We start from the raw sequence: 64,889 nt of genomic DNA, 5'->3' as shown, positions 1-64,889 counted from the left end.
ACTGTTGGCAAAGGTAGCTTGTCTCCAACAGCTGGCGCAGGTTAGGCATTCCTGGGAATTCATTCCACAAGGCAAATGTTCACACACACTGGCTGAGGTTGTGATTGTGGCTATGACACACACATCCACCCACCCACCCACCCACACACACACACACACACAAACAGCATAGGTAGGCCTTTCATCAATCAGTGTAGGAGGAGACAGATTGGTAAGAGCATAAAATACTCCTACACAGCCTCCCCTCTTGTTTGGCACTCCCCACATGGAGCCACCATTACTGTATGACTACTACTGGAAAGCTGTTTTTATTTGGGATTCATCTTGTGGCACCATACAGAAGCTACTTAATGTGATACGATTAGATACAGTAATCGTGAGTGAGTGCTTCAGTGAGTGCTTGAGTGAGTGAGTGAGTGAGTGAGTGAGTGAGTGAGTGAGTGAGTGAGTGAGTGAGTGAGTGAGTGAGTGAGTGAGTGTGAGTGAGTGAGTGAGTGAGTGAGTGAGTCAGTGAGTCAGTGAGTCAGTGAGTGACTACCTGACTGAACTAAAAGAAGCTGGACCAGATGTATGGTGTTCTCGTGGCTAGGCAGCTCAGACAGACAGAGCTGTGCAGTACTGGCCCCTGCCCACTGATGGACATCTGGAAGGCAAATTGGTTAATGGCGCCTCCAAGCCAAGAGGTAGTCAGCCATTTCCTCCTCCAGCAATGCGAGGGCTGCCGCCGCATCTGTCCTCTGCCTACCCCTGGAAAACATCCCCCCTGAAGGCCATACTGGGCAGGGAGATGAGAGGGGAGTGCTGGCTTATCCATAGCCACATTTCCAGAGGGGACATCGTCGGGACTGCTGTGTCAATGGAAATTTCCATGCCATGTGGCAGTGAGGATAGAGGACACAGATCTTGAACATCGGTTGGTCAACTCCCTCAGAGTAAGGCAGTGTCTGACATTATAACTCTGAAGTAAACTATTCTCTCCTCCAATACAACTTTTGAAGATATAGACAGCTAGAAATTAATTGGGTACCTTTGCGATTTTAAGTAAGGACTGTGAAATGTTTAACCTTTTAACAACATTCTTGCTGCGCTATGTCAATCTTGGCTAGAATTTGCAAACACCTGGTTGTATTGCACTGTCACATAATGAAGCACTGTTGCCACTTCAAAGTGTTAAAGTTTCTAAAGGGCCCACAGGGCCTACATTTGGCATGGGACACTGCACCCTGTCCAGATGTCAGAATTAGACAACAGCTGTGTGAGGAAATTAGCTCGGAGGCTAACATTTGTAATACCTTCATATTAAAGAGAAAGAGAATCCAAAACACACATCACAAATGCATGATTAGATGGGGTTTATCCACTAGACCCATCTAATCTTACAATAAATCAAACCACAAAGCCGCCGTCCATTACAGAGTTAAACGTTGCTGTAAATTTCACCAGCACCATGCTTAATCCAAAACAGATATGTCTAAAAAATGGGCCCCGCCATCTGTTGATAAACAAGTTAAGCACACAGTTGTGTCTCCTGATGCCTACACCCCAGAGAGCCCCCCCCCCCTTCCCTAAACAGATGCTGCACCTCAAGAGGCTTTCTCTGGGCTCTGGGAGACAGCAGCTGTTCCCCTGGCCCAATGAGCTGGGTGCCTTCGAAATGGATAATTCATGAATTATTTACACTCTGCAATATTGTCTTTAGTGGGTGCTAATCAACTCCCCAAGCCCAGCTCTTCTTCCCAAGCTCCCCCAGCTCAAAATGATTGGTTACCTGAACATTCTTTTTGGGTTATTTTAAGGCTATATTTTCTCTTTCTATAAGCTTCCCATCATGATTCAACCATCCCTGTACTTTTACCAGCACATCCATCCATTATACAAAACTTCATATGCATTGTATTAACTCTTCGTTTCACAGGTGACACAAGTCCACTTTCCTCTCTCCTCTAGTGGTTTTCCTGATCTTGTTTCATTCCAGACACACTCACCCTCAACCACGAAGAAAGGGCTCTATGTTGGTGCAATATGGAAGGTGGCTTGGTGAATCTTTCACCTCCCAGTGTATACGGTAGTACCATCCATCATCCCTATGGAGAAAGAGGCAGGAGTATCCATCACATTCAAACAAGTGATCCTCTTATCCACTAACACAAGAGAAAATGGTTTGGCTTGCGTGGCTCTGAGGCTTCACACAGACTGTGGCCAGTGGCATAGCAATATATTAGAAAGCATGGTGGCTGTATGGCTGCCATTATGTTGGGAAGCAGCGGGGCAGGCAGCCAGGTGTTTTTCAGGGCAGGTCACTTTATGCTCAGCACAGTCTATTCATCTGAAGCTCAGCTCTGGGGCTCAGTGTGAAATTAAATGACACTTTGAATAAAATATGGAAATCAAATATTCTGCGTATTCTCTATGTACTTAGACCAAGTCGAAATCAAATCTAGCTTTCTTGTAAGGACATTAAACATTGCAAGACACTTCAGAGAAAAACAACCATAATTAAAGATTGAAGGCTACTGTACAGGCAGACATTAAAATAGACATCAAAGTTAGTTGAAGTATTCAGACACAAGACCTCAGTAATGTGCTGCCCACATGTATTCTCCTGTTCTCCATCATTGAGTTGTAAACCTTAATTTATGGCCCTGTACTTCCAGGGTAAAAGTGGATCACACCATATGGCCTGGTGCTTAATGTTAATGGTTATGAACGTTGATTGTTGAAATTGGCATTGCTCGGTCCTCTCAGAAGAGGCTTGTCATGAGAAAAACAACTCTGCTCTCTACTGTCCTTTGAGGGATAGCTTTCTCTGAAGAGATCCTCTTTATCTCTCAACACCGCCTTCAATTTTCTTATAGTGAACTGCTATTAAGTAATACTTTTACTATTAAATGCCCTTTTTCATTCCAATTTACTACATGTTTTCTATTGAAGGAATATAGATTAAATATTATCTCTTTTTCCTAGCTGCCTCTCCAGTCTGTAGATAATATGTAATATGTAATACATATTTGACTCTCCAGTGGCATCCATGGCCTGATGCTTGGTTCTATCCTGGGCTTGGTAGTGAGGATCCACTGGCTCTCTGAAAGAGCTTCCTGGTTGTGAGAGAGGCTGGCCAGCTGTGTTGGTGGATGCAACCAAAGCTAATCTCATCAAAGGCGGCTGTGTATCAACATCTGCCTAATCCTATCCAAAGGCAGGCAGGCAGGCGCCACCCATAACATTCTTACCTCCAAGCTATATCTATTAGCATAATTATCATGGGCACCCTGCCCTGCCCTGGGCAAATGGGATGTTGAGTGGAGGCCTACTAGGTTAAGCAACCTGGTCTCAGAGCATTTCGTATTATTCTGTACGTACATCCGAGACACTCCATTTATGATGATATGTTAAGTTTCATATGGTAAAGGGAGAACACTTTCTGGTTCCAGGAAGAACCCTTTTGGGTTCCATGTTAGAACCCTCTTTGGAAAGTGTTCTGGAGGTCTGAAGGACATTGAGGAGGATGTTGTGTACTCATGTGAAGAGACCCTCTGACAGACTGTCCTTGCTTAAAATGCGATTTTCCTTTTGTGCTCTTGGGTCTTTTTTGAATTGTGGTGGCATTTGCGTCCCTCGCCATGAATAACAATTTAAAAAGGCAAATAGTTAGACATAATACTTGTTTTTGTTTATATTAAACTGTTTAGCAATGATAAAACATATTGCAAGTCCTTCATACTGCAAAACTTTGTTTATGCACAGTTTAAAGTACATAAGGCAATTAAATTGGCTTGTCCCAATAGTGATGAGTGGAGTTGTCGTGAAATATTTTGGGGATTTAGAGATATTTGAATCCTAGAAAGTAAACAAGTATATAATATATTGTATAATTCAATTAAAAAAACAAAAAAGGCTATTAAAATACTTTTTCTGTTACTAATATGTGTCCTTAAGCTATATGTAATTGATGTTAGAGCCTTGAGAATCGCTCACTACAAATCAAATCAAATATGTGTCATATGCTTCATAAACAACGGGTGTAGACTAACAGGGAAATGCTTACTTACGGGTCCTTTTCTGACAATGCGGAGTTAAAGATAAAAAATCAGTACTGAGTCAATTTGCAAGGGTACAAGATAATTGAGACAGCTAAGTACTGTATATAACACAGGGATATAACCCAAACAAAAGAGTGAGGTGTAAACCTATAAATAATACACGAGACCCATAATAACAAGTGCACAAAAACAGACCAACAGACATGTGACAATAATCGACAAGGACAATGGGGATCAGAGGGTACATATATACACATATAAATTAGGAGAAATGGGGAACCAGGTGTGCGTAATGAGACAAGACAGTCCTGGGTTGGTGGCAATGAATCCAATTCAGTGACGCCTAGAAGGCCGGTGACGTAGACCTCCGGAGCTGGTGAACGGAATGAGCAGAAGTACCGGGGGATCCGTGACAGAGACACTCAATATGTGGTCTCGAGACCGGTCTCGAGTACCACAACACTGGGACTTACCACGCTCATGCCAGAATACATGTATGTAATGCACCCAGAAATGGGTTTCATTTTTGCTTTGGAGATGCAAAAAAACAAAAAAGGAGTCCTATTACATATGCTGTGGCCCTGTGACAAACTGACACCATTTTGGGATTACGTCTGTGCTATCATATCATTGTGTCTAGTAATTTATACCCATCCATCTCCATGATTATGTCTGTTGGGAAATGTTAATATTGGTGACCAATATCAAATAAAGTTTCGTAATGTAGGTCTAATTGCTGCAGGAAAAAAATATAGCTATTAATTGGAAAGTATCATACTCACCATCAATAACGATCTGGAGGGCTGAAGTATGGACAGTAGTTATATTCCATTAGATTCTGTGTTTTATAAATTTGGGCAGAGAAGGGATGTGTTCTTTAAGGTCTGGAAGTCTTATATTGACCATCTTGAGGATTGTGACATTTTCATGTGAGGGGAATTTGATGTATGTATGTGTATGGATAGGAGAAGCTAGTGTGTATTTTTGTGTGTTCGTGGGCAGGTGTGGGCAGGCATGGGCATGTGTGGGTAGGTGTGGTGTGTATCAAGTGTGGTGGTTGTATTGTTTTTGTGTTGTGTTTCTGTTTATATGGGTTTCATTATTGCTTTGCTGTTTGTACTTATATTTCCCCCCAAAAAAGAGATTTAAAATTTTTAAAAATGCTCTCAATTGTGCAGCTGTAGATCTTTTTGAGGATCTGAGGGCCCATGCCAAATCTTTTTAGCCTCCTGAGGGGAAAGAGGCTCTGTCATGCCCTCTTTACAACTGTGTGGGTGTGTGTGGACCATATTAATTACTTAGTGATGTGGACCCCAAGGAACTTGAAGCTCTCGACCCGCTCCACTACCGCCACATCGATGTCGATGGGGTCCTGCTCACCCCTCCGTTTCCTGTAGTCCACGATCAGCTCCTTTGTCTTGTTGAGGGAAAGGTTGTTGTCCCCAGCACCACACTGCCACATCTCTGACTTCCTCCATATAGGCTGCTTCATTCATCGTTGGTGATCAGTCCTACCACCGCTGTGTCGTCAGCAAACTTGATGATGATGTTGGAGTTGTGCGCGGCCACGCAGTCGTGGGTGAAAAGGGAGTACAGGAGGGGACTAAGCACAAAAGCCTTGAGGGGCCCTCGTGATAATGTTCTGCGTTGCGGATGTGTTGTTTCCTACCCTGATAGCTTGGTGGAGGCCCATCAGGAAGTCCAGGATCCAGTTGTAGAGGGAGCTATTCAGTTCCAGGGTCCTGAGCTTGGTGATGAGCTTGGAGGGGACTATGGTATTGAAAACTGAGTTGTAGTCAACAGCATTCTTACATAGGTATTCCATTTGTCCAGGTGGGTGAGGGCAGTGTGGAGTGCAATAGAGATTGTGTCATCTGTGGATCTGTTGGGGCGATATGCGAATTGGAGTGTGTCCAAGGTGTCTGGGATGATGGTGTTGATGTGAGCCATGACCAGCCTTTCAAAGCATTTCGTGGCTATAGATGTGAGTGCTACGGGGCGATAGTCATTTAGGCAGGTTACCTTGGCGTTCTTAGGCACAGAGGGACTATGGTGGTCTGCTTAAAACAAGTTGGCATTACAGACCGGGTCAGGGATAGGTTGAAAATGTCAGTGAAGACACTCTTAGCTCTTAGTACCTGTACTGGTATTCCATCTGGCAAATATTGACCTGTTTAAAGGTCTTACTCACATTGGCTACGGAAAGCGAGATCATACAGTTGTCTGGAACAGCTGCTGCTCTCATGCATGGCTCAGTGTTGCTCGCCGCGAGGCAAGTATAGAAGGCATTTAGCGCTATTTAGGTCTCCCTTTGTAATCCGTGATAGTTTGCAAGCCCTGCCACATCCATCGCGTAGTAGGATTTGATCTTAGTCCTGTATTGACACCTTGCCTGTTTGATGGCTGGTCGGAGGTCATAGCGGGATTTCTTAAAAGCATCTGGATTAGTGTCTTGCTCCTAAAAAGTGGCAGCTGTACCCTTTAGCTCAATGCAGATGTTGCCTGTAATCCATGGCCTCTAGTTGTGGTATGAATGTACGGTCACTGTGGGGGCAACGTCTTCGATGCACTTGTTAATGAAGCCGGTGACGGATGTGGTAAATTCCTCAATGTTATTGGATTAATCTGTTTGAGTTTTAGCTTGTAAGCAGGAAGCAAGAGGATAGACTTATGGTCACCGGTGAAGAGAAACGCTGCCTCTGAATATGCATTTTTTGTTTGACTATGGTCCTATACAGCTTGTTGAGTGTGGTCTTAGTGCCAGCAATGGTTTGTGGTGGTTAATAGAGCTATGAAAAATACAGATGAAAACTATCTTTGTAAATAGTATGGTCTGCAGTTTATCATGAGCTATTCTAACTCAGGCAAGCAAAAACTCTAAACATCCTTAACATTAGAGATTGCGCACCAGTTGTTGTTAACAAAGGGACACACCCCTCCTCCCTTTGTCTTACCCGAGTCTGCTGTCCGGTTTTGACAATGCATAGAAAAACCAGTGAGATATATATCTATGTCCTCGTTCAGCCACGACTCTGAGAAACGTAGAATATTACAGTTTTTCAGATCTCGTTGATAGGATAGTCTCGAATGGAGCTCATTCAACTTGCTTTCCAGTGATTGCATGTTCGGCCAATAGATCAGAGGGCAATGGCGGTCTATTTGCTCGCCTACATAATCTTGTCAGGGTACCGGTTCACTTGCCTCTCTTTCACTGCCGCTTCCACTTTCGAGTCCCTGAGATTAGGGCCTGGTCCGGAGTAAGCAAAACATCCAGAGCTGCCAACTCATTGAAGTAGAAATGGTAGTCTAAATCTAGGTTAGTGATCGCTGTTCTGAAGTCCAGAAGCTGTTTTTAGTCATAGGAAATGATGGCGGAGACATTATGTATAAAAAAAAGTTAAGATCAGCGTAAAAAAAACACAAAATAGCAGAATTGGTAACGATTCTGTAAGACAGCTGCTATCCATTGCAGCGCCAACTTGCTATCAAAGATATGCAAGGACCACACCCTTTTAGTATGTCAATCATTTAAGGATTCTATTGATCATGTGATGTGTAAATAAAAAGTGTCATTGGTGTTACTCAATTTAAATTAAATGATTAATCATATCATAAATGATTTCTAAAGGTTAATGACCATCGATTTGAGCATCTGTGGCCTTCATTGAAGAAAATCCTAAATTACCTACATTTTGTCATTGGTGTTACCATCATTGGTGTTGCTAGGCCTACTCAATTGGGTGGCACAATGTTATCATAATGGTAAAAAAAGTATTTAAAGTCATTAAGCTATCATATTAGCTGATAAAATGGGAAGATGTTTGTTGTCTGTATTATGGTACATCTAGAAAGTGCATTTTTTTCCAAAATGCCATGACCAAATGACACCACAATTCAAGAACAAGTTGCCTCTTCTTTTAGCTTACGATGTCAAATAGAACTACATAACAAAATCCTAACATAACTTTTGTGAGAGTATATAAAAGACATTGCCTTTTGGCATCATGTCATGTAAACAAAGTGCATCAACGAAACAAATGAATCAAGACCTTATAAGGAACATTGACAAATCACTATGTCATCTGCAGTAAAAGGTATACCTTTTGGAATAAATCAATAATTGATTTATCATGATGCACTACTTATTAATTTATCATCATTAACTAAATGTATGTTGAATATTTGACTGCAATAGCGAGTGTCGATCATTATCAATTATGTTCTGCCTGTACTTTGACGATCAGAGAGAAGTGGAGTCCAAACATGGAATCCACAGTGACCCCAAGAGGAAGGAATGCAGAAGGCTGTAGTATAATAACTGTAGATAGAGACAGGCCTTTTCTCACTGAGCTCTCGCTCTCTCTTTTCCTGAAATGAAAAATAGCAGAGAAATGAATTTGATGGTATATGTCAATATCCAACCTTATATTAAAGACACCTATAGGAAGGTAATAAATGCTTTATTATCAATACTAGTTACAAAGAAATGCAATGCATTTTTGGTGAAATGTTTAATATTCACATACATCATGTTGCTCAAAATTAAACTGGTGCCAAATCTAAGCATTTTCATCCTTTATATTTTTAGGTGTGAAAAGGACGTTTCTCCAAATCCTTCACTGCTCAATGAAAAGTAATCTTTGAATGGGCAACAGATCTTTTCACATCTTTGACATAGGTTTTGAACAGGGAATTGCAGAAAGTATTACACCGTATCAAACATCTCTGTTTTTGGCACAACACTGTTCCAGCCAGCATCTGTTGACTCAAAAAGAATGTTGGGATCAAAAGGAGTTGTAAAGTTAAAAGGTTTATGTAAATCACATGGGATTGTAAATGATGGAGGAGCACACAACTGGCTTCAGGTTTACACTACAGACAGTTATTTTGAGAGCATCTGGTTTGTACTGTACCTCCATCAATGATACATATTTCAGTTGTGAAAAAGTGAAACCGAAGTATCCATACAGATCATTCATGTCAAGCCATCCACAAATAGAGTCTTTATCAAAAGAAAGAGCATGTTTTTTAAAAACATTGTTCAAATATGGAAAAACTTTTTAAAATGGGTATTTTCTCTATCTGCTTGTTGTCTAAAATCTTTAGAAGATAAATAAGTAGTTATTAAAATAGGGTACATATTGACATATCATCACATAATTTTATGTGATAATTACTCAGAACTTTCCTATAATAATACCAAAACTCAGAATTGTGTATGTTCCAGAGAGAACAACGACTAGATTGTAATCTGTTACAAACAATGCTGGTAACATCCACTAATGGGTCACATAATGAGGTCATTACTTGCATTTAAAGATGTGATTTAGTTTTGATTCAATACTGTGAATAGATTAGGCTACATGTAGTAGTAGGACTGTGTGGTTGGTTTTGAACTGTATTAGTAACGCCAATTAGTTTACTGGGACGAGTTTAGGAATCTAAATGTCCAGACTGGATTTCCACTAAGCCTCAACACAAACAACCTGCTATTTGTATTTTTAAACATATGGAACATGCATAATACATGTCATCACACCACTTTGAACATTCATGAAATACCTGTCAATACATACACTTTTTGGGCACTACATCTTTATTCGATTTGATTCTAGTCCCAAGCTGATTATCTTGTGCCCCAGATTTACGGTCCTGCATGGGTGATTACTGCTCTGGCACCCAGTGCAACTTTTCACGTTGCTTGCTTACAAAACTGGATGCACTAATTAAAAGGCTAGAAATAGACTGAAGTTTGAACCTCCTTAATAATACAGTATGTAGTGTTTTATAATGTGTTTATTACCTATAATATTTTCACAAGTCTCAGAATATAGCCCAAGGCTCACATCAAAGGAGACACGCATGTTAAACATAGTGTTGCCCCTCTCTTAATGAAGTTATAGGGTTATAGGCTACAAGATAACATACAATATAGCCTACTACAAATAAAAATACAAAGTAGCCTATTCGTTTTGAAATGCTTTAGGCTTAATATTGCCGTGAGAGTGGACGTATTCGACATAAAATCAAGACATGGTTATATGTCCCTGAGACACACTATCACTATCGAATGAAACTGATGATGGTTTATTATTTCCTAAATCAAGGGTTCTCAAAGTGATCTCATATAAATATATATATTTATTTATTTGTATTTATTTTTTCTTGACATTACATTTTTTTAAATGAATATAACAACATATTAAACGAATTTCCCAGGGCACGAGACTTGGTTCGCCCGGTGTCGATATATAATTTCTTGTATAGATTTTTTTCTTATCTCACTCGAGTTGTGTTCTGATTATGAGGGAATTTGCTATAACAAAAGGGGTCCCAGGCCCCAAAAAGTTTGAGAACCCCTGGGCTAAATTATACTATATAGCCCAGGACTACTAGGGCAGGCTACCATATTCATCATGACATTATGTATGCATTGACTAACTAAGTTACTATTCTTGCAAAACCTATAGGCTACACCATGGCGATAGAAACATTACTATAGTGTGAAATAATAGCCTAGAAAGAAAATCACTTTATTCAAATAAATTAATGGACAATTGATTGTGATACCTTGATTTACTTTGCATGCTTCCACAACGCTGTCATTATACGCGTCAACTGCCGCGTCAACATTATACGCGTTCGTAGACCTTGTCGTTGCAGTCCTAATTGTGTTACCGGTGACAAAAGTTTTTCTTTCAAGAATATAAATAACGTAATGCACCTGTTCCACGCTCCACTAGTCGAAGCCTGACTACAGTACCCACGACACCTTGCGCTCACTCTGTGCTCTGCGCCAGTCTGTTCAGGGAACCAGTTCGCTTAGCCTTTTTTCTGCCTTCTCACTGTTGCCTGGTGTCAACCTACGCCGAGAAGATATCCCTCCCTCTTCCCCCTTCAGCGGCTGCTTCCAATTTGCCTTCATTTTTCTTATCACGAGCACCATTGGCTTTTGTGCTGCCAGTCAGACGCCTCTACCGTAGCTGGAGTTGAGTAGCAACAGCTCGGAAACATCTGGCTGCCGCAGCCCTTCTCTCTCCGCTCGCTCGCTCCGTCTTTTTTTGCCACTGCAGGTTGTTATGGAAATTTGTTGAAAGTCAATCTAGTTATTTTTCAACCCCAAGAGGATTTGACGAAGGAAGCAGGAAGACATTGGAGCTTGTTGTCTGTAAGTGCCTTTAATACCAGAGTCCGATTAAGGGTGATGAAAGGGGGTTAAAGAATGGAAAGGGAAAAAGTAACAATCCTTTGTAGCGTGTGTTGCGTTCATATAATAGTTGCTATATTAGCTTCTTCGAGACCCTGTAGTGTCATGGTCTGCATAGCATCGGGGCCTGCTACAGAACTGCAATACTACTGGTCGAACGTTTACTTTCTGCCACCATGGCTAGCTAGCTTGATTGCTTGGGTCAGTGTGTGTGTGTGTGTGTGTGTGTGTGTGCGCGCGCGAGATATTGTAGTCTTGCGAATGTTCTGTTGTGTTGCTGGCGACGGTCTTACATTCTGTAACCAGCAGCACAGATACATGTTGGTAGCCAGCCTATAGTCACCCTCGAGGACTAAGTTGTCTACAGAGCTTGACAGACACATTGATCAGATAGTTGCTCGTATCGAGAGTAACGTGTCATGTCCGGTTTCATGAAGTTTATAGAAGTAATGGCTAATTTCTGACAGTTGTTTCTTGGCTTTGGATATTTTTTTGTAGACCGCTATTACGATAAAAGGCAATGGTAAAATAGCCTAATGAAAATGCTATGCTGAAATGAATGATGTATCATTGGATAGTCTAGACTAGAGTGATGTGTGTGTGTGTGTGTGTTGCAAGTTGTAAAATTAATGTTGTAACATTGTTACCAACATTCATTAGGGCTATTTAATGATGCATTCTACCATTTTCTGTGAAAGGAATATGTTCTGTGAAAAGTTATCATATCCGGAATCAGTAATATCGTAGCCTAATTATTTAGTTGCAACTCTAATTTTACAATTTTGCATGCAGAGTCGTTGAAACTTTGAAGGTTATGTATGAATAACATAATAAGATATCTGGCCAGAGGTTTGTTCTTGTAGCCTATATATTCGTGTTTCTCCTTTCTTAAGTATAGGCTACACTCAGCATATATAGCAATTGATTCCTAAAGGTTTTGATCTTGTAAATATTCATAATAAACGTGTGGATTTTAATACCCTTATGTCAACAGGAACATGTTGAATATCTTGAGAATTTCTTGAATATCTTGATATCTATAGATATTAAGTTCATATCTATAAAGCCTACACAATAATGTGAATATGTTATATAGCCTACTGTTATTGTTTGATATGAATAATAATGGACTGTATATAGATGCGTTGTTGTGATCCACTCGCATAGCAGAGAAATAAATTCATTCCTTGTGGAATAAAAAGACCACCTGAAAAATTCACACGGAAGAGTGAAATACTTTCACCAAAGAAAGCCGAGGTTGTAGTCAGTTTTAGCCGGCCCAACAAGGAATAGTGTAGCTTTTGTTTAGAATCTCACTCATGAGGTCTATACTATTGTTCCCATTGTTACTTTTTCATTTTTTTCTGTCAATTGTATGAAGGGTTAGGGAAATGAATGATGGTAATGGTGAGGGCAGTGAACCGTAAAGAAGTCGAAAACAATATCAGCTGCGTGGGTCTGTCAGTTGCAAATGTGCTGTGCTGGCCTTTGTTTATGGTTACTGGAAGTTGAGCAGGCAGCAAAAAAACTTGATGGTATTTAAATTCACTGAGCAGGAAACTAGTCTGGGAAACTAGGTTAGAAAAAGTGTTGGATTTCACACAGACCTATTTTCTGAAGTTCTCCTTTACTTTAGAGTAAAGAGGTAGGGGGAAGTTGGCTAGTTTTCCACACAAGCACCTCACTACATTTACCTCCTTTTTTTTGAGAGAGGAGAGAAAAAGAAACAAAGTTGTATAAAGGAGAGGCTGGTGGCAAGAGTGTAGAGGAGTAGCATATGGCTGTAAAAGGAGCACAGCTGGAGGTAGCATTTCCATCTGAACATGATGTCAGAGCAGCTGACAGGCTGCCATCCCCCAGTCTTTTATTCTAACGCACAGACTGGGAGTTAGTGTGTGTGCGGATCTGTGTGCAGGAGGAGGTATCTCATTCCCCTCCAACATCTCCTCCACTTTGCATCTGTCTCTCACAGTTAGCTTTTTTTCTCTCCTACCCCCTCATTGATTCTGCAAAAGAGCTGCAGCCGGCCCAGCTTTTCTACTACAGCGGACTTAATCAAGTTGATGCATACTGCAGGTACTGTCTATGGGAAAGGGTCCGGGGCACTGGGATGGTTTTGTTTTGTACGGGAAGCTCTGGCTTTTCCCAGTGTCTGGCTACTTTTAGTCAGAGCTCTATGGAAAGGGAAGTGAAATATTTGTATGTGTACAGTAGTTGTGTACTGTAGCTAAGCAAGGAGCCTGGTGTTTTTGTTGTCAGGAAGAGGTTTCCAAGTGAGATTTTAACTGATCCATTTGTTTGTGGGTAGAGGTTTTATCTGGTTTGTTGTGAGCAGGTTGGGCTTGGGGTTGATTGTTGGTCCTTTGATTGTTGAATGTATGTTGAAATTATTATCCGTTTTTGGGGAAATTGTTTTTATTTGTTTCAACCAAAATATATTTCTTAATTTGTGTGACTAAAAAAGCAATTTAACATGTTTTTATTGTCTGGTCAACGCACTATTACTTTCTGCTACTATCAACATGTTTGATATTTTTCCTCAAAGTTATTCTGGACAAACATCCCAGAACCATGTAAAAAAAAAAAGCAATATGGTCATTTTTACTAAGAATAAGTCAATGTCTTAAATCTAAATGGCTGTGAAATTACTTGAAAGCCCAATGTCCTCTTTCCCAGGCTTGTGTTCATTTTTTCTGTTGGTGGTGACTAATTTAGAACTTGCAGATTTGAGCTGCCTGAATTGGCTAGACAGCTGTAATCGCACTCCTTCTAGTCTTAATCTCTTTATCTGGGCAGCAGCTGCCATATGGCCCCAGTCAGCTGGATCAGATGTTTGTAAGCCTCCTTGTCCGTCCCTCTCTGTCCTCGCAGACCCCTAATTTGATCGCTGCTACCTTGTGAGTTGTCCTGCTATCTTTATTTTTAGACATTTTAAGGATTAGGATTGATGTAGACTTCAGGGCACTTAGAGTGATTGTATTCTAAATCTTCAGTGCTGGTCTCTTTGAGAAGGATGTGCAGTTTCTTGAAAGATTTGGGGAGGGGGAGCGTGGGGTGGTGGGGGTTTGCTGGGGGGTTGGACATCCTTGTCCCTGTAAGCCTCTCATTAAAGAAAATCTGAACTCCGCTCCAATGAGGGGGATCGCACACTTGTTCACTCACATTGAAATGGGTTTATTTAACTGCTTTGGTTGATGTTCAGGCTCACGTATTATTTCAGACAAGAAAAAGCTATTTGGTTAACAGGTGTGGGGGGGGGGTTTCTCATTAAAATTTCTGAATCTGCTATTATGAAAGTTTATTTAGAAAAACTTCAGAGAAATATTAACTAAATATATTTTATGAATAGGATTCTCCTTTTTTTAATTGGATCTAACGAACAGTGGGAGTTAATAATAAATGCCCTTTTGTAATTTACCAACAAGGCAACTTGTTTTTCAAACCCTTAAATTCCGTGTCTACAGTCGTCATTCTCAGTGTACTTAGGCCTCTGGAATAGGTAGCTTGTGTATGTGAGGACTGTTTGTGTACCTGAAAGCCTGTTACCTAAAGAGGCTGGCCAGGCCAGTCCAAAGTGGGTTATTAAAAATAACCACACTAGGAGCTGAGAGAGTAAAAGCGTGGAAGCAGTTCAGTTAGCAGGCAGGCGGGCATCTGTGTGACCAGGAGGAGCTCAGCTGTTGAAGCCTCTCTGTGATCATGTGGAACGGCCATAGATCGCAGTCTAGAGCAACACCTCTCCCAAATATAATCTGGAAACATTTAGGTTTATGGCGCAATTAGACTTTATCAGTTTTTTTATTTGGTGTTTGTGTCTGAAAGTTTGAATTTATTGATGGTAAAACATGTTAGACTTTAAAAGGAAAATGTCTCTGGTGATATTTTAGAGACATTTAGTTTTGTAGATATAGTTTAAAATGCCAAGGATTTCATGTGTAGGCTAACTTGTTTTAATCTGTTCCTTTTTGAATGCGAGTGAGTGCAATTGTGTGTGCATGAGGTGAGAGAGTAAGATATGAGTGGATCCAGACAGGTTGTCTCCAAGCTGAAACAAAACAGTAGCTGTTCTAAAATAATGTGCCTCTAACATCTTCTGTCTGTTCTAGGTTATGAAGACAGCATGGAGTTCCCAGACCACAGCAGACATTTGCTACAGTGTCTGAGTGAGCAGAGGCATCAGGGTTTCCTTTGTGATTCCACTGTGCTGGTCGGCGATGCCCAGTTCCGAGCCCATCGAGCAGTGCTGGCTTCATGCAGCATGTACTTCCATCTCTTTTACAAGGACCAGCTCGACAAAAGGGACATTGTTCATCTGAACAGCGACATTGTTACAGCCCCGGCGTTCGCTCTCCTGCTGGAGTTCATGTACGAGGGGAAGCTCCAGTTCAAAGCCCTGCCCGTGGAGGACGTGCTGGCTGCAGCCAGTTTCCTACATATGTACGACATAGTCAAGGTCTGCAAGAAGAAGCTGAAGTACAAAGCCACTGCGGAGGCAGACAGCACCAAGAAGGAGGAAGACGCCTCCAGCTGCTCTGACAAAGTAGAGAGCTTCTCTGAGGGCAGCACGGGCCACCCCGCAACGGCCGACCTACTGCCCAGTGACGATGAGGACCTGGAGGCCAAGCAGGACCCCAGTAACCTGTGGATGAGGCTGCCCTCTGACCGCCCGGGCACCCCAGCCACCGCCACCAGCCCAAGGGAGGCTGACACCCATGTCAGTCCCCCCAAACTGCAGTCCCCTGCCGGCAGCCCCAGCAGCTCTACTGGCTCCCTGTCCCGGAGATCCCTGGGCTCCCGTGGTTCCCGAAGCTCCCGTAGCTCTCGCAGAGTGTCGGCGGATGCAGACTGTGTCCTGGACTTGTCTGTGAAGTCCAGCTTGACGGGGCCCAGCGAGGCCTTGTCCAACAACCCCTATTTCTGTGGCCGGGTGACGCCCGACAGCCTGCAGGGCACCCTGGTCCAGGTGAAGCAGGAGAAGAACACAGGCTCAGATGATGAGGGCCTGGTGAGTGGCGACTATGAGATGGACCACAGCGGGCCCAAAGCAACCCCTCCCAGAACCAACGGAGGACTGAACCACCACGGGGTCGGCAGCCATGCTCACAGACGCCTGGGCCTGGAGGCCCACCTCTCGGCCCTGCGTGATGCCTCCCTGGCCAACGAGCTGGAGCGTGACGACAAGGTCAGCGATGATGACATGCTGGGGGGAGAGAGTGAGCGGGCCCAGGTCGAGGCGGCCAGCATCGACAGCGCCCTGCTGCCCTACGTGTCCAACATGCTGAACGCTCCTCACACTCAGATCTTCATGTGCCCCCTGTGCAACAAGGTGTTTCCCAGTCCGCACATCCTCCAGATCCACCTCAGCACACACTTTCGCGAGCAGGAGGGTGTGCGCGCCAAGCCCGCCAGCGATGTCAATGTGCCCACCTGCTCCATCTGCGGCAAGACGTTCTCCTGCATGTATACCCTGAAGCGCCACGAGCGGACTCACTCCGGGGAGAAGCCGTACACGTGCACCACGTGCGGTAAGAGCTTCCAGTACTCCCACAACCTGAGCCGGCACGCTGTGGTGCACACCCGAGAGAAGCCGCACGCCTGCAAGTGGTGCGAGCGGCGCTTCACCCAGTCCGGGGACCTGTACCGCCACATCCGCAAGTTCCACTGCGAACTGGTCAACTCGCTCTCTGTCAAGAGCGAAGGCCTCAACCTCCCCAACCTCCACAGGGACTGGGCCATAGAGGATAGTTCTCAAGAACTGTGGAAGTGAAGCCTGCTGAAATGATCAGGACTTTGTTTTTAAGCTAAATGAGACAGGTGTCAGTGAAGGTTGGGCAGAGAGGTAAGGGGAGTTGGAGCAGGGTATGGGTGGGAGAGGGGTCTGAATCAGTCATGTTTCTTGTACGTAACATTGCAAAATCTTGTTAAATGGCACTTTAATAGCACATGAACATGTTACTACTGTTTTCTGTTCCAGTCCTTTGTTTTATTCTATTTTATTTGTTCTGATTTTGTTTAAAAAATGTATGTAAACATGGCCGCTGGTATCAGTAGCCAGTGTTTAGTTATTTTTAGATTTCTTGTGTATATACACAAATGTCTATACACTCCTTAATCTAAGGCACACCTTCAATGACAACCATATGAAGTGTTCAGGTAATACACACTGAAGTTAGACTATTAGAATACACTAAACGGGTACTGTGATCATGAATATATACCAGTACACATACATGTGTGTATGCATACATGTGTGTATAGTGCACTACTCTAATTTCATTTTCAAATTTAATCTGTGTGAATGTGTGTGCGTTTAAATTGTTTTACTCTGCAAAGAGGTCTGATTTAAATATAGCTACAAGCTTCTGTTCCTTAAGCTCTTGTACATTTTGACTTGTGATAGGAAACTTGACTGATGAAAGACAAATGGCACTCATGCAATGTACAGCTTCATTTTTCACATTAATTGAAGTATTTTCTAAAACCCTTTATAAATGATTATTTTAGAATTTCTTAAATCTCTATCTGCAGCTTTAAAACATCCTTTGTTGAACAGAATTTAATTTAAGTTGGCTGTATTCTATCGGTTTCTGTAGTGATTATATGGATTTATTTTTGGAAAATGGGATCTGTTATTGCATGAAGTCCAACCTGTATATTTGAAATGTGAATTGCTGTATTACTGTACACTGTAATTGAACAAATATAGAACAGACTATGTGAATACTCCAAGGGTGCAGTCTGTTTAAAAAAAGTGAATTTTACAGCTATGGAAAATGCATGAATATGATTTATTGACCTTTTGTTGTAGTTTTTTTTTTTTTGCATTTGAGGAGTGTATTTTAAATTAACTAATTATATTCTTAAGTAGTTTATTTCTTTTCTCTGCTCCTTTTGAGAGTCCGTTAGGACTCCTTTAAAATGTTCTGCTGGGCTGTGAAGATTTTTTTTGTCAATGCACTGGTCTTGGGTTTGAGTTTGTGTAACGGTATGTGAGGTGAAGCTTGTCGTCAGACAGACAGAGGTGGGCAGTGTGGGCAGAATGCCAGCAGTGACCTAACTAACAAACTAATCTACAGAAGATCTCCACTAGTGTGTTTGCCTCCCGTCCACACAGCACTTCGTCACCGTCTACTCTGCTGCATGGTGGTCAGGGAGTTAAGGTTCCCAACTGCTGTATCTATCCAGTTAACGTTCTTCTTTGGTATTTTCTGCTCTCTCATTGACATCAAGTAAGCATTGTGGGTAATTGATTTATTTATATTTTCATTTGGCATTTGTTTCTGTGTGGCCAATGAAAATGTGTCACACTTTTCTATCAGAGCGAGAGACTCACCTGCTCATATCTGAGTACTCCTGAAGGTTTATTCTGTTTCAAAACAAAGCTGAAGAATCAGAGAGCAGCACTATGCTTAACATCACGCTCCTAATTTGTATGTCTGTGTGTATCTGTTTGGATGCTCCTATGTACGTACTGTATGTATGCACGCGTGCGTGTTTTGTACTGAAAGCGCAATCCTTACTTTTGAAGGGGGAGAATTGGCATGCTTGACTGCACCTTTTTAAAGCTTATTTAACTGAGATTTCTGCTGAAAAGATGCCTTTATGAAAATTATAGTTAAATTATAGATTCAAGAAATCATGGATACTATTACATTCAAGAGGAGGTGAAATTATTGAATTAACTTTAAATTATAATTTATCATTTTTAAATTAAATTTGAACTGTTTATTTTAATATTTTATTTAGAACTTATTTTTTATTTCTTTTTAATGAATGAACATTCTGGAGGAAAAAATCTGCACTCAAAATATTTTTGTGTAGAAAGATCATGAAATCAAGTAAATGCCCATTCTTGAGAACTGTCAAACAAAAGCAAAACTTTAACTATACCCAAACTCGGATGATAGTAAGTAGAGCTATGAATGTCCGCACTTGTGGGGAGATACTGGCATGCCCACACTGGCCCGGGGGTTTGGTTTGCTCTTTAGAGGATGTGGTGGTGGCAGCATCAGCTGGTGACATGGGTGCTCCTTGCCAACTGCACACAGTGTCATGGCATTTTGCACAGTGGTAATTGATCTGTTTGCAACCACAAATATATCATGGAAAATATCACATGTGGATTAACTCTATTTGAAGACTTATTTACAATTATTGATGGCTTTTCTTATTGTACTTGACCGCCTTAACTACTGTAAACAGCTTCTTTTTTTCCCACGTTGTTAACACTGTAAGTTTGTAACTGGACTGTTTATTGACATTTTTAAAATAGAAGTAAGCTGTGAAATGACCTGATAAGCATCTCCATTTATCATCAATCCAACTTTGGTTACTTGAAAACAGGAAAGGTCCAGTGGGGGAAAAACATAAATGTAGAAGACTATATACGAAGAGATGAGGGTGAATAGAAAAACATCTGTTGAAAAGGACAATCACTGTCTGAAAAAGCAGATTTTGATTCAAATATATTTGCTTCCCTGCGAGATTTTGTTTCTTTGACATTGTTCTTTTTCTGGATTTAGACATTTTAGCTTTGACAATCATAGTATGTTTTATGTTCTCAAGGGGAGTAAATTCTAAGGCTGTTTAGTTTTGTACTTTTTTGGTGTGCTGTTGTTGAAATTTTCAAATTGTGTGCAAACTGCAATAAATTATAAGAACCTTAACTCAATTCCAATGTGAATTTGTGTATTTAATTTGTCACCGAGTAAATAACATGGGTACCATTCAGTCGGTGTTGCATTATCAGGCACAAAACTACAGCACATTTGGAAGATTACTTAAATGCTTATTAATATAGCTTAGAGCCACAGTCATGTTTGAACACAAGGAAGATGTAATCTGTAGAAATTGATTATTTTTCTTCTCCCATTTAGTCTGTGTTATAACAGACTAGAATCCACAGAGGCCTGCCTATATTTATTAGATACAAGTTCAATCAAATGTTACAATTACACACAACCCTAAGTGTATCATGTAATGGGTTATCTAAGATATACCTACACGTGAGTTATTCAACATATTCTAGCATTGCTCTTCATAACAGTATCTATAGTGGCTGATTCTGTATCATGCATTTCTATATACTATATTTTTCAGCAATGAAAGTAAGAGAAGCGTTGGCATCATTTATTTTTCTATGCCATGTTGTGTGGGTGGGTGTGTGGGTGGGTGGGGAGGCTGTGGATCTAGATTGGGCCCAGGTTGGGCACAGTGTGGTGCCCTGCATGGCCAGTGCGTGTGTGTGGTGCTGATATATCTAGCTGTTGCACTGGGTAAGGCGTGGGCTGGACCTGAGAAAAAGTGCAGCAGCTTGTCGAGAACCACCCCCCTCAACACATACAGCCTCCTGCCAAAGCTCCTCAAGTACAGTTTTCCAAGAAACAAATCAGCTTTATCTAATGTCTTGCTGCTCTGCAAACCTGGCCTTACAGATGCATTAAAGACTGACCACTTTGAAGTACGTGAGTGTTATTCATTAGGGCATCGCTACAGATGGTCATATGCTGTAAGCCCCCCCCACCCCCACCAAGACTAACACCCTCATCTCCTAATTACTGGAAGATTTTCTTCTGTTTTCACAGGCATGATATTGTTTAAGAAACATGTAAGTGTTTCTAACTCTTTAAATTATTCATGTTAACTATAAAGAGAACTATATCAAGGCATAACATTCTTTCTAAATGGTTTAACTATTCATTACACCTTTATTTATTTTTTAAAATTACTTAACTATTTTCACCTGTCCATTTAGTATTGCCCCACACATTGACTTGGTGCCCCCTGTATATAGCCTCTTTATTGTTATTTTATTGTGTTATTCTTTATTATGTTTGACTTTAGTTTATTTGGTAAATGTTTTCTTAACTCATTCTTGAACTGCATTATTGGTTAAGGGCTTGTAAGTAAGCATTTCATGATAACCTGTTGTACTTGGCGCATGTGACAAATAAAATTTGATTTGATGATCACATTTGCCCCCTTTTCATTATTTAATTAATTGAATGTCACTCCTTAGACAGGAGCAATGACATCACGCTGACACTCAATTCCCCATAATAGTCATTAGAAATACAAAAATATAACCCCTAAGTAACTATGTATTGTTTTAAAAGTGTCATGAAAAATAATGAACCTGTAACATACTTCATTATTGCTTCCTACACTGTTCCTGAACATCTGCTTGAAGAAGACAATTTGCTCTCAGATGGGGCTGAGTGTTTTGCTCTGAATTTAGGTCATTAATTTGTATCTGTCCTTTGTTTACTTAAGGAACGGGGACAAAAGGGCAGCTGCAGAAACATTTGGCTGTGCCGAAGGGTAGTGGCTCAACATGTTGGAATCGGCGACCAGCTTGGGCGACTGTCTGTAGCAGCTAAAACACAGAAGTTTGTGTGAGCCAGCCCTCTTCCAAGCTGTGAGCGCCTGGGCTGGGGAGAGACAAGCACATGCTTCCACAAGGCCAGCTATGGCTGTGAAGTTACAAACATCAGAACAAACTAGGACTGTACTAAGTGTCTAACTGTACTAAGCAAAAATGGATGGATGTAAAAGAGTTTAGGACACCTTTTCACCGTAAAAGGCTGATTTGCTTGAGATGAATATTTGGCACCACTGTTGAGGTTAAAGAATTAGAAGTCTTGCAATAAATAGATTGTAATGAAGCTACAGGGGATACTGTTGCATCAGTATACTTGAGAAAACCTTAAATTGTGATGACAACCTTAACCTTTGCAGAAGGATTTTAATTGAGGTAAAATATCTAGAGAGCAAATATTGTACATAAAGAGGGAATAAAAATGATCTAACCAATAACCATACAAATCTAAAACTTACAGATTTTTCAATGCCAAATGCCATGAAATTAAATGTTTGCAGTTGTGTCGTGGAATTCAAACGGATTGAGTGACACATTAAGTCTTCAGAAAAAAGAAGTGTACAAGGGCAGAGCTTTTGTAAGGTTACAATAACAGACAGGAGGGAGGAATGTGTCTTTCTATCGATTGTCTGCGTATTTAAAAAGCAGCCATTGTCAAGCACTCAGCATAGAGACAGAAGACTAGCAACAAGCGCCGTCTCCACCCAGACAATGCAGTTGTGCTCCTAGCCAGCAGGCTGGCAGAGAGAGGTGCAAGGGGGTTAGTTTTGGTGGGGAAAGAGGGAGGGGGGGGATGTGGTCCCAGAGAGCTATCTGCTCTGACTGCACCCATGAACAAAAGAAGACGCAATTCGAACTTGAATGTCAGTGTCTCTGTTAGAGGGGCCCAGACCATACCCCTCCCCCCTCCACACACACGCACAAGCACACAACGGCCCCCACTAACTCTTTCGCAGGCTCGTATGGGATGAGATTAAACTCCCTACATCTCTTTTGTGTGAGACTTTGGAGGAGTGGGAAAAATTATGTCGTGCCACAACTAAAGCATTGGATGGAAAGAGGAAAGAGTGGACTGCGTGGGAATGCAGTTAATTGTGTGTCATTAGTATTTGTTTTGACACATGTATTTGTATGTTTGAAACATGTTTATTTGTGTGTAGAAATTGTGTGACATACATGATACGCAGATATTGTAATATGTAACACAATCCTAGAATACATGGTTATTGTTTGTCTCAGGCATGGTAATACTAAGTTAGTGACTAAGTAAGATACTAATAAATAAATCTTATTCTATGAAAATGGGGCAGACTATGGGCAGAGTGCAGACATTATTGTGGCATTGCGGGCTGAGTGCTCTCTCGACTTTACCAGCTGTTGGTAGCAGTTCTGTCCAGTGCAGATAACTGGGCAGGAGGGCGTGTGATGTTGATAGGGGTCTTGGCAGGATTTTGATGTGTGCAACTCAGCACTTTTCTGGGCACATCGCTTGGTGCGACCTTAAGGGTCCACAGGCGGGGGGGGTTGTATGGGAACCTGCTGTACCGATGGCTATGACAGGCAGGAGGAGGGTGAGCATGGGAACCTGCTGTACAGATGGCTATGACAGGCAGGAGGAGGGGAACCTGCTGTAGCATGAGAACCTGCTGTACAGATGGCTATGACAGGCAGGAGGAGGGTGAGATGGCATGGGAACCTGCTGTACAGATGGCTATGACAGGCAGGAGGGTGAGCATGGGAACCTGCTGTACAGATGGCTATGACAGGCAGGAGGAGCATGGGAGGGATGGCTGAGCATGGGAACCTGCTGTACAGATGGCTATGACAGGCAGGAGGAGGGTGCTGTAGATGGCATGGGAACCTGCTGTACAGATGGCTATGACAGGCAGGAGGGATGGCTGAGCATGGGAACCTGCTGTACAGATGGCTATGACAGGCAGGAGGAGGGTGAGCATGGGAACCTGCTGTACAGATGGCTATGACAAGCAGGAGGAGGGAGGGAACACAGATGGCTATGAACCTGCTGTACAAATGGCTATGACAGGCAGGAGGAGGGTGAGTATGGGAACCTGCTGTACAGATGTCTATGACAGGCAGGAGGGTGAGCATGGGAACCTGCTGTACAGATGGCTATGACAGGCAGGAGGAGGGTGAGTATGGGAACCTGCTGTACAGATGGCTATGACAGGCAGGAGGAGGGTGAGTATGGGAACCTGCTGTACAGATGACTATGACAGGCAGGAGGAGGGGAACCTGCTGTAGATGGCATGACAGGAACCTGCTGTACAGATGGCTGTGACAGGCAGGAGGGTGAGCATGGGAACCTGCTGTACAGATGGCTATGACAGGCAGGAGGAGGGTGAGCATGGGAACCTGCTGTACAGATGGCTATGACAGGCAGGAGGAGGGTGAGTATGGGAACCTGCTGTACAGATGGCTATGACAGAGAGGTCACTATCCTTTACAAGGGAGAACTTTGTACTGTACCTCGTCTGAAACAGCTTGACATGGCAGAGCAACTTCTTGTCAATATATTCCATGTATTTCCCCTCAACACCAACTGAAGTTACAGTACATATTTTGACAGAGCACTGAATATCTTTACAGTAAACAATACAATATTTGTTAACCTAAATATGTAGCTTTTACACTTGAATACCGAATTAATCCTTCACAGCTTCCTGCAATTCATCTGTAGAGCACTTTGTCAGTATGGTCGAGGCTTTATTATGTTGATATTTTTAGCTTATTGCAGAATTTTCTTTGTAACCAATATGTCAAAAATAGCCAAATTTAGTACCAACATTTAGTACTGTTAGTATATGTTAGTAGAAAACGAAGTAAACAATACGTAGTGGACTATTCAGACTCCACAACATATTGACGTGTCTCTTCCCTAAGCCTATCCCTACCTAACCAATCAGAGCTGTTGTGTTGTAGATGCCCTTGGTGTTGTGGCACTGATTACTGATCGGCTCAGTGTTGAGAGAGAGTGTGTGTGTGTGTGTGTGTGAGAAAGGTTTGGACAGACTGAAATGAGAGAGCCCCCCTGCACACGTCAGTCTGCTCCAGACCTCTCCTGCTGCAAAGGTGTGACTCAGCAGGCAACACACACACACACACACACACACACACATGGGGGCGAGCCAAGAGAGAGGGCGTCTCTAGGGAGCAGGCAGGCAGCTGTGGGAGATGAGGAATCCAGCTTTCCTCCCAGTCTAATATCGTTCATCATAACTTTACAAATCACTGCTAAACAAAGGTAGTGACAGTTACAGTAGACAGGGAGGAGGACAGGTGTATCAAAATGATGCCCTTCCATGTACAGTAGAGGCTCGTGGGAGGAGCTATAAGAGTACGGGATTTTTGTAATGGGTGAAATGGAATCAATGGAATGGTACCAAACACATGGAAACAGTGTTTGACTTCATTCCATTTATTCCAGTCCAGCCATCAAAATGAGTCCGTCCTCCTATAGCTCCTCCCACCAGCACCTCTGATGTACAGTGACATGTGGGAGCTACCACCATTGTATATGAGCTACCACCATTGTATATGAGCCATGAGTCATCTGAATGTACCCATTACCTGTATTGTTTAATCTGCTTGTTGTAGATAGTTTCATTCCACTGCTTTTCTATGACAGGTACAGTGTACTCAGACTGTAGCACTGTAATAAGCAGAGCAGTGATAAGGTGTTTGTGTGTGAGAGTAGTAAGCCCTTAATTCCTGTAACCTATGTATCCTTGCATAGTGTTTGTGTTTGAGCAAGTGTGGATGCTGCCTGTGTGGTTCAGGCCTGGTTCAGTGCAGGAACAAGAGTGTCACTATGTTCTCTCACCCCAAGATGCCAACCTCTCCGCTCCCTCCCAGCTCTGGCAAAGCAGACCCCATCTGTCGCCCCCCCCCTCCCCTTCCCCCCCTCCCAACCTGCAGCAGTGCTGGGGTGGCCCCAGGCCCACTCCCAGGATTAATGCTTGCATCCTGATCTGGGTTAGAGAGGGAGAGACGTGGGCCCAGCCTGTAGGACCTGGCACAGCCAACGCAACACATTCTGCTGTATTATTTAAGGCAACATAATACCATCAGTCGGATATCAAAGGGAACTGTTGAAATGTGACATGGGGAGATTTGTCCAATATCGGGTTGCAAGTGCATTGTGCAACACAGGTACTGTATGCATGTTGTCCATAAGGAAAAGGCCTTATACGTGCTTTGTACATAGCATTCCTAGACAACATTTGACAGGAGGAAGCGGAAGATATTGTGATAATATAAGCATGATTCTGTTGCTGGATTTGTGTAAAATAAGAAATCAGCTCTCAACCTTCACCTCCTCTAGTTGTGATATATTCAGACTTATTTAATTGACTATGCACTAGTGTCCACCGCTTGGGGCAATTAGCATATCTAACAAGATTCTTCTGGAACCAGGTATACAGAGTCCTCCCAGGGAGACCATTATCTCACACCTCTGGTAATTCCTCTCAGACCATAACTTACTAAAAGGCCAATACTAACTCAGATCAGAAAGGCTTGAAATCTAATACTTCAGTTTCAGTCTGTCTCCTAACCGGTCTGTTACACCTGTACAGCTGTGATGTGGAAGCCTCAGAGAAGTGTTTGTTCCTACAGAAGGTCAGCTCTGAGCAGGCTGGACAGCATCTGTCATAATGTAAGGAGGAGTGGGTCTCTGTAGACGGCTGTGTGAGTTAACGACGGCGTCCTCTCCCCGACCACATCTGCACATTGCATTATCATTAGAGCTCCTACATCTCCCAGGATTGCTGACAAAGTGAACAATACCAACAATCACCCCCATCAGCTGCAACCATATGGGCACCATACTTAGATTGCAGGGGGGAAGCAATTGTACTAGCATCTGTTTGGCAGTGTTCAGAAGTTACGTTTCAAGATGAATTTCACTGTGAGAAGAAAGTTTATCTCCCTCCACCTCTCTCTCCCTCTCGGACAGTAAAATGTATTGCTAGGTGCACTCCTGTCTGCTGTATCTTGAAACTACCAGCAGCCCCTTAATGTGGTATCTTAATGGGGCTGAGGATTTGTCTGCTGTCCCAGATGGTGGAACAAGGTGCTTTCCACAACTCCCTCAGAGACTTTGAATCCAGCTGGATTACATTTTTCCCCAAGATCAGCACCGGATTTCTACCCTTTTCACTGTAATTAGCTCTAACCCCAGCCTACAGTGTCTTTAAAATAAAGATATAGAAACATGTTCTACCTTTCCTCTAATGATATAATCTACAGAGTAAATTAAGAGACTTCAATAACGCCTTTAAAAACAACCTGAAGGTTGGATGTCACCTTCATAGGCGTTTAGGATGTTTATGAGTCAAGACTCATAGGAGGATTTGTACACTATAAAATGATAAAAAATGATTATTGAATGGCAGTAGAATTCAGGCCTTATAGAACATTTAACTCAGGTGGTACTGTACATCCACCCTGCTGTCATCATTCATGAAGTGTGCGGCTACTTTTTCCCGTTTCTCTTATTTTTTTCTTTACAATAAACTATTTCAACAGAATAATCATTGCACTAAATGTGATGACATTAGATGGTAAATGTCACTTCTGTGTAATTGTCATTTTGACTAGTGGGCCCATCTTCCTCTGTTGCACAATATCAAATTGTTCTCAAAGCCTGTTAACATTCCAAAATGGACTTGCAAAGACTTGGGAATTTGTGTTTTCCCCAAACACCCTTCCGTGGTGTCAAGTCAACTGTCTAAGTATCTTCTGTAGGTTTTATTTCCGTGACGCTGAGAAGCCACCCAGCTCTTTTCAACCCCTTGCCCAAACAGGGCTGTCCCTCCTGGGCAAATATTTAAAGTCAAAACAGCCCAGGGTCCATAAAGTTGCCGGGTGGTGTGGCTACATCTGTCAGAGGGGGGAGGGGGTTGTGGCCGCAGCAGCTGCCGGAACGAGTCTGGACACTGCTGACGCCAACACCTGTCCGTTCTGGAGACACAGGGCCGGCAAATGTCCAGCCACATGCAGCCACAGCCTCATGCTGCTGCTGTTACTCAAGACAGAATGTTGTTTCTGTTTCTGGCCGATGACGACCACCACTGAGTCGCACTATATGGAGATTAGAGGGGAAAGGCACTAATTGTAAGTCACACTGGATAAGGGCATCTGCTAAATGACTAAAATGTAAGGCTGTGAAAGTTTTGGAAATCCTGATTTTGTAATGTTTCTTTGTTGTACAGTTTGTTTTATTTACCATCAAATAAAACCATTGACATAGTATATATTGACAGGAGAGATTGTATCAGGCAGGATTTCAAAGCTACTGTGCACAACAACCCCTGCTGTAGACATGTAATGGTGATTGGTAGAAAGCCTGTCTGTCTCATTATCATCCACAGAAAACAAATAGATACACATGTGCAATGACTAATGGACGCTTCCAGTCACTCAAACTCAACAAGAAGGCTTTTTCACCCCCAGGTCTTTTGCCCTTGTGTTGACTGTCAGAGACCCTGGCTGCGTTGAACCCCCCTCCCCCAACCCCTACTCCCCCATCATACGTCCAATCAACTCGAACCCTTTCAACCCAGTCAGAGCAACAGCCACCACTACTACTCCCTCATGAATTCCCCCTTTCCACCCAGCCTCACTCTACCCAAGGCAGGCCCACCCCTCCTCTGACCCACCCCCATCTGCTGCCTCCCTACCCCCATTAGGGGGCGAGGGTCAGGGATCAGGCAGGCGTTGGCCTAGGCTGCCCCTCAGTAAACAGCTGCTGGGCTTCTCAGGCCAATAGAAGCAGCAGAGGAAGGGGAGGGCAGAGACAGCCACAGCAGCACAGCAGACGGCCACAGCCTCACATCTGCTCTAATGAGACCGTTATGGGCCACCTGGCCTGGCCTGTTTGGCCCAGGCTACAGGCCTACCACACTTGGATTGGGAAGCTGGCCCATTCTCCCACTGCCTGGTGATGGCTCATTCGTGACCCTAGCACTTATACTGACCAGACCATCAGGCCAGAGAGAGAGAGAGAGCGAGAGACCCCTTTGTGTGTATTCTAAACAGGGGGGGTGCATGCTTTTGGGCGTGTGCTTTTTTTCTGCCAATGGGATGTGGTGAGAACGGATGCAGTGCGAAGTGTGAACCTCGTAACCTCAAACCACTTTCAAGTAGGACCTGTATGATCTAGGTTGTGGATAGTGACCATAGATAACGTACAATTAAGCAATGCAATACACATACTGTATTATGGCTGTGAGGAACGCTTAGACATTTAGATGAAGCCATAAAACTGTACAATTCTGTCCAAACTGCAGAGCGAGTGACCATAAGACCTTAAGCTAAACACAGGTTTTATTTGGTGGTGTAACTGCACATCCCCAGGCTTCTATAGCATTCTTTGTGTCTAGGCCACAGGTGAAAGGCAAACAAACTGTCTTGGTTCCCGCAGCACTAATTTGGATGTCTGTAGGATCTGCTTAACCCTCTAGTATAATACAGTGGTGGCTGGCAAACAGAGGCCTTACTCAAGGATTCAAATATGAAGGGCAAACAGAGTAGTGCCCTGGGATGTATTCATTAGTCAGACTTGGTTGCAAAACCTTATGCAACAGAAAGCTTACTCCAAATGGAAATTGTTTTGCAATTTAAACAAGTTTCTATTAGACAAATTCAGGTGGGACCCTCCCTGTTTCGTTTACCGTTAGCTTTCGTTTTGTTCCTAGTGTAAATGGTAAACTTCCTTTCTAAACCGGAAAGAGAAGCAACAGCCTGCTGTGTGATATGGTCTATCCGTGACTTGTCACACAATGGAGATGAGCTGAAGGCTGGCTGGCCTAAACTTGACACCAATGCTCCGTGTTGTGTAGTAGCTCGAGCTGCTCGTTTTATGAAGGTGATACCAACCTGTTTGTATGGGCAATGATCAGCTGTTCTTATCCATGTCCTATCCCTGGTTGAGGTTTCACCCTCCATCTCCCACCATGACTGGAATAACTGTTTTTATTTAGATGTAGTCAAATTAGCATGACCACTACTGATAACTAGAAGACAATGAAATTGAATAAAATACTTGAGGAAAGAGTTGGTACTGCCTATCTTATAGGCATTATTAATCCTCATTGATAGTGCGAACTGATTAATATAAAACTATCCGTTATCCCATTTAGTTGTCTAATTCTCAGCTAGCAGTGCGTATTGCAATTTAACAAATGAAATACTATTCCAAGGTAAATGTCTCCCCCTGATGGACATATGAGGTACACGGGCGATTGTGATGGATTATGCAGCAACGGTTAAGACAATATTTCCCTCGAAGAAATACGCGGATGAATTTCTTATAGATATATAAACTGACATTTACAATGTTTTTATTAGTTTGAATCTTGTTCTAGATTTGTATTGCCAGTTTGTTATTGATATTACTTTATTTTATTATTACTAAGAGTCAGACCGGTACTGTACAAATTACATTTGATAAACATGCACAACTTCCCAGCCAGCACCACCATCTCAAAAAGCATTTGCAACAAGCTACAACAAAACCAAGATAATGGTACTGAAGTGCTATACACACACACACACACACACACACACTTAATACATCAGCGATACAACGCAGAACTGAAAGTAGGTAAATATTCTCAAAACGGAGAAAACCAACATGTGTGCAAATATGCATTTACCTGTGTGTGTTCAAATGAAAAAAATATTCAAAAATTGGAGTTAGATGAAATGCCTAGTAGTCATCATGCCAATTAAATGTTTCTCTTTTAAACATGACACACTGATTAAAATGCTGGAACCAGTTTAAACGCTATGGTTACTTTACTGAGATGAGTAACTTTGGAAGGGATAAACAGTAAAGCAAACTATTAACATGGATTTATCGCCAAGATCAGGATATACATTTCCCTCTTCATTTAAAGATATCCTGCCTTTGTCTCACCTTAACGAGCCAGTTAAGGACTATTCACATCAGAAACTCATTTTGCACCCTACATGCTTGTTTTTGGCTAAAGGAGGCGTGTGAAATCATTTTACATGTTGCTCATCAAAGCCTAATTAACAGACAACATTTTTGTGTTTGAATGGGAGCCAATGTTGAGCATAGGAGCCAAACATTCTTCCAACATGTTGAGCTGATGTGGTGGGATAGAGAAAGCAAAATACTAAGCTGCCTTGAAGAGCGGAAATAAGAGCAGGACCGTTTGACCATTTTAATATACGCTTCTTTCCTTGAGGACATCACTGTAACATAGGTGAAAGCAATGGTCTAACCATCTTCTCACCTATCCACTCACAGATGAGCCTCAAGGTAGAAATATACAGAGGTATTCAAACCCAAATCAAAATGCGTATTTATCACATCAAAGAAAATCTTACTGGTCACACACACACACACACACACAACCTTTAGCAGATGTTATTGCGGGTGTAGCGAACAGGTGTAGTAGACCAACAGTGAAATGCTTAGTTACAGGCCATTCATTCCCAAGGGCCCAGGTTAAGATTTATGGTAAATAAAAACATGAGTCTTGAATGGGAGCCCAAGGCACAGTTAGTCCTGAAAAAACATGTCATAGGGGTGGGTGTCCGGAGGCATATAGTTTAGGATTAGCAGACAGAATGCCTTCACCTTGTATGAGGAGTTTCAGGTGGGTGTTGACACTACTGACAGGGTAAGTATCTCAACTGATTAGTTGCTGCTATATGTAAAGCAGAAAATGTTTACCACATTGTGTGGCCTATGGGCAGGTCATTGGATAATCTATAGAAACAAGGATAAGCAGCATTTAAAGACATCATTAGTTTAATTTCCAGTGCATGTTTTCATCTTCACACTGAGTATACTTTAGCTGAATACCATAATCGCTGAAATAATCTTAGAATCAAAAAGACACAGGAGAAGAACAAGACTGACATCATATAGGCCTAGCAGAGATAACTGCTCTACTGAAGACAGACCTAACAATGTACCTGACAGATCGTTACTATGTATTGTGACACTTCCATATTTGAAAGAGAAAGCACTTCGCCACCAACATAGAAACCCATAATTTCACAGGAGCCTACAGCCTTCTCTGTAGAGACCTACAGACACAAAGGTAAACTGATATTGTATGAGTAGTCCTCAATCTCTGCATGAATAGGCACCCTTCGACAACTGCCATTCAAGGTACAAAGTTAACCTTGAATACACGCCTTTCCTAGTAACAATTTTACTATGAAAAATCAAGCAACTCCGGTGTTAATGTATGGATCGAGTACATAAACAGAAGAGATGCTTTCATGTCTTTAAAAATCTTAATTTGAAATACTTAGATTGTATATCAGTGATGGGAAAACACATGATTCAATTCCATTTCACTTAAACAGCTCCAGTTTATAAAAGCAAAAGTTCTATATAGTTGTTACCGTGTCAGGAGGCGATCTGCTGTCTAATACGCTACATCTGCAGAAAACCCACACATCCAGCAGTTGCAGAAAATAATCCATCATACCTAGTCCTAAAATCATTAAAATAGAAGTAAAATATATACACTGTTGTGATTGAGTAGAAGTCCTGAGACTAGAGTTTAGCATATCAACATCATTTGTTTGCGTTGGAGTTTAAACTTAGAATAGCATTGAAATACATTCTTGCGTCATTTCAATGTGGAGTTTGATAGAAGATCACCTATCAAAATGTTAACTGACCCCTGTTTTAATGTCCAGTAGTAACACAGCTTTCTACTGCATTGAAATAACTCATTTCTAGTCAGCTGGGGAAATTACTAAGAGGTTGTTTGATTGTGACGCCTCTAAAATGCCCATTTAAGATTGTATCTCTAGTAATGGCAACTATGTTGCGTGGAACAAGGTCATTATAACAGTAGCAACATATTCTACATTTCCTGCCATTATTACAATTGTATACAGAGACATTGACAGTTGTCCATACAGAAACTTTGTATCTTAAGTTGCTCGTGTGGGTCGTTTCATGGCCATGGGCTCCTTGGCCCATGCTAGGCATAAGAACACATTTACACAAACTGTTTTCATCACAGAACAGGCACAGAAAAATTGGTGTATGAATCAACCAAGTCCCACTGCAGTACTGTACACATGAACATGGTCATATCATTTCTGACATTGGCTTGCAGATGGGTCAATGACAGTGTCACACACCTGGATTTGAGTGTGATTTGAGTGTGTGTGGTGTGCATGTGCAGGGATGTCAGGATAACAGATCCATAAAGAAAGGCCAGAGGCAGCTCTGAGGGCTTTCTGACAAACCAAACATGGGGAGTAACAGACGTAGGCTGGCAAGCAACTGAAGTGTACTTCCCTGTTAACGCCTGAGGCGGCCATTTTGAAGAGTCCCACACTGGTCTCCAGAGACAGAGAGACAGAGAGAGAATAAGGAGAGAGCGGGATCATGGATAGGATGATAAGAGCATCCCCAGGAGCAGCTCCCAGGTTGGTGTCTGTGGTGTGGGAGTGAGTTGGGGACCGAGAGGAGTGGCATGTAGCATAGGACCAGTTTCCCAGGCCACTGGAACCAGGTAACCATCGGAAGAGAGGGGGGACTGAGGGTCTGGTTTGGTGGTGGCTACAGTGTGGAGAAGACCTTAGAAGATCTGGATCATGGACTCCCGAGACTTGCCTACGCCAATCCATTTCACTGTGGGTGAAAAGTACTTATTGAATAGCTTTACCAATAAAACAACAAAATGTCCCCAAATATGGTCCACACCTGTGACCACTACAATGTATTTTCACCCCATCTGATCAACCTGACATCTCCAGGTGTTTAGGAGAGGGGGGTTCTTACCGGGCACACCGAGGTGCTCCTCAATGTAGCGGACGTATTTCTGGGCGTTCTCTGGCAGCTCATCAAATGTTCTGGCGGTGGAGGTATCACTGTTCCAACCTGGCAGGGTGTCATACTGAACCTCAACGCTCTGTAAGACTTCCTGGTTGGCTGGGGAGAGTTGGGCACAACATCAGGCCATTGGCTGCCATAAACTTAAGACAACAGACTTGGAATACTGCAATTAAAAATATAGCATAGCTCCCTTATTCAGTTCACTTCATTCTCATTAACAAGTACAGAAGCGTTATTGTATTTATTGAGGATCCCCATTAGCTGCTGCCAATTGGTTGCTGTTTTGATGAGCAGCCTACCTGGAAAATTAGGTATATTTTCACCGTTCACAGAGTACGACACACCAACTTTGATCTCAGGGAGCACATCCAAGATGTCTAGTTTGGTGAGAGCTAAGCTGAATGGGAGGACAACAGAACAATGGGAGTTTAACAGGCATGTTCACCAACACCCAAATAGAGAATGTGTACAAAGCTGAAGTCTATTCAAGTACACTACATGGTATGTGGACACCGCTTAAAATGAGTTGATTCGGCTATTTCAACCACACCCATTACTGACGGGTATATAAAATCTCCATGGACAAACATTGGCAGTAGAATGGCCTTACTGAAGAGCTCAGTGACTTACAACGTGGCACCGTCATAGGATGACACCTTTACGACAAGTTAGTTTGTCAAATTGATGCCCTGCACCAGGTTATCTGTAAGTGCTGTTATTGTGAAGTGGAAACGTCTAGGAGTGACAGAGTTGCCATGAAGTGGTAGGCCACACAAGCTCAGAACCGGACCACTGAGCTCTGAAGCGCGTAAAAATTGTCTGTCCTCAGTTGTAACACTCACTACAGAGTTAAAAACGGACTCTGGAAGCAACGTGAGCACAATAACTATTCGTCAGGAGCTTTATGAAATGGGTTTCCATGGCCAAGCAGTCGATCACAAGCCTAAGATCCCCATATGTCAGCTGGAGTGGTGTAAAGCTCACCACCATTGGAATCTAGAGCAGTGGAAACGTGTTCTCTGGAGTGATGAATCACGTACTTGACTGGCCTGACTGGCCCGGACCTCAACCCCATCGAACACCTTTGGGATGAATTGGAACGCCGACTGCAAGCCAGGCCTAGACACCCAACCTCACTAATGACCTTGTGGCTGAATGGAAGCAAGTCCCTGCGGCAATGTTCCTCCATCTAGTGGAAAGCCTTCCCAGAAGAGTGGAGGCTGTTATAACAGTGAAGGGGGGGACCAAAATCATAATGCCCATGATTTTAGAATAAGATATTCGACAAGCAGGTGTCCACATACTTATATTGAGACAGTAAGTAAAAAGCGTGAGGTGTGGTGATTGACAGTACAGAGTTGAAGGGGGTGTGGGGACTCACGCAGTGAAGCCGTTGATCATGTGTGCATATTTGATGAGCACCAGGTCCAGCCAACCACATCTCCTTTTACGGCCCGTGGTTACACCCACTTCTTTCCCCCTTGTCTGCAGGAGCTCCCCAATGTCCTTGGAGAAGAAAACAGGCAGACCCTTAAGGCTCAGATTCACTTTAAGACCCTGACAAAGTAAAACATGGACATGTCAAGCTTGAAATGTGTCCATTCTCTGCCCTGTTCAGGTTGAGGAATTGGTTATTTTGGTTTTGCTGGGATTATTTCACAAGCGCTATCAGAGGGAATGGTTTAGCGACTATCCTTCCCAAAACCATTTGTTGTTTCAATACCCACATGCCTGAGCCTGTGGTGTTCACAGAACACTCACTGGAATTCAGAACACTGATGACTCAATCAGCAGCTATGCCATTCCCCCAACATTAACACTAGTCTACATTCCTCTACTCACACTGGAAACAGAGAGCAGGAAAGAATTTGCACCATGTGAACCAATTTGACTCTAGCCCGTAGCTTTCAAAGGCAAGAAGGCATGGCTTCCCTCAAGTTAGAAAGACAGGCTGACATTCTTACATTGAACTGCTCTGAGGGAAAGGCTCCGATGCCAACCCGGGTGGTGTAGGCCTTGACCACACCATACACCTCACCCACGTTCTGGGGCGGCATGCCTAGACCCGTACACACCCCGCCCACTGTGCAGTTAGACGAGGTCACGAAAGGGTATGTCCCTGGAAAAAAAACAACATACCAAAACGATAAACATCTTATTTCCTCCTCGGTCTTCCTCAGATGAAACAGATGACAACAAATTCGTACAACAGAGGATTATCAAATCAAAATGACTGTATTAACACAGCTTGTAATACGAGTAAAGGAAACGAAATGATTCAGTCTTAACATGTCCCTGCGTCAGGTCCCTGCGTCAGGTCCCTGCGTCAGGTCCCTGCGTCAGGTCCCTGCGTCAGGTCCCTGCGTCAGGTCCCTGCGTCAGGTCCCTGCGTCAGGTCCCTGCGTCAGGTCCCTGCGTCAGGTCCCTGCGTCAGGTCCCTGCGTCAGGTCCCTGCGTCAGGTCCCTCCCTGCGTCAGGTCCCTGCGTCAGGTCCCTCCCTGCGTCCCTGCGTCAGGTCCCTGCGTCAGGTCCCTGCGTCAGGTCCCTGCGTCAGGTCCCTGGTCCCTGCGTCAGGTCCCTGCGTCAGGTCCCTGCGTCAGGTCCCTGCGTCAGGTCCCTGCGTCAGGTCCCTGGTCCCTGCGTCAGGTCCCTGCGTCAGGTCCCTGCGTCAGGTCCCTGCGTCAGGTCCCTGCGTCAGGTCCCTCCCTGCGTCCCTGCGTCAGGTCCCTCCCTGCGTCAGGTCCCTCCCTGCGTCAGGTCCCTGCGTCAGGTCCCTCCCTGCGTCAGGTCCCTCCCTGCGTCAGGTCCCTGCGTCAGGTCCCTGCGTCAGGTCCCTGCGTCAGGTCCCTGCGTCAGGTCCCTGCGTCCAGGTCCCTGCGTCAGGTCCCTGCGTCAGGTCCCTGCGTCAGGTCCCTGCGTCAGGTCCCTGCGTCAGGTCCCTGCGTCAGGTCCCTGGGTCCCTGCGTCAGGTCCCGTCAGGTCCCTGCGTCAGGTCCCCCTGCGTCAGGTCCCTGCGTCAGGTCCCTGCGTCAGGTCCCTGGTCCCTGTCAGGTCCCTGCGTCAGGTCCCTGCGTCAGGTCCCTGCGTCAGGTCCCTGCGTCCCTGCGGGTCCCTGCGTCAGGTCCCTGCGTCAGGTCCCTGCGTCAGGTCCCTGCGTCAGGTCCCTGCGTCAGGTCCCTGCGTCAGGTCCCTGCGTCAGGTCCCTGCGTCAGGTCCCTGCGTCAGGTCCCTGCGTCAGGTCCCTGCGTCAGGTCCCTGCGTCAGGTCCCTGCGTCAGGTCCCTGCGTCAGGTCCCTGCGTCAGGTCCCTGCGTCAGGTCCCTGCGTCAGGTCCCTGCGTCAGGTCCCTGCGTCAGGTCCCTGCGTCAGGTCCCTGCGTCAGGTCCCTGCGTCAGGTCCCTCCCTGCGTCAGGTCCCTGCGTCAGGTCCCTCCCTGCGCGGTCCCTCAGGTCCCTGCGTCCCTGCGTCAGGTCCCCTGCGTCAGGTCCCTGCGTCGGTCCCTGCGTCAGGTCCCGTCAGGTCCCTGCGTCAGGTCCCTGCCCTGTCAGGTCCCTGCGGTCCCTGCGTCAGGTCCCTGCGTCAGGTCCCCTGCGTCAGGTCCCTGCGTCAGGTCCCTGCGTCAGGTCCCTGCGTCAGGTCCCTGCGTCAGGTCCCTGCGCCCTGCGTCAGGTCCCTGCGTCAGGTCCCTGCGTCAGGTCCCTGCGTCAGGTCCCTGTCCCTGCGTCAGGTCCCTGCGGTCCCTGCGTCAGGTCCCTGCGTCAGGTCCCTGCGTCAGGTCCCTGCGTCAGGTCCCTGCGTCAGGTCCCTGCGTCAGGTCCCTGCGTCAGGTCCCTGCGTCAGGTCCCTGCGTCAGGTCCCTGCGTCAGGTCCCTGCGTCAGGTCCCTGCGGTCCCTGCGTCAGGTCCCTGCGTCAGGTCCCTGCGTCAGGTCCCTGTCCCTGCGGTCCCTGCGTCAGGTCCCTGCGTCAGGTCCCTGCGTCAGGTCCCTGCGTCAGGTCCCTGCGTCAGGTCCCTGCGTCAGGTCCCTGCGTCAGGTCCCTGCGTCAGGTCCCTGCGTCAGGTCCCTGCGTCAGGTCCCTGCGTCAGGTCCCTGCGTCAGGTCCCTGCGTCAGGTCCCTGCGTGGTTAAACAGAGGTGGACTGGAAAGTCCACACTAATGGGCCTTTCAGGTCAGAGTAAGGGAGGGAGAATTTCACCCCTCCCATACATGTCTGCACAGGTGCAAAAACCATTCTCCTTTATGCAAATAGCATTAGCACGGTCATACGACACCCCCCACTTTGACCTACTACCATTGTTTCAATGAAAAAGAACATGGTGACCTTCAGTACATAGCAACCCTCTCATTAAGTTGTGTATGTGATCTCTAGAGTGCTTTATGACTGAACAAATGAGGGAAAGTGACAATGACAAAGCAGCCAGCATTTCTCAGTCACGCATGGTGTAGGAGTGCTCTCTGGTGTTAGGCTCAGTGAACATGTTGTTCCAATCCTCTGACAGCTCTGATAACACTCTTTCAGTGGAATTAACTCACCAGTAGAAAATAGCTTGTTTAATTCAAAAGGGGTTAATTGGCCATTTACACAGTGACAGGGGTTAATTGACATTGACACAATGACAATGGGGGATACTCACCGAAGTCAATATCCAAGAGGGCGGCGTTGGCTCCTTCCACCAGGATATTTTTGGGAGGTCCATGTAAGGCCCCGTACATGTAAAAGACCCCGTCTCTCACCATAGGCTTTACCTTCTCCACGTAATCCTGGACAAGAGCACACCACGCAAACACATGACCCAAGAATCACACTGACATGTAGGACATAACCCCTATGTTAAACCAGTGATGATAACTTTATTCAACTGATATGGAGGACCTGTAGCTCACCCTCAACTTCGACAACTCCCCATCGATGTCAATCACCAGGGTCGGATACATAGACTGATACTGCGAGGCTAAGACTTTAAATCTACAAAAAAATAGACGTCACAGTTAAATTTTCACCTAACTGGAGCTAGTTGTACTCTGAATAAAAGGATAGTCATTATTGGCCATATGAGGACAAGGCCACACCCTCACCTTTCAGAGAACTGCGTGAAGTCAGACATGAGATCACATATCCGGAGGCCGCTACGGGCTGCTTTGGCTGAGTACACCGGGCCAATCCCCTTTTTCGTTGTTCCGAGGCTACGTGAGGAGTACAAAGTAACAAAGTAAATCATTAACAATACTGAGTCACTGACTGTCCTTCAGCCAGTATGTGTGTGTGTAGGGTCAGACATGTGACAGTTGTAGGGAAGTAGCTAGGCCAGGGGACTTTTCATGGGGCTGGAACGTCACCTGCTGCTGACTGAAACAATGTTGCTGCAATAAGGGTTGGAGAGCATCACAGTCACATGGTGCTGCTAGGGGATATCTGGTGACGTCAGGTCCCTGGTCTGATGTAAGGTAGGGGATGACTTCATGTGGGAAAAGACTTATCAGTGGGAAATAAGTGGTCTTCTGGAACTGAGAGAGTATCATGAGTACTAACTCCTTCAGTAAAGATACTAAAAGAACGTAGGACAGGTCCACCATGAGACAAGTCACGCTCAAACTACAGATGTAATCCAAGCCTGTTTTAACTCGGTTATCTGCCTCTCTCAGAGGTAAGAGTGAAGTTGTAATGCCTGAAGGTGTTGAAATTCCACAACTTGTGATATAAGCCTATAATGAGTGACTTGCCCTTTTTTACTACCCATGGGAGAGAAACGGGCACAATAACTAGCTGTTGAACATGTTCCAACGCTGCAGATTGTTTTACACAAGAATTCTATCAGGGCGGTGCCCAACAAAAGCTTAAAAATGCCCAGCATATCAGAGCGATGTCCTGAGCCTAAGCCTGTACTTACCACCCTCTTCTCAGAACTAGATTGGGCATCTCCATTACAAGGCAAAACCTTTAAAATACTGAAAACAGCTCCACAACAATGGCGCAGAGAGAAAAAAGTGATATTTAATATTTGACATCTCTGGAGATTTCGCAGTCAGTTGAGGTTGTTTCAGTACTTATGCTACACTTTCTAAGCTAAAAATGTTTTTACTGGGTATCTGCCATAGGACAGGGGAATCTTGTTTTTCAGCTCTGCTTCAAGCTGGAGTCAGTTGAGGTTGTTTCATCTAAGACTAGACGTTTAGCAGGGCTAATATACTACACATTCGCCCATAGGAGGGAAATCCTGCTTTTCAGCACTGCTGCAAGCCAAACCATTACTGAGCCATACTCTCTAATCCAGGAGAATGACAGGTGGTAGGTAGGGTTCTTACTTCTTGCCTGCTTGCTCTTGTCTCTGCTGCTCTTGCACACCGTCGACCGCTTGGTGGAAATCAAAAACTGTTGGAGGTAGAAAAGGGCAAACTCACAATCCGGTCACCTCACCCCCTTTTCTGCTCCTTACTAAAACCCTAGCGCCCCAATTATCTCCCCTTTCTCCCAGAAGTGTGCCCTTGTGACTCCTCCCGACACATTTAAAAGCATTGGATTGGTATAAGCTTGGATGAGAAGGAGTTGGAGAATCAACAATAAACTTACACCAATACTTTCCTTTTTAATCCATGAAGGGAAGTGAACAGTAGAGTCTCTCATCCAGTCAGAAATGGCCCCTCTTTCTCACACTAGTCTCTAAAGTGGCCTTGCAAAGGCACTACTACGCAATCTCTGTTTATAAGAAGTGGCATCTCGCTGCGTTGACTTAACTGTTTGGCACTTCTTTGACAATGAGCAGGGAGACAAAATGACTCAAGGCGCAACAAGTCTAGTGGAGCAGAGTTCACCACTCAAAGGGTAAAGAAATCTGTACATACTAAGGACCAATAACAACGCAACAATCAATTCACAGCTAAGGTAGTTTGCCTAATTTCTGTGAGTAAAATGTAATCATTTTTTCCCCCTCCACACCTATTCAGATAGCAAAATGGGCCAAGTACAGGCTAGTGGAAGGAGAAGACTGAATAACGTAGCCTAATACAAGTCATTCTGATTTGACAAAAAAAGTGCTATTTAACATTCAGAGCGAACATGACTTATCCTGGAAAACAAAGCCAGTTCACCGATATAAAAACAGGCCTTCGGAGTGCATCTTAGGTCAAATCAGTCCTAATGTATGTACAAAATACAAAAGGGCCCCAAAATAGCTAAGATAATTAATTGGCCACTTTTACACTGACACTGGCAGTGGCATTCAATAGCTAAGAGACCAACTGTTGATACTCAAAACACTAATGCATTCATGATGAAAAGAAAAACATTGATGATAGAAATTAAGCAGACTCATTATTCCCTTTAACAGCCAAACATGAGCATTGCACATCCGTCTCAAATCAGTCCTACAGGCTTATAAACTCAGCAAAAAAATATCGAGTCAACATAGTTAAAGTGGCTAGTCCCAGTCGATCACTGTCATCTGCGTTTATTTTCAGCAAACTTAACATGAGTAAATATTTCTATGAACATAACAAGTCTCCCTGTAGCGCTGTCTTAGGCGTCTCAGTACGGACATTGCAATTTATTGCCTTGGCCACATCTGCAGTTCTCATGCCTCCTTGCAGCATACCTAAGACACGTTCATGCAGATGAGCAGGGACCCTGGGTATCTTTCTTTTTGTGTTTTTCAGAGTCAGTAGAAAGGCCTCTCCAGTGTCCTAAGTTTTCATAACTGTGACCTTAATTGCATAACTTCTGTAGGCTGTTAGTGTTTTAACAACCGTTCCACAGGTTCATGTTCATTAACTGTTTATGGTTCATTGATCAAGCATGGGAAACAGTGTTAAACCTTTTACAAGGAAGATGTGTGAAGTTACTTAGATTTTTACAAATTATCTTTGAAAGACAGGATCCTGAAAAATGGACGTTTCTTTTTTTTGCTGGGTTTATATAGTAAAGAGACTATAGTTGGGCTGAAGTTGTGGATTTAAATGCCCTTTTAGTATAAAGAGGCCCGATGAGGCAGGGCTTACCAATGTGTGCTCTGTCTGAAATGATCAGCCTCTTGTCCCAGCCCTCCAGACCTGAACACACACGGTAGAAAAAACATTTGATATCACCATTAAGCAACATAGCAATCTTCTAGGCATGGGAGTAAAAAGGGACTTAAACTATTAAAAGAGGATAGCTCCTTCGTACTCACTTTTGCCTTTGCATGCATTCTTCTCAGCCTCCTCGAAGAGGCCAGGCAGGTGGATCACTACCCCATTACCTGTGGGATAGACCGACAACATGGAAGATATGGAGAAACTGATGCATCAGTAAGCAATAAGGAAAGAGCAGTGAAAAACCCAAATTGAATTTGATCTCAAGTGTTGTGGGCTATAAAGAGCTAAGTACTCCATCAGAGAAACAGGTCTGCTGTTCCGCTGAGCAGCGACCAATCAACATCAAGGCCAGAAATTAAACTAGTGTGGAGAGGGCCATAACCTGTTCTGCACAATCAGCCTTATTCAAGATGACTTTTTTCTCATGGCAAACAGTGCTCAGGATTCTGAACGGTCCCGAACACTTGTTTGGGCTCTGAAAGACTGACTGTGGAGCTCAACTAGACGGAAAAGGATTGATCCACTTAACATTCTATATGTTGAACTGCTGACGAGCTGTGGGTTAAGAGCCAGAGGACATATTTGTTGTGTTGCCAAAATATGCTAGACGTCAGACCATTAGCAAAATGAAGTTACTGCAGATAAAATGTGATCTATAGCACTCTACTGCGTTAGCCTGCGAGTTGGCTCCCAGTCAAGTCAATCACTTGTGTGGCATCAGGAAAAGCTGGAGCTATTAGAATATAATACAGATTGGCTAGATTTAGACGGGAAAAGTCATTAATATTGGATGCTTGCATACAAAAGTGTGTATGGAAACTGCACAGGAGATCTAAACAAACATTTATTTGTTCTTTAAAGACTAGAGATTATAACTGACTTAGTAGTAGACCACAAGGGTTACTTCACAGCTCCATCCTTATTGTGAAATCATCTTTCCTGTTCATTCCTCGGTCCAGCGGCTGTTTTCTACCCACCAATGAAAGCAGTGACCTTGGGGTTGATAATGCCGCTGGGTAGAAGATGGAAGTCATACTCCACAGAGTCCACCACCACCGTGTGTCCTGCATTGTTGCCACCCTGCAGAGAGGGATACAGAGTCAGTCACCATAGAGACACACATGACATTCAAAATTGTGAAACAAAAATCACACCAACAGAAGCAATGTGAAAGGCTACAGCTTTACTTTTCACAATTTAACATTGGACATGGAAGAAACAAACCTGGCCCAATATTTTGGAGAGTGTGATGTTCTTTTGAACACACATGGTTTGAGATGTATTTTTATGTATTTTATTTCACCTTTATTTAACCAGGTAGGCAAGTTGAGAACAAGTTCTCATTTACAATTGCGACCTGGACAAGATAAAGCAAAGCAGTTCGACACATACAGCAACACAGTTACACAAGGAGTAAAACAAACATACAGTCAATAATACAGTATAAACAGGCCTATATACGATGTGAGCAAATGAGGTGAGATAAGGGAGGTAAAGGCAAAAAAAGGCCACGGTGGCAAAGTAAATACAATATAGCAAGTAAAACACTGGAATGGTAGATTTGCAGGGGAAGAATGTGCAAAGTAGAAATAAAAATAATGGGGTGCAAAGGAGCAAAATAAATAAAATAAATACAGTAGGGAAAGAGGTAGTTGTTTGGGCTAAATTATAGGTGGGCTATGTACAGGTGCAGTAATCTGTGAGCTGCTCTGACAGTTGGTGCTTAAAGCTAGTGAGGGAGATAAGTGTTTCCAGTTTGAGATTTTTGTAGTTCGTTCCAGTCATTGGCAGCAGAGAACTGGAAGGAGAGGTGGCCAAAGAAATAATTGATTTTGGGGGTGACCAGAGAGATATACCTGCTGGAGCGCGTGCTACAGGTGGGTGATGCTAGGGTGACCAGCGAGCTGAGATAAGGTGGGACTTTACCTAGCAGGGTCTTGTAGATGACATGGAGCCAGTGGGTTTGGCGACGAGTATGAAGCGAGGGCCAGCCACGAGAGCGTACAGATCGCAATAGTAGGTCGCAATAGTAGTATATGGGGCTTTGGTGACAAAACGGATTGCACTGTGATAGACTGCATCCAATTTGTTGAGTAGGGTATTGGAGGCTATTTTGTAAATGACATCTCCGAAGTCGAGGATTGGTAGGATGGTCAGTTTTACAAGGGTATGTTTGGCAGCATGAGTGAAGGATGCTTTGTTGCGAAATATGAAGCCAATTCTAGATTTAACTTTGGATTGGAGATGTTTGATGTGGGTCTGGAAGGAGAGTTTACAGTCTAACCAGACACCTAGGTATTTGTAGTTGTCCACATATTCTAAGTCAGAGCCGTCCAGAGTAGTGATGTTGGACAGGCAGGCAGGTGCAGGCAGTGATCGGTTGAAGAGCATGCATTTAGTTTTACTTGTATTTAAGAGCAATTGGAGGCCACGGAAGGAGAGTTGTATGGCATTGAAGCTCGTCTGGAGGGTTGTTAACACAGTGTCCAAAGAAGGGCCAGAAGTATACAGAATGGTGTCGTCTGCGTAGAGGTGGATCAGAGACTCACCAGCAGCAGAGCGACATCATTGATGTGTACAGAGAAGAGAGTCGGTCCAAGAATTGAACCCTGTGGCACCCCCATAGAGACTGCCAGAGGTCCGGACAGCAGACCATCCGATTTGACACACTGAACTCTATCAGAGAAGTAGTTGGTGAACCAGGCGAGGCAATCATTTGAGAAACCAAGGCTGTCGAGTCTGCCGATGAGGATGTGGTGATTGACAGAGTCGAAAGCCTTGGCCAGATCAATGAATGCGGCTGCACAGTAATGTTTCTTATCGATGGCGGTTAAGATATCGTTTAGGACCTTGAGCGTGGCTGAGGTGCACCCATGACCAGCTCTGAAACCAGATTGCATAGCAGAGAAAGTATGGTGAGATTCTAAATGGTCGGTAATCTGTTTGTTGACTTGGCTTTCGAAGACCTTAGAGATGCAGGGTAGGATAGATATAGGTCTGTAGCAGTTTGGGTCAAGAGTGTCCCCCCCTTTGAAGAGGTGGATGACTGCAGCTGCTTTCCAATCTTTGGGAATCTCAGACGACACGAAAGAGGTTGAACAGGCTAGTAATGGGGGTGGCAACAATTTCGGCAGATCATTTTAGAAAGAAAGGGTCCAGATTGTCTAGCCCGGCTGATTTGTAGGGGTCCCGATTTTGCAGCTCTTTCAGAACATCAGCTGACCGGATTTGGGAGAAGGAGAAATGGGGAAGGCTTGGGCGAGTTGATGTGGGGGGGTGCAGTGCTGTTGACCGGGGTAGGAGTAGCCAGGTGGATTTATTTTAATTTTAAATTTTACCTTTATTTAACTAGGCAAGTCAGTTAAGAACAAATTCTTATTTTCAATGACTGCCTAGGAACAGTGGGGTTAACTGCCTGTTCAGGGGCAGAGCGACAGATTTGTACCTTGTCAGCTCGGGGGTTTGAACTTGCAACCTTCCGGTTACTAGTCCAACGCTCTAACCACTACCCTGCATGGCCAGCCGTAGAAAAATGCTTATTGAAATTCTCAATTATAGTGGATTTATCAGTGGTGACAGTGTTTCCTATCTTCAGTGCAGTGGGCAGCTGGGAGGAGGTGTTCTTATTCTCCATGGACTTTACAGTGTCCCAGAACTTTTTTTGAGTTAGTGTTGCAGGAAGCAAATTTCTGCTTGAAAAATCAAGCCTTGGCTTTTCTAACTGCCTGTGTATAATGGTTTCTAGCTTCCCTGAACAGCTGCATATCACGGGGTATGGTAGGATGTGAATACAGTGGAGGTAAACCTAGGTATTGAGTGATGATGAGAGAGATATTGTCTCTAGAAACATCATTGAAACCAGGAGATGTCATTGCATGTGTGGGTGGTGGACCTAATAGGTTGGATAAGGTATAGTGAGCAGGACTAGAGGCTCTACAGTGAAATAAGTCAATAAACACTAACCAGAACAGCAATGGACAAGGCATATTGACATTAAGGTGAGGCATGCTTAGTCGAGTAATCAAAAGGGTCCAGTGAGTAGTGAGGTTGGTTGGGGTCACGGCGATTTAGACAGCTAGCCGGGCCATCGGTAGCAAGCTAGCATAGGATGGAGGTCTGTTATTAGCCACCTCGTGCGTTTCCGTCGGTAGGATTAGTGGGGTTCCGTGTGGTAGAGAAAAAAACAAAAACAATATAGTTATAGAGGCCCAAGAAAAAATAAAATAAATTGTCCGATAGGTCTATTCAGATAGTAGCCGATAAGACAGCTAACGGTTAGCGGACCGCAGATCGGCGTTCAGGTAACGTCGCGACGAAGGAGCCAGCCGGATAATTCCCTCGGGTAGATAACGTCGGTAGTCCAGGTGTGAAAGCCCGGTGGGGCTCCGCGTTGGCAGGTCCGGATAGGTGATTGTAGCACAGGAGTGACTGATGGAACTCTTCAGCTGGCCAGCTCTGGAATAATTGATGTTTGCTCCGGAATCAACGAAAGCAGCAGCTAGCTAGCTACGAGTTCCAGGTATAAATGTCCAGAGTTAGCAGTTGAAATCCGGGGACATGGAGAGAAAAATAGGTCCGGTATGTTCCGGTCTGGTCCGAGCCGCGCCGCACAAAACTGGCGATAGATTTGAGCTAAAGGATAGCTGATGACCACAAACCGCGGTTAGCTGAATACTAACGATTAGCCAGTAAAGAAGCTAACTAGCTTCTGATTAGCTTCAGGCTAGCTTCTTGTTAGCTTCTATGGAGGATTACAGATTTGAGGTAAATACTTTTTCTTTTAAAAAAATATATAAATTGGTGAGGCGGATTGCAGGAGAGTGTTTTGAAGATGAGTTTATCGGAAAAAAATTATATATATATATAGGACACGACAAGATGAGGACAAAAGACGTCTGAACTGCTATGCCATCTTGGAGCAATGTCTGACACTGAGACCAAACATTACACCATTGTACAGATTGCTCAGTCATAGCTGAGGGACACTTGACACAGGATCTACAGCCATTTTAGCAGGCAGTCCGAGGAGATACAAATCAGCCACTAAAGGGTTGGGTGATTCTAGCGTCTTGTCTTCATATTAGTTTACCAAACAAAGTCCATCCGAGTCTAACCAGGAGTGCTTACAAAATAACATTAAACCATTTTTAAATCTAAGATGACATGAGATAAAATTGCTTGTACCCAGAGAAAGAACATCCAGTGCCTTTGGCATGAACTCTACAACTGGAGGAGTCTCCTTGTGCTGGTCTGTGAGGGGTTGGGTGTGATACATCAGTCTGGTTTTGCCCCAAGCCTTCACCCAGCAATGAGCAGGCCTGGGCCCAGTTGTGGTATTTTAAGGCTAAGTTCATCATTAGAACCTTCGCAGGAGCATAGTTAAATCTCCAAGCTGTTTCCCAAAACCATCAGTAATAAAGTTGCACTTGAAAACGCTCGTTATTTACCAACTGCCTCAGGCCACTCAAGCAGACCACTAGAAACAGCTAAGTGCGTTGTTAAAAATAAATAAAAAAATTGGCCTGCATGCATACCTTTATTCACAGAAGATCTTCGTTAAACATAGAATCATGTTAATTTCCATGTAAAAGGACCCATGAGCACCAACATGTTAAGTTATTTGGCTGAGTTTCCTGTTTCCTTTTGTGAGGGTGGATACTTAGTTTTTGTCAGAACTCTAAATTTGTAACACTTATGAACTCAGAAGTTAATCAAGCAGCTGACCGAACTACGCAATATTTTACTTCTGGGTTAGCCTTCCAGAAATTAGCTATAGGATAAGCCACCTCAATATTTGCAGCCATATAAAGTGGTCATCTTTCTAGGAGCTGATCTGTCATCAGTACTGTGGAATAATTCTAATGTTATGGTAAGATTTGAATGGATCTGAGAGCAGAACTGACTTTTGATAATATCAGTACACACATGCTCCAACGACGCACTTAGTGAACGCTCTTTCGAGGTGGTGTTTTGGAAAACGCATGTAACATTTTTTGCCATTATAGGAAGAACGCATCGTTAAAATACTTGTTGGCTTCAGTTCCATCGCTATCTGGAAAGCGTACCCTGGGCTATTCCTGGCCATGGCAGTGCTTGGACAAGTGAAGGGGTGTGCGTAGATGTCTCTCCTTTTTTGTTGCATTTATGATGTGCCCCCAGCTGCCTGACCTGCAACAAGGGGCTGCGCCAGACGTGTATCGTTACTGCAGCTCGGCTGCTTTCAATGAATGGGACCCACCTGGTTCGTGTGAGGTTTCAACACGTGAACATAGGTGGACCAAAAAACCTGACCTGCAAATCTGAGAATGTGGATAGATTTTTAAATTCTGCCTATACCATGGCTTCTACCCTTTTATCAGTTTGAGATATGGCCTCATCTCCCACTGCTGCATACTTCTCATTTGTCACTTAAGGCTTGCTTGACCCACTTGGCAGCCATTGCCATAAAGACATTTTTTATATGCGGCAATAGTTCACTCAAAGAGACACTTGCTGAGATGAACCAAGTCATAATTCCCAACAATAACCTGGAACATTCTCTAATGTGATATGTATCCGTTCGCCTCCCGTGACTGTCACAGGACTGCTAGTCTCCCTTGGACGACGTCCAATGTTCCCCACCTAAAATTGGCTGTTGCGATTAATCCCATTGGGTCTGAAGGGGTGAGGGGGGCACAGGGAAGAGCAGCCTCTGTGTGGCAGGATTTGCAGGTGGTAGGATTAGTCCATGGCTTGCCACTTTAGCACCTCAGTTGAAATAGTCACAGAATACCATCAATTTAGTGTTTTCCTGAATAGCATGCCTGTGACAGCATAATTCCCTATGAACTGATATAATTAGAAAACTTTATTAATTTGACCATCTACAGTTCTGAGCCTGGAGAGTAATGCAGCCACATTGACTTACAGCACATTCTGAAAGTATTCAAACCCCCTTGACTTTTTCCACATTGTTACGTTACAGCCTTATTCTACATTTCCCCCGCTCAATCTACACACAATACCACATAACAGGCTAAGAAATCTTTGCACATTTATACACATAAAAAATGAAATATCACATTTACATAAGTATTCAGACTAGGTTCAGTACATTGTTGAAGCACCTTTGGCAGTGATTAAAGCCTCAAGTCTTCTTGGGTATGACACTACAAGCTAGGCACACAGGTATTTGGGGAGTTTCTCCCATTCTTCTCTGCAAAGCCTCAAGCTCTGTCAGGTTGGATGGGGAGCATCGTTGCACAGCTATTTTCAGGTCTCTCCAGAGATGTTCGATCAGGTTCAAGTCTGGGCTCTGGCTGGGTCACTCAAGGACATTGAGACTTGTCCCAAAGCCACACCTGCATTGTCTTGGCTGTGTGCTTAAGGTCATTGTCCTGTTGGAAGGTAAACCCTACGCTGCAGTCGGAGGTCCTGAGTGCTCTGGAACATGTTTTCTTCAAGGCTCGCTGTACTTTGCTCCATTCATCTTACCCTTGATCCTGACTAGTCTCCCAGTCCCTGCCGCTGAAAAACATGCCCACGGCATGGTGTCAGGTTCCCTCCAGTTGTGACATTCGGCATTCAAGCTAAAGAGTTCCATCTCGGATTCATCAGACCAGAGAATCTTCTATTCTTTAGGTGCCTTTTGGAAAACTCCAAGTGGGCTGTCATGTGCCTTTTACTGAGTAGTGATTTCATCCTTGCCACTCTACCATAAAGGCCTGATTGGGGGAGTGCTGCAGAGATGGGAGAACCTTCCAGAAGGACAACCATCTCCACAGAGGAATTATAGAGTGCTGTCAGAGTGACTATCGGGTTCTTGGTCACTTCCCTGACCAAGGCCTTTCTCCCCCGAATGCTCAGTTTGGCCAGGTGGCCAGCTCTAGGAAGAGTCTTGGTGGTAGCAAAACGTCATCAATTTAAGAACAATGGAGGCAACTGTGTTCTTGGGGACCTTCAATACTGCAGAAATGTTTTGGTACTCTTCCCCAGATATAGGACTCAACAATTCTGTCTTGGAGCTCTACGGACAATTCCTTCAACCACAAGGCTTGGTTTTTGCTCTGACATGCACTGTCAACTGTGGGACTTTATATAGACAGGTGTGAGCCTTTCCAAATCATGTCCAATAAATGTAATTTACCACAGGTGCTCCAATCAAGTTGTAGAAACATCTTAAGGATGATCAATGGAAACAGGGTGCACCAGAGCTCAATTTCAAATCTCATAGCAAAGGGTCTGAACACTTACGTAAATTATATTTCCGTTTGTATTTGTCGTTATTTTTTATTACATTTACAAACCTTATAAAATCCTGTTTTTGCATTGTCACTATGGGGTAGTGTGTGTAGATTGGATTAAAATGCCCCCTCATTTTACAATAAGACTGTAACCTATCTGATTTGTCAGTGTTTTTTTGGGTTATGCCAATAGCTTGGACATGATCCTCCAACATTAACATTTAAATAATTGAGATCACTAGATGTTCTGAACAACCTGCAATTACTAGATTAGAGAACTCAAAAAGAGCATACACCCAGAACTAGAAAACATCTCCATAGCAACGATGTGCCAAACAGTAGCCCCATTAGGCCTAGCTATGTAAAGAGATCTGTTACCTATTACTAGCCAGTGGGGCGTTTCCTGACAGACCAACAGGCTCAATAAATGGAAAAAAGGTACAATAACTGAGGTCGAGGTAGTAAAATGAGAGTAAAGGTTCTTTCAAGAATAATACAGCCACACAAACATTCCTTGGACAACCCTGAGAACTTGTTTTACCTCCACAGGCAATGGATGGCCTGAAACAGGACACTAAGACAGCAGGTGGCAGGACTAACATGCTGACCACACCGGTTGTGTGCGCAAGGGTTGCAAAATAAATTGACACATACATGTTATTCAATCATTGCACCCACACTGCTCGCGAGCATCTGCATGGCCAGGAGCTAAAATAGAAATAGGTTCTATTTGTGACGCTCAATGCGCTGCAAGTCTGGCCTCTCCAGTCTCCTCTTTGGTTTTAAGAGCATATACCCACGTGCCATCTCATTGGTGTTGAGGAACATATACCCACGTGGGTGATTGAAAGATGAACAGACCCAGTCGTAGTACTGCACCGTAAAGTTGGTTGCCAGCCGCCATATAAAGCCTGAGGAAGGAGTAGAGATGAGAAATGAATTTGGTTTACCGTTTTATCTGTGGATTAAAAGTCAGATTAGAGGACCTTGTGCATTTCAGGTAACAGCTCAATGTTTATAGCTCGCTAAATTGCCATAAACGTTTATTGCTTTTCGACATATCCCCAAACTAATATAATTGGTTCAGAGGACGTTTTGATATTTCAAGCTGCGTGTCCTGATCACTTCTGGTGTGGGTGAACAAAATCAACATGCGCGTGTCCGGTTTGGTCAGCATGTAAGAACCCTGCTCTAAGGACAGGCTCGCTCTAAGGACAGGCTCGTTCTCACACCTTGGAGATATCTGTGGACCAGGGAACAAACCCAAATTGCTCTCTATAACTAGGTGTCCATCCAACCTTTTTATGAGTGTAAAGTACATGACAGATAAAAAAAATTAAAAACGTGTCACGACAGGCCTGATGGAAACAGCACGTCAGTAAACTTTCCAAATAACTTATCCATAACAATGTAGGTAGCCTAGCCACACTGTATCTGCTAGTTGTTGGCTAGAGGGCTAGTGCCAAGACCAGAGCAGACAGTCGCTATACAAAACAACATTTGTTTCTGACAGAGTTGAAAATGTGATAGAAACTCAACCATAAAAGTTCCTTATATGTGCACTGTGTCATCACACACATCCTTTTGTCCACAACAAGTCAATTTGATGGAAACATCTCTGGTGGGAAAATGCACAGAAAATGCACATATTGTTTTTATGCTGATTTTAGAATATTGGCATGAAAATCTGTCGCCAAATGGATGGAAAGCTCATGAGACATGTCTTGCACAAAGACAGACATGTCCAGAATCAAGCCAAAGGCTTAAAAAGGTGTCAGGTAAAACGCAGCAATCCAAATGTAAAATAGGAATCCAGTCCAAATTCCTTCTCATCATTGCTTTATAGAGAATGACTAAGCTTTGACTGCATTAACTCTCAGAACTGTGGTAGTTGAATAAGAAATTAAATCCCCATGATAGCCTAGCAACATCTTGCATTTAGAGTTGGAATGCATTCCCAAGTCCTGGATTTAAATTATTATTATTTTTTACACAAAATGCATCTGATTTTATACTCCATTTGGGGCTTTTTATACTCCATTTTGAGCGTTTTAAATCAGGAACTCTGTTTCACCTCCTCTGGCCATCATACAACTTGGTGGTGATCATAAATATCACAATCACTTTGGTGTGATCCCCAAAGACAACAATTCACTGTCATGGTCACTTGGGCAGCCACTTGAGAGCGGCAGAATAGAGTATCAGCACTGATACTTAATTAGTAAGACTTGAAAATGTGCTCTTTGTTGTCCTTTCAACCTCATGTTGCAAGTAAGAAAAACCTCAGATTTCTGTCACAGCTTCTTTTGTTTTTAATAAAAAGAGGAACACTATATTCTCCGTCTTACACACATGCCATTGTGTAACATAGCATTCCATTAAATGATACTCAGCGAGAAGCATTGCCAAACTTCTCTCACACAGCATCTACAACATGGTAACTACAGGACTCAAACAGCAGACCCAATGATGTGTTTCAGCAAGGGATGCACGATAAATATGTGAACATATCGGAATCGGACGATATTAGCTAAAAATGCCAACATTGGTATCGGCCCGATGTCTAGTTGAACACAGATGTTAAAAACCAATGTCAAAGCTATTGTGCATACCTATATAAACATAGGTACTGGACGTAACGACACCACGTAAAATTTTGTGCTACGCAGTGCAACACAGCATTCCTAACCTAGCCCACAATGTCTGCTGTGTGGATGGAGCAGTCCAGTGGAGCAGTCATTTGAAAGAGTAAGAACATTTCAGCGAGACAACTCAAAGGTGAAATCCATTAAACCAAGATAATGGAAATCATTGCACTTGACAATCAACCGTTCTCTGTCGTGTGTGATGTTGGCTTTTGCAGACTGGTCGAGCACCCGTAAACTCTACCAAAAGCGCTATTTTTAAGATGTTGCCCTACCGGAGTTACACTTCAATAGTGTCACCGCTATTATCTTCACGACATACATACTATGGAACGCCATTTGGGTCTTTGCGTGTCAAAAAGGATACAGTAGCACTGTCAAAGCTGTACAAAAAAAATCTGCAAACACCAGCCACGAACAATGTGTTTACAATACCGCGTTGGTTGTAATAAAGCATAATTTGTTCGACCGCAACTTCTGGGGTAGCTAGCTTTAACTTGGTACCTAGCTAGCACCAATACAAGCAGCCTGAAAACAATGACCAGTAGAAACTGCAGTCATTTTCATTTTTCTTAGCAATGATTTAGGAATCTGTGTGAGGAAGTATTTGCTAAGTTGCCACTTGTTGTTCGCCTACTGAAATTGAACTTCAGTTCATGAAAATAAATAGCTAGCTACTTAACCCTGTTGCCCAAAGCTAACCTTATAAGCAGCCAGCTAGCTTCCTATGGCTAGTGAGCTCAACCGGAACGGGTTGTGTGTTGTGAAGCTAGCCACAATAAGGACAGGGCACAAGTGGAATTTACAGTTTGCCTTCAAAATAAAAATGTAATTGACAGTGATGCAAATTAATACAAATAGTAGAATTATGCCATACTTTTTGACTTCATATTCAGGTCCTGATTGGTCAACAAGTTTATTTGACATGTCAAAAAGTGTTATTTGACATCTTTTTTTGGCACGCGAAGACAAATCCTGGTTGAGAATGAAACGACTGAACAAATGAACAACGAAACAGCACAAGCAAGTGAAGGAAATAGGTTGAGATTATGCTTTACTGGTAATGGGGACATACATAAATGCAAACAAAATAACTTTTGAGTCAGTGTGGTGTGTGTGTGTAACCTTTATTTACCTAGGCAAGTCAGTTAAATACAAATTCTTACTTACAATGACGGCCCGGACGACGCTGGGCCAATTGTGCGCCGCCCTATCACTGCCAGATGTGATACAGCCTGGATTTGAACCAAGGAATGTAGTGACTCCTCTTGCACTGAGATGCAGTGCCTTAGACTGCTGCATCCATGTGTGTGTTTTAACTATTTAACTGTACTAGAATGCTTAAAAGTCCGCTAAAATGTAAAATAAATACAAATCGGTATCGGTTTATTTGGCAAAGGGAAAAAATGGATATCGGTATCGGCCAGAAATGTCATATCGGTGCATCACTAATTTCAGCGCATGAGCTTAACTAGCACAAACAAAAAGGAGGTATTTGGACATAAATATGAACTTTATGGAACAAAACGAACATTTGTCTAACATGGAGACCTGGGAGTGCCATCAGATGAAGATCAAAGGTTAGTGATTAATTTTAACACCATTTCTGTTTAACACCTCCTTCTTTGGAAAATGGCTGTATGGTTTTCTGTGGCTAGGCACTGACCTAACAATTGCATGGAGTGCTTTCACTGTAAAACTTTTTTGAAATCTGACACAGCGTTTGCATTAAGGAGAAGTGTATCTTTAATCGTATGTTGAACACTTGTATCTTAGATCAATGTTTATGATGAGTATTTCTGTAATTTGACATGGCTCTCTGCACTTTCACCGGATGTTTGTTTGAGACAATGCATTTCTGAACATAACCTCATTTGAAATTGGTGCGTTTTTGGACATAAAGATTAACTTTATCGAACAAAACATGCATTTATTGTCTAACATGGAGTCCTGGGAGTGCCATCCGGTGAAGATCAAAGGTTAGTGATTAATTTTAACGCCATTTGTCTTTTGTGACACCTCTCCTTCTTTGGAAAATGACTATGGTTTTCTGTTGCTAGGCGCTGACCTAACATAATCGGAAGGTGTGCTTTCACAGTAAAGCCTTTTTGAAATCAGTCACTGTGGCTGGATTAACAAGAAGTTTATCTTTAAAATGGTGTATAGTACGGTCACCAGAACTGAGCTTCAGTCCAATATAAAAATTATCCTGAGGACCTAGTCTTTTGTGTCATCGTGCCTGATCACCGCACATTGTGGAGCTCACAGTAGAGGCTGGAAAATGTGTATGCTTCAGATTTTTTGAATATCACATTTGCATAAGTATTCAGACCCTTTATTCAACCTCCAAGCAGGCTGTCATGTGCCTTTTACTGAGGAGTGGCTTCCTTCTGGCCACAACCATAAAGGCCTGCTTGGTGGAGTGCTGTAGATATGGTTGTACTTCTGGAAGGTTCTCTCATCTCCACAGAGGAGCTCTGTCAGAGTGACCATCGGGTTCTTGGTCACCTGATCAAGGCCCTTCTCCCCCGATTGCTCAGTTTGGCTGGGCGGCCAGCTCTGGGAAGAGTCTTTGTGGTGCCAACTTCTTCCATTTTAGAATGATGGAGGGCACTGTGTTCTTGGGGACCTTCAATGCTGCAGAAATGTTTTGGTACCATTCCCCAGATCTGTGCCTCGACAATTATGTCTCAAGAGCTCTAAGAACAATTCCTTCGACCTCGTGGCTTGGTTTTTGGTCTGACATGCACTGTCAACTGCGGGACCTTATACAGACAATCATGTCCAATAAATTTTATTTACCACAGGTGGCCTCCAATCAAGTTGTTGAAACATCTTAAGAAATATCAATGGAAACAGAATGCACCGGAGCTCAATTTAGTGTCTCATAGCAAAGGGTCAGAATACGTATGCAAAATATGCAAAAAAATGTTTGTGTTTTTGCTTTGTCATTATGGGGCAGTGTGTCTAGATTGATTAGGGGAAACCAAATAATCAAATCAATTTTATAATAAGTCTAACTTAACAAAATGTTGGAAAAGTCAAGGTGTCAATACTTTCCGAAGGCACTGTATGTGCAACAGTATTAGAAGTCTGAATCACCTTGCAACGCAAGACTGAACTAAAATGAAAATGCAAAACTAGGCCATCTTATCTGGTGTTAAGTCGTGCAATATGAATGTAGCTAGCTCTGGCTAGCTATAGATGCAATATAATTCAAGGTGACATTAGCAATGCAGTGCTCGACGTTCATCATCGACAATTTATTTGATTGCTCAAGTAGCTAACGTTAGCTAGGTTTCTGGCTTAGTTAGCTAGTAACCAACTGCAAACCAATAATTGCGCTAGTTAACAAGTACAAGTCTGACCAGGACCCGCATCTTCCATACATAAATAACTACAACATTTTTACCAAAGTTAGTTTACTAATTACAACAAATCCAGCTTTAACTAGTTAACGTTAGTTAACTTAATATTCTGGCTACGTCGGGGGCTAGTTCTCCTTTTAGTACAGCCAGTACACAACGGTGGCTAACTTGTTAGCTTAAAGATAGATATATAAATAGACCAATATTGGACAAAAGGAGTTACTCCTTACTCCAAGAACCTCACATGTTCTGTTTAAAGGGCAAATTGTCTCTGGAAATACTACATCTAACGTTAAACGTGAATCGATTCGCAATTGCGGTACGGTTATAGAAACAAATCCCTCTAACATTAGGTCAAAATATTTACACAAGTGTCAAATAAAACACTTCACACCGTTTTAATCGTTTAAAAGTTGCAGACGACAATATTTTTTAGAGACAAAACATTTGTGGCGTCTGTACCGTTTATACAACAGTAAGTTACAGGGGTTCGGGGACGCAGATACTAAGCTAATTACTAAAGGTACTGTAACATTAGCCCACTGTCTTCCGTAAACAAGTGCTGTGACCTGGACATATGGCCGTGTAGGAACCCTATAAAAAGGTGTATCAATTTAACCTTTTGTTTTTTGAAAATGATTTGTCGCCGATATGAAAGATAAAGTCCTAATTTGGTTCCAAAATGTACCTTAGGCGATGCGTGCGTCGAGCATCACGGCTCTGACTTAAAAATACTCCCCCCTACAGAAGACCCCTTAGACATTTGACTTTGTGTATGGAACTGAGAGTCATGATCAGAGGCTAGGTAGTTAGCTACACGTTATTTGTAACCGCAACCACGTTTCGAATGTCCTCCAGCTAGCTAGCTAGCATACATTATAATTTACCTGGCATCTGCAAACGATATCAGCGTCCTGAGCGAGCAGGTCCACAACCTTCCCTTTGCCCTCGTCGCCCCATTGAGCCCCAAGCACTACAGTCACTCTGTTGCCAATATTTGGTCTGGCCACGTGTGGCTCTGTACTAGTGCTATGGGCTGCACCGTTCGGTACCGCATCTTTGCTCCTACTCTCCGACATGACCATCTGCGTATCTCTCCCCACAGCAATCTGGTTTTGGTAGTCGTGGTGGCAAACTAGCTAGCTCTGCGCGCGCTGTGAAAGACGTCAGCAAAAAAAATGGACCCCGTGTCACGGAATTTCGAAATGTTTCAAAATAAAAGTCGCCTCATAATAATAAAATAAGTGTTATTAAAGGAAAAATCCACCAAAAACCACTCATTCCTATAATTTACAGTGTTAACACTAATATGTGAGAACAATATTGTTTATGATTAAATGTTTCTGATTGGCATAATAATAAAGTAGGCTGATAGTCCCTGTGCCCAAGAACACCAAGGTAACCTGCCTAAATGACTACCAACCTGTAGCACTCACGCCTGTAGCCATGAAGTGCTTTGAAAGGCTGGTCATGGCACACAAGACCATCATCCCAGAAACCCTAGACCCATTCCAATTTGCATACCGCCCCAACAAATCTCTGTTGCACTCCAAAATTTCCTTTCCCACCTCGACAAAAGGAACACCTACATGAGAAGGCTGTTCATTGACTACAGCTCAGCATTCAACACCATAGTGTCCTCAAAGCTCATCACTAAGCTAAGGACCCTGGGACTAAACGCCTCCCTCTGAAACTGGATCCTGGACTTCCTGACGGGCCTCCCCCAGGTGGTAAGGGTAGGCAACAACACATCTGCCACGCTGATCCTCATCACAGGGGCCCCTCAAGGGTGCGTGCTTAGTCCCATCCTGTGCTCCCTGTTCACTCATGACTACGTGGCCAAGCATGACTCCAACACCATCATTAAGTTTGCAGACGACACAAGGGTGATAGCCCTGATCACCGACAATGATGAGACAGACTATAGGGTGGGGGTCAGAGACCTGGCAGTGTGGCAGGTCGCATGCCTATTCCCCCGTAGGAGACTGATAAAGATTTGGCATGGGTCCTCAGATCCTCAAAAAGTTCTACAGCTGCACCATCAAACATCCTGACTGGTTACATCACCGCCTGATATGGCAACTGCTCGGCCTCCGACCGCAAGGCGCTACAGAGGGTAGTGCATTTGGCCCAGTACATCACTGGGGCCAAGCTTCCTGCCATCCAGGACCTATATACCAGGTGGTGTCAGAGGAAGGCCTTAAAAATTGCCAAAGCCTCCAGCCACTCTAGTCATAGACTGTTCTCTCTGCTGCCACACAGCAAGCAGTACAGGAGCTCCAAGCCAAGGTCCATAAGGCTTCTTAACAGCGTCTACCCCCAAGCCATAGGATTGTGGAACAGCTAATCAAAAACTGCATTGCTGGTTAAGGGTTTGTAAGTACGCATTTTACGGTAAGGTCTACACCTGTTGTATTCGGCGCATGTGACATACACAATTGTATTTTATGTGAAAATCGTTGTGGAAGTCTGTTGCAGTTTAAGTCGACTACAAAGTCCACAATGCAATGCTCTCTCTATGGTCGGGCTGGCTTGCAAACGTAGCTACTGTACACACAATAATACCAAAGAGGAGAGAGAGATTGAGAGAGAAAGAAAGTATCCCACCACAGAAGTTAAAGAACAAAAAATAAATAACAATGAATCTAAGAACCTTTTGTAAGCATCTGAGTTGTTTGGATTTAAAAAATGGTTGACCAATAGTATTACTGTAAAGTTAATCTCCAATCAGATATCAGACCAACAGGATGTTCTGCTTCTCAGAGGTGAGACAATGGGGGTTGGAGAGATCAACACAGAGAATGCTGAATTCCTAAGACAACATTGACTCCAATTCAGCCGTCCTCCCCTCAGTAGCCTCCACTGATCAGAATATACATACAGTATACCATGCAAACATTTCATCAAAATAAATGACACAGGATTGTAAAAGTAGAGCTCTAGAGACACCTCTAGATTGGGTATCAAACACAAATAAGAAGCAATATATCAGTTACAGAAAACACTTCAATAACCATTTTTAATTCATGACTGATGGGTGGATAGTTTTTAAATAAAACATCCCCCTGCATTCTGTCTGGAGAAGGATATGGAAGAGACTGGGTGAAGAGTTGCATGTGAGGAACTGTTTTATAGTGTATTGTTTGCAGTGGCTATTTTAGCATGTAAATCTTGGTGGGGCAATTTTTAAAACTTTTTTAGATGCATGCCAGCAAAGCCACTACACAACACAACACTAAACAATACATTAATTGTACTATAACCGTGACAAACGGTGCCCACAAACTGTTAGGGCCTACATAAAGCTGTCCCAACAGCAGAGCTTCCTTTTCAGCACCATGGAGTGAACCCTTACACCTGGCTATCAGTGGAGCCTTGTCTGGCAGCAAAACAGTTCATTCAGCCTCATTTACTGCCTTTAAAAAAATGTAGGTGATATAGCTGACTTGCTTAAACAAACGTGGTTTCTACTAACAATTGAGATGTATGAACTATGGCATAAGGGAAGGTAGCACGGCGGTCCTTTTTGTGGGCAACTTTTGTCATCAAAGTCTAGCATTCTCTGGATTTATGGTGCTTTCAAGACAACTGGGAACTCTGAATAAAACAAGGCCGAATCATGACATCAGTGATCTTCAGGTCGGAGCTTTAGAAAGAGGCCCAAGTTTCCGACTTGGAATTCTGAGTTGGATGACTGTTCAAAACGTATTTTCCCAGTTGGAACTAGTTTTTTCAGAGTTCCCAGGTGTCTTGAACTCACAGAAGTCTGAGATTTACAAGTTCTGAGTTTCCAGTTGTTTTGAACACAGCAGAAGTCATGCTGGATTGACAGCATGGCCAATGTATTCAACCTTGTCTGGCCCATGGTGTTGCATGTGAATGTTTATCCTTGGAAAAGAGACCCTTAAACCCAGACTTGGACCACACACCCTCTCCACTGAGTAGCAGGCTAGTGATTGCTTTGCAACGCTTGCAGTTCCAAACCACTCATTGTTGAATTTGTGATTTCCAACTTCTTATGTAATGTTTATGTCCAATGGCCGATGAACACCGATACGTTTTATCTATAATTTCTCTTCACATGACAAGGATTGAAAAGGATTTTCCAGTAGATTGTCGACTTGATTCTTGAAGATGACTGCTTGTCTAGCTTGCTAGCTAAGATTTTGAAAGTATGATGTTGACATAATCAGTCCAATCAAAGCTTCTGTAGATATAATAAGATTTGACTTCATTTTATCTGTGGCCAATGACCTTGAGCCTTCTTGGATGGGCACTTCTAATGTAAATTTATGGCAGCACCCAAGGGGCTTCAACTTTCTAGCTCTCTCTGTAGATTTTGCAGTGACGTAGTGTCCCCATGAGTTACAGAACACTGAGCCTATCATGGCGCAACTGGAGAACATGACCAACCCCTTCGCTCTGTATTTCCCGCTAGCTGCCCCACCACCACAGAAAGCACTGAGCTAGGCTGACACACCTGCATTTTGGAGCTGCCTTACTCAAGAAAGCAAAACAGAGACCATGTTAGTATGTGGCTTTATTAACTCAATTATTTTTTAAACATTGTTTGCAAAATTATATTTGACAGGAATTACTGCCAAAATAACATACAAAACAGGTGTTCGATACCCCCACCTAGTGGTGTCTCTAGCTCCCTACTCTTAAAATCTTGTGTTATTTATTCTGAGAACATTTTCACATGGTATATGTATAAGCAATAATTGATGAAGTTTCTCTTGTCCGCTTTTGTATATTTTGCATATTTCATATATAATCTAGATCATGCATTCTATTGTACTAGGTACTGATTTATAGACTTTCTAATGTATTTTCTTGCCCGATCATGTGACATATGCCATTATCATTGAAATAGAAACCAGGTGTGTGCCAACAATTTATACTAATGATAGCCTGAGGCCGATTTTTTTTGTTGGTTTTCAGCTTTTATTTATACACTTTCTTGCACTATGATCTGTTCTTTGGGCACCATGATGTTTTAATAAACATCTTTATTTTGCATTCATACATCAGTTTTGGATCCAATTATTTTTTCGACAGTGTGCGGGTCTCTTTCTTCCATTATTCTTATTTGGACTCCTACGCACCTGGACAGACACTTTACAGTAGTAAGGACCTTATAAGAGCGCAGACGGCCTCTGATTGTTTACAAATATAGCACTGTACAGGAAAAAACATTATTTTTGCCGATGTTCCACTCACAAGTTCTTTCAGTAATTGCAGTGATTTAATTTCATCAGAATACAAAACGTTTTTTGTGCAATGCTCAGATTTTGTGTTCCTCAACAATTAATTTAACTTTTACTTTTGATACTTAGGTATAATTTTAGCAAGTACATTTACTTTTGATACTTAAGTATATTAAAACCAAATACTTTTACACTTTTACATCAGCAGCACTTTACTGGGTTACATTCACTTTTACTTGAGTAATTTTCTACTAAGGTATATTTACTTTTACTCAAGTATGACAATTGGGTACTTAGTTCTTAAACATTACACTTCTATATTGCATAATTGAACAATAGCACAAGTAAATAAACAAGAATCATACAATCAAATTAATATTTTATTTTTTATTCTATATTTTATACCAGTAGGTTATTATGTTCCTGACATTAATTTACTTAAACTCCAACAATTCCTGAATGTGCTCTACCTTATAATAATCTGCATTTTATATAAAGTAGTAATTCTTTATTGAACCCCCCCCACACACACACACACACACACACACACACACTCCAATACATCGTTTTTTTACATTATGTTTTTATTACACACTATGCTAAACTGCAAAACATGTTGATTTCCTATCATACACATACAGTCGTGTTTTACCGCGGTTTTTATTTTGAAGGCAAAATCCGAACACGATAGAACTACTACGCTATACGAGTCCAGTGTTGCTGCGGTGACGCTTATCCGAAAGACAGCGTATGACACATACATGCCCACTAGCACCACAACAACAGTCAGAGAGTGAGGGGATTCGATGAATGCCTGGGCGAACCGGGTTAGCGTTGCATTCGTTTTGGAACGGGTGTGGTGAAACTGATGGTTTGTTGACAACTGTAGCATTTTAGCCATGCCTAACCCGGCTACGGACATAAGTGACTTTACGTAGCAGGTTAGAATAATTAACATAGCAGGTTAGTAGAATGAGGTAAAGCCTATTAGGAAAACTGTTGTCCCCAACGCGACAACAAGATGGAACTGTGCTCCATATATTCTACAAGGTACAAACAACCGAGGTAAAGACAGATTCAGGTTGGATATTCGCCAGTAGTTTTCCATACGTCCACCAACAGCAGTTAGGGACCATCAACATAGTGACAAATCGAATTTTTCCAATTATATCTTTAACCATTACTCCTAAACTTTCAACATTGGTTCTAGCTAACCCGTTGGCATAGATACACATTACACACACTTTTTTTGTTGATTTACATTTACAACTATTTAAAATTATTTCTTTACATTTTTGAATTTCAATAGCCCTTTGGTCATGTGACCTACTGACTTCAAACAAGGTTCAGAATGTACACTCAGTGGGCCTACACATTGCACACTCTTTAGTTTGTTCATTTTCATCTCATGCAATTTTACTCAAAAAATTCTATATTTTTCAGTGTTTCTAATTTCAATGGCTCCTTGGTCATGTGACCACCTGACCTCAAACAAGGTTCAGAATGTCCACTGACTACCCTTCTATATTGCACACTCTTTAGTTTGTCCATTTTCATCTCGCATGTTTTTACATGAATTTTTCAAACTTTCTAATTTCAGCATGTCCACGGACTGGTGGAGATGGTCGCCGTGAGGTATCCTGTGAGGTAACGCGACAGATCCCGGGGGAAGCTGGCGGGAGGCCCGGGGAGAGTTCTCTTTTCTTGTAAAGGGAAGGGTGCTCTGGAACGAGTTGGCCCCAAGGGAGGGGCCCAAGCCCTGGAAAGCGTTGCGGTTTCGGCAGCGTCCGGTGAGCTCTCCCTGGCCTTTGAAAATCCGGGGGAGAGGGTGTAAATCTCATTCCTGGCCGTACCCGTATACACATCAGGTCTCAAAGGGGAACAGCCTTGTTATAACAATGTAGGTAAGGAGAGTTGGCATTCTGAACCCTGTTTGAGGTCAGTAGGTCACATGACCAAGGAGCTATTGAAATTAGAAACATTGAAAACATTGAAAATTAATGTAAAATCGTTTGAGATGAAAAGGGACAAACTAAAGGATGTGCAATATAGAAGGGTAGTCACTGGACATTCTGAACCTTGTTTGAGTCCAGTAGGTCACATGACGAAGGAGCTATTGAAATTTGAACGTTTAAAAAAATTAAAGTAAAATCGTGTGAGATGAAAAAGGACAAACTAAAGGGTGTGCAATGTGTAGGCCCACTGAGTACATTCTGAACCTTGTTTGAGGTCAGTAGGTCACATGACCAAGGAGCTATTGAATTTCAATTGTAAAAAGAAATTGTACTTTTTTAAGCTCCCTAACTAACTCAACTAGAAATACAAAATGCTGCTCACATTTCCACATGTTTATTGGATTTGCATAGTGAATTAACGTCCAAATTGTGAAAATATTACCTGTGCAATGTTGTGCGCTATTTTCCCAACATCATGACACTTATTTCAGGGCAGCAGCGTAGCCTAGTGGTTAGAGCGTTGGACTAGTAACCGAAAGGTTGCAAGATCAAATCCCAGAGCTGACAAGGTACAAAATCTGTCGTTCTGCCCCTGAACAAGGCAGTTAACCCACTGTTCCTAGGCTATCATTGAAAATAAGAATTTGTTCTTGACTGACTTGCCTAGTTAAATAAAGTCTGTGTCTCAAGTGGTATTGAGGAAGCGCAAATATCTGTTGAATATCCAACCTGAAACTGTCTTTACCTAGGTGTACAAACAATCAGTCCCAAAAAGTATGTGGACACCTGCTCGTTGAAAACAGCTCATTCCAAGATATGGAGTTGGGAAGGCTTTCCACTAGATGTTGGAACTTTGCTGCAGGAACTTTCTTCCATAAGAGTATTAGTGAGGTCAGGCACTGATGTTTGGCGATTAGGCCTGGCTCTCAGTTGGTGTTCCAATTCATCCAAAAAGTGTTTGATGGGGCTGAGGTCAGGGCTCTGTGCAGGCCAGTAAAGTTCTTCCACACCGATCTCGACAAATAATTTATGTATGGATCTCGCTTTGTGCACTGGGCATCATCATGCTTAAACAGGAAAGGGCCTTCCCCAAACTGTTGCCACAAAGTGGGAATCACATAATTATCGAGAATGTCATTGTATGCTGTAGCGTTAAGATTTCCCTTCACTGGAACTAAGGGGCCTAGCCCAAACCATGAAAAACATCCCCAGACCATTATTCCTCCTTCACCAAACTTTACAATTGGCACTATGTAGCGTTCTCCTGGCATCTGCCAAACCCAGATTTGTCCGTCGGACTGCCAGATGGTGAAGCTTGAATCCTCACTCCAGAGAACGTGTTTCCACTGCTCCACAGAGTCCAATGGCAGTGAGCTTTTATTTTTAATTCATTCAGTTTTTATTTCACCTTTATTTAACCAGGTAGGCTAGTTGAGAACAAGTTCTCATTTGCAACTGCGACCTGGCCAAGATAAAGCAAAGAAATTCGACACATACAACAACACAGAGTTACACATGGATTAAACAAACATACAATCAATAATACAGTAGAAAAATATATACAGCATGTGCAAATGAGGTAGGATAAGAGAGGTAAAGGCAATAAATAGGCCATGGTGGTAAAGTAATTACAATATAGCAATTAAACACTGGAACGGTAGGATGTGCAGAAGATGAATGTGCAAGTTGAGATACTGGGGTGCAAAGGAGCAAGATAAATGAATAAATACAGTATGGGGATGAGGTAGATGGGATGGGCTATTTACAGATGAGCTATGTGCAGTGACAGCTGGTGCTTAAAGCTAGTGAGGGAGATAAGAGTCTCCAGCTCCAGAGATTTTTGCAGTTCGTTCCAGTCATTGGCAGCAGAGAACTGGAAGGATAGGCGGCCAAAGGTAGAATTGGCTTTGTGGGTGACCAGTGAGATATACCTGC

The 64,889-nt window shown here is 43.2% G+C and overlaps 2 protein-coding genes across 7 annotated transcripts; one reads left to right on the top strand and one right to left on the bottom strand.

Annotated features, from left to right (window-relative positions):
* Window positions 1-10,851: 10,851 nt before the first annotated feature.
* zbtb18 (zinc finger and BTB domain containing 18) lies at window positions 10,852-19,918 on the top strand. Of its 5 annotated transcripts, none has more exons than XM_024388186.2 (2): window positions 10,852-11,208; window positions 15,354-19,918. In XM_024388186.2, exon 2 carries the CDS (start codon window positions 15,368-15,370, stop codon window positions 17,012-17,014), a length of 1,647 nt encoding a protein of 548 aa, XP_024243954.1. In that variant the 5' UTR covers window positions 10,852-11,208; window positions 15,354-15,367; the 3' UTR covers window positions 17,015-19,918. The 5 variants fall into 5 exon arrangements, with proteins under 5 accessions (XP_024243954.1, XP_024243953.1, XP_024243955.1 ...); XM_024388185.2 differs by lacking the exon at window positions 10,852-11,208 and adding an exon at window positions 12,321-13,323; XM_024388187.2 differs by lacking the exon at window positions 10,852-11,208 and adding an exon at window positions 13,346-14,144.
* A 10,905-nt stretch (window positions 19,919-30,823) lies between these two features.
* On the bottom strand, window positions 30,824-56,935 carry adss2 (adenylosuccinate synthase 2). 2 transcript variants are annotated; one of them, XM_024388181.2, is made up of 14 exons: window positions 56,677-56,935; window positions 50,613-50,687; window positions 42,532-42,634; window positions 41,650-41,718; window positions 41,480-41,530; window positions 39,791-39,857; window positions 38,564-38,671; window positions 38,372-38,453; window positions 38,122-38,248; window positions 35,453-35,607; window positions 34,870-34,994; window positions 33,788-33,885; window positions 33,435-33,584; window positions 30,824-33,284 (listed from the first exon to the last, which is right to left on the bottom strand). In XM_024388181.2, exons 1-14 carry the CDS (start codon window positions 56,872-56,874, stop codon window positions 33,232-33,234), a joined length of 1,461 nt encoding a protein of 486 aa, XP_024243949.1. In that variant the 5' UTR covers window positions 56,875-56,935; the 3' UTR covers window positions 30,824-33,231. The 2 variants fall into 2 exon arrangements, with proteins under 2 accessions (XP_024243949.1, XP_024243950.1); XM_024388182.2 differs by lacking the exon at window positions 50,613-50,687 and having other exon boundaries at window positions 56,677-56,933.
* Window positions 56,936-64,889: the final 7,954 nt, after the last annotated feature.

This window comes from Oncorhynchus tshawytscha, linkage group LG25, assembly GCF_018296145.1.
Source record: "Oncorhynchus tshawytscha isolate Ot180627B linkage group LG25, Otsh_v2.0, whole genome shotgun sequence".
Classification (NCBI taxonomy): domain Eukaryota; kingdom Metazoa; phylum Chordata; class Actinopteri; order Salmoniformes; family Salmonidae; genus Oncorhynchus; species Oncorhynchus tshawytscha.
The sequence above is the reverse complement of the archived record's forward strand: the minus strand, read 5'-3'. Positions and strand labels throughout refer to the sequence as shown.

Excerpts from the sequence above, each read along its gene's own strand:
- zbtb18 (XM_024388183.2), top strand. The coding sequence starts at position 14,947 with ATGTGGAACGGCCATAGATCGCAGTCTAGAGCAACACCTCTCCCAAAT. Across the intron at positions 15,014-15,353 it reads TATAATCTGGAAACATTTAG|GTTATGAAGACAGCATGGAG; the intron begins GTTTATGGCGCA and ends TGTCTGTTCTAG.
- adss2 (XM_024388181.2), bottom strand. The coding sequence starts at position 56,874 with ATGGTCATGTCGGAGAGTAGGAGCAAAGATGCGGTACCGAACGGTGCA. Across the intron at positions 38,672-39,790 it reads CAAGAGCAAGCAGGCAAGAA|CCTCGGAACAACGAAAAAGG; the intron begins GTAAGAACCCTA and ends CTCCTCACGTAG. Across the intron at positions 34,995-35,452 it reads TTCCCTCAGAGCAGTTCAAT|GACATTGGGGAGCTCCTGCA; the intron begins GTAAGAATGTCA and ends TTCTTCTCCAAG.